The sequence below is a fragment of the Takifugu rubripes genome, chromosome 7, assembly GCF_901000725.2.
Source record: "Takifugu rubripes chromosome 7, fTakRub1.2, whole genome shotgun sequence".
Taxonomy (NCBI): domain Eukaryota; kingdom Metazoa; phylum Chordata; class Actinopteri; order Tetraodontiformes; family Tetraodontidae; genus Takifugu; species Takifugu rubripes.
The window spans coordinates 8,716,354-8,787,447 of NC_042291.1; the positions used below are offsets into that span (position 1 = coordinate 8,716,354).

The 71,094-nt window shown below is 50.6% G+C and overlaps 2 protein-coding genes across 4 annotated transcripts; one reads left to right on the forward strand and one right to left on the reverse strand.

Moving 5' to 3' along the window:
* Window positions 1-21,502: 21,502 nt before the first annotated feature.
* LOC101080193 (teashirt homolog 1) lies at window positions 21,503-52,738 on the reverse strand. Of its 3 annotated transcripts, none has more exons than XM_011605375.2 (3): window positions 52,553-52,738; window positions 50,180-50,724; window positions 21,503-26,438 (listed from the first exon to the last, which is right to left on the reverse strand). In XM_011605375.2, the coding sequence occupies exons 2-3, from the start codon at window positions 50,217-50,219 to the stop codon at window positions 22,924-22,926; spliced, it is 3,555 nt and encodes a 1,184-aa protein (XP_011603677.2). In that variant the 5' UTR covers window positions 50,220-50,724; window positions 52,553-52,738; the 3' UTR covers window positions 21,503-22,923. The 3 variants fall into 3 exon arrangements, with proteins under 3 accessions (XP_011603677.2, XP_029694172.1, XP_003965990.3); XM_029838312.1 differs by lacking the exon at window positions 52,553-52,738 and adding an exon at window positions 51,808-51,919; XM_003965941.3 differs by lacking the exon at window positions 52,553-52,738 and adding an exon at window positions 50,945-51,307.
* LOC101061182 (prostaglandin reductase 3) lies at window positions 51,805-54,812 on the forward strand. The gene is made up of 2 exons (XM_003965942.3): window positions 51,805-52,421; window positions 53,780-54,812. The coding sequence occupies exons 1-2, from the start codon at window positions 52,138-52,140 to the stop codon at window positions 54,708-54,710; spliced, it is 1,215 nt and encodes a 404-aa protein (XP_003965991.2). The 5' UTR covers window positions 51,805-52,137; the 3' UTR covers window positions 54,711-54,812.
* Window positions 54,813-71,094: the final 16,282 nt, after the last annotated feature.

Below are 71,094 nucleotides of genomic sequence, written 5' to 3' on the forward strand. Positions count from 1 at the left end.
ACATGTGGGGAGCACATTTCTTTACACTTCCTGGTTCCCCTGAGATTTGATTGTTGCTGCGAAGGAGAGCCCAGCGCTGTATTAAGATTATAATAATTTAATCTCCCAGTTGGTGCTAACGCGCTACACCCCGGCGTAAGGTAGCATTTTGTGCACCATATTCAACAGCTCCATCATATTTGAAATGCAAACTGGCTCCTTTGGTGGGAGACTAGTGGGAGTTGGAGGTGCACTGCAATGGCTTCTGGGAGTAGAAAACAAACAGCGCTGTCAAAACAAATGCTTTAATGCCTGCGGAGGCTGTCCTGCACGCCGCAGTTAGCAAGGCTGGCCCATACCAGCCGGCTTAATGGGCTAATATGGATGAGAGAATTTCTTTTTTCCCCGACGCTTTTGTAAGCTGAACTTTACATCAAAGACCCGTGATTAATTACTGATAAGGGGTTAATAAAACATTAATGCTTTTTGTAATTAACTACGACGCTGAACTACGCCCCCCCCCCCCTTCTCCACCAGCGTGCACTTCTCCCCTCACTCACCCCCAGCTATGTCTTGTCTTCATCTTTTTATGTCACATTCTGCCGCTGCATCGCGCCATCTTACACTTTTTCTCTTTTTTTTTTTCTTCAACCGGGGTTGAAGTCAAATCATTAAAACAGTGTAAGGGATGGGCCAGAAGGGAACAAACACAGGCCCGGATTTGTTTATCCCGCTCCGGAGGAGGACGGGGTGTCGGGTTTTTAATTAAGTGCTTTTGAATATTAATTTGAAAGGGTGATGGAGGCGGCAACAAGGTCAAGAATGAGGAAAAAAGAGAAACAAAGAGCTTGAGCGGGATGACTTTTACAAGAACGGAGCCTCCAGAAAACAAAAAACTCATTAATTGACTCAAAGAGACACAAAGTTAATGTTGCATCATGGAAACGGAGTCAGGAGCAGCAGCAGAGCCTGAAGTCTGAGCACCGCGTGCGCCTTTGGACCCAGAACACAAACACACATCGAATATTCTTTTTTATATTGGCGACACGAACGTCAGATGCTCTGAAGGAAAACGTCTCTCTCCAAGATGAAAGGTGCGTTTTTTAGAAGAAAAGGAGGACGTTCCTGCGTAAAGTCTCTCATTTACCATCAAAACAATCATCATCTAAATCTAAAGGACGATTGTGAGGCTGCAGGTGAGAATCAGCCAGTTCAAACGTCTGGTGACCAGATGAACTACAGCTGTGTCTACAGTTGTGGGGGGACAGGAGGTGAAGAACATCACAAATCTGCAGAGTTGTCATTAGAAATACACACTTTTCCACCAACATTTTCAAGATGCTTCCTTGTTTCCACTGAAACTTGCTACATAAGCTTGGGTTTTTTCGAGTCGCCGACTTCAAGAGCAGGAAAATTTGGTCAAAATATCAAGAGAATTAAATGGAAAAACTTTTTTAAAAAAAACACTGGAAGACCAATAAATGTCCAAGTCTCAAGGTGTGTTTAGCTTTAGTTGTTCCGCTAATCAGCATTTAGCTTGTTTGGTTTGGGCTGGAGGGGAGGGTTCTTGTCCCAGCGGAAACACTGATATGAGTGATGAAAAGCCTTTGAACCTTTATTTTGTACAGTGTGTTTTGTTGTGCCGCCGTGATGATTATTTTATTAGAAATACTACGAGGACGACGACTCTGGTCCCTGCTAACGTTCTCCAGACAAAACATCATGATGGTGTTAGTCCTGAATCCCTAATTGGTCCGCTTAAAGATGCACTCAACACCTGGGACACACACACACACACACACACACACACACACACACACACACACGCACACACACACACACACACACACACACACACACACACACTATAGGCTGTGGATGAGACAGCAGGAATGTGTGGTTAATATTTAACAAACAGGAACAGAAATAGACGCACGTGTGTTTCCAGAGCCGAGTAGGTTTCAGCCTCTGTGGAGCGTGAAAGATTCAGCAGATCAGAACCGTAAATCAGAGAAACAGGACAAACCTGTAAAACTGGTTTCAGCAGGCCGCTCCGACATGGATGTGACCCTCAAACCTCCCAGCAAACACTCGCCCATAACTACATTAGCTGTTAGCATGTTTATGCTACACATGCGACGCAGACAGCGAAGTTTAGAGTCTTTCCAAACTTGGAGCACGTGTGTTCCGAGCTGTTTTTTGGAACCACCACATGCGCTACCTGTGCGTGCGTGTGATAAATTTGTTCCCTTTCATAATCTATGTGATCGAAAATGTGATATATGTGAGCATGAACTTTAAATTACGACCCACACGGCGGATCGTAAATCTCTCCCCCCAAACCTGCTCTCAGTATACATTCTTACACTCTTTGGTTTGGTGCGCTCGTAAATCTCCCCAAACTGAAAGCAGAGGTGCACGGGTGCTTTCCTCGCTACATTCTCTCAAAAAAAAAGTTGGAAGCCTCCGATTGGACAGGACATGACGGGGCAGGAAGAGGCGGCTACGGCGGCTGCGCGTCTGAAAGCAACAAAAGGGCTGAAGTTCTGCATCCTGCAGGTTGAACTTGCTTGTGGTGTCGACTCAAAACCCTCCTGCAGCTCCCAGTTTGACCACTGCTTCCCAGACCGGAGCGTTTCTCCCTCTCCTGGCCTCACTTGTGCTGAGGCCACAGTCAGATTCCGAAGGGTGGCATCGGCACGGACAGCCAGAGCGGTGAGAGGCCAGACGGGCCGGCTAGCATTGCGCTAGCTCGCTCGCTACAATTTGCAAGTTAGCGTGAGGTGCCAGGTTGCTAATAAACACCCACAAACAGAGAAAGAAACCAGCGTCCTCTCCACATCCTTCGGTCTGTGGCGCTCACTAATGGTGGTCCTGTCAAAGGGTCAACGGCGTCCACGTTGACGTTTCAGTTTTGGTGAATCCTTGAGCAATCGTACAGCAAATGTAGCTCCCGTTAGCTGGATTGATGCACCTGATATGGTTCATTATGGTTGTCATTTCCACTCCTGCTCCTACCGGCGCCGCCGCGGCTGGTAACGACGCTACGTGGGGTAATTAGCGCGGGATCGTCGCGGCGGGTTTACGGGGGACGCGTCGCCGTCGCCTCCATTACGGCCGACATTCATCGCTCATCGGTCCACTCGCAGATGATGATGATCAACATACGGCGCATCATCGCCGCTAATGAGACGCGCTTTGCTGATGAAAGCCATTCGTTGAAATCCAAGCGTGGAGAAGCAGAGAGGAAGAAGAAAGGGAGGTGGTGGGGTGGGGGGGGGGCATGCACAGGAAGGAGCGCAGGGACAACAGTCATCATTCAATCTAATGGCGTTAACTAAGATTCATTAGGCAGCAGCCATCTTTGTCCTGCAGGAGAGGCTGGAAATGTGCGTCTGTGTTGATCTGCTCCGGCTCTCCTCCATCTTGTGTGACATGTGGGTCCAACGCTAGGTTTACCTCGCGCAAACGTGCGAGGTAAACCTAGCTAAATTTTCCAAAGAGAGAGAAGGAAAAAAAAAAAAGGTTCCCCGAAATATGCGGCCATGTGTCCGCGTGTGGGGGTGTTGTCTGTGCAGACGGGGCGCTCATCATCTCCTGGAAGGATTGATATGAACATTCTGTCACTCACGGGCAGCACAGATGGCTAATTTCCGGAAAAGAGCAGATTTGAGCCAGGTTTTAAAAGGGAAAAAAATAGAAATGGCGCTTTTTCAAAGTGTGTGTGCGAGTCTGTGTGTGTGCATGTGTGTGTGTGAGTGCCTCTAATGTAGCGGGGGCTCAGTCAGGCTTGACCACTGACAGATAAAAGCTTTGTGTTGTTGAGCTGCCAGCCCAACATGGCTGCCTGTCAGAGTGTGAGTGAGCAGTGTGTGTGTGTGTGTGTGTGTGTGTTGAGTTATACCTCCAGTGTGATGGAGGTGCCCACAGCTGTGGAGCTCTTCCAAAGCACCAACATTTAGACAAACAAACCGTGCAAGAAGGGGGGGGGGGGGGGGGGGGGGGGGGGGGATGCTAAAAAGAAGTCCAGCTATCGTCACTTTGATATCCATTTAAAGCTGGACCGTCTTGCCACACCATCGGCCCGGGCTCGGCCAAAGGACGGCGGAGAGGTTGTGACGGGATTATGGCGGTGTTTACTGTAAATAAGCAGTTTAATGACGGCTGGCAGGCTGCAGGCTGGGGGGGGCAGAAATACAAATGGGAGTCATCTGCTCCAGCCCCCATTAGGTGGATTTAGAGGAGCTTCTCTAGAGCACTGCTGGCGTCAGAACACTCAAACAGAAGCAGCACGTTTAGCTCTTCCTCCGTTCCTGGGGAGGATCTGCTGCTTCCATCTAAGCGTGAGGACATGGGACAACATGCTGGAGTGGGGGGGGGGGGACGACACACGGTCCCTTCCCAGTATTTGTCAGTGCATTTGGAATGTAGGGGTCCATTCTTAAAACACTGCTGTTCCTGTCTCAGGGCTTGAGTGTTTGTGAGTGTCTGTGTGTGTGTGTGTGTGCTCCACAGATGAAGGCCCCCGCCAGCAGCTCTCAAGCACCCAGTGTCTCGTCCTTGCCCTTGTCAACATGGCGCCGTCCGTTATCCCTCACCTAGCAGACAAAGACACCTCTTAGAGGAGGCATCATCAGTCGCCTTTGCAACGCTGCAGATTCACTCCATAAATCCTAATTATACCCCCCGCCCCAACCCCCCCACCACCACCACCCTTCCCCACCCTTCCCCTCTGCACAAATAAATGGTCAGAAAGTGTAAAACATCTGCTGCGCTCATCATCTCAGCGGCCACGGGCGTAAATCATCCTGGTCCCGGCGTTTCAATGCCGGCCGGCCGCGTCCGTGTTTCCAAGTCTACGGAAACTTTCAGAGCCGACTCACGCGCGGAACCGGAAACCGGCGCCGTTTCCCGCCTGCGCCGCGACTCGCTGATGACGCCAGATGGTGGAGGAAGTGGAGGCTGATGGGAAAATATTTCCACAACAGCGTCCCCGGCTAACGCGAAACAGGATGTCGTTAGTGGATAAAATGGATGGAATGTAGCTCCACCGGCGTTAGCATTAGCGCTAGCCCACCACTCAGTGGCACATCACAAACACGAGTCCTCTTGCTGCCGTCGCCACGGCGACTTATCGGTATTAGATATTAAATGCTCACTCGGTGCCGCTGACGGCTCGTTGTTGTTTACTTGTGCAAAAAAAGCAGATGGCCTGGACATATTTGATGATGGGGGATGGGAGGGCGGCAGCAGGTTCGTGCCAGTGTGTTCCCGTGCACGCGTGTGGTGTTCTCGCTCGCCCTCGTCCTTCGCTGCCCGTCTCCCCTCCCCTCCTCAGCCTGCAGCCAGCCTCGCCGCAGACAGGAGGTCAGGCCACGCCACTCCGCCCCGCCTGCTGCGAGCGCCGGGTCACCGAGCCAGATAACACCACCAACTGTTCGATACTTGAGGAAATCAAAAAAAAAAAACAAAAGCAGAAAATGTTTGTTTTGTTTGAAATCGTGTTGCTTTCACCTCCCCTGACAAACGCTGCTCTTATGCTGAACAGCGGAGCAGTTGGAGGCTAACGAACTAAAGCTGCGCTTCCACTTGAAACCAGCCGATTGTCTCGACCCGTCTGCTGTGGGATGCACAAGCTCAGGCTGCTCATAGCTGGGATGGATCCCAGGAAGTCCCTCATCCTGGTCTTTACCTCCTTTCATTCATGGAAAACTCCGGTTTTCAGAAACAACTCGTCCCCCGTTTGTCACTGGGAGAGAGGAAGGAACAGCCCACAAACAGGAAACCAGGAGCCGTAAACTCCACATTGAAAGTTGACCTCAACCTTTGACCCCCCTGATGTTCACCGTGATCATCAAAACATCCAATGACTTATTCATGGATGATAACTTATTATTATTGACAAAAGCAAAACTCAAACCTCCTTTGATAGAAAACAAAGGCTGCACACTTACAAAAGTTCTGGCGAGACGTAGGAACTTTACTGGCCCGATCTGGCCCAGGCAGGAAGGCTGACTGGCTTAAATACCCCCCACCCCCCAACAACACAAATGAAAATCAGGTGTGTTGACAAAGTGGCGGGAAAACGTAGTAATGACAGGAATAGGTGGGTGGAGTTCCTGTGCATGACATAAACAAAATCAGCTGCTACTTAACACAAACTAACAAATCAAGAGCAGGTAACAGTCACACATACCAACACAGTAACGTGCAACATGTTGTGACAGCAGCGCTAAAGCTAGGCAGGTTTTTTTTATCGCTAACTTTACAATCACTCAGGATTGTTTTTTAGCCGCTACTGACCGTTAGCTGAATGAAAGACTGGGGGGCTGTAATCAACTGATACAATGAATTTTAGCCATTTTCCTTTTTCTCTGTCCAACAATAAACATGGATGGTTTAGCCGGAGTGCTAGCCCAACTATCTCAGTGATGCCACACCAGTTCTGGGTCTGGATGCTCCAGAACCCTGAAGGCTGTGGGAGAGTCTGATCCCAGATTAGGAGCCTGATGATCAGTCCCACGGAACAGAAGTTATATCCCACGCCAGCCGGGTTTAGTCCAGATGATCTTACGTCCCCTCTTGTGGCAGTTCCCCTGCAGGTTGTCTCCCCGCCCGCCTCACTGAAGCTCTTCCCCAGACATCAGCACACTTGAGGGGTTTAAGGTAATTGCACTCAGGTCTTCATCTGAGCGGCGCTCTCTCGCACGCCGAATCATTATCCCGGCCAACAATTACAGCCTGCTCTAGTAATTGATCAGAAAACTGTCTTGGAGAGGTTAAAAGGTATTAAATATCACCACTTTCTTAATTTACTGCGCCTGTCAAATAAGAAAAGGAGGCGAAAGAGGAGTGAAAATGAGAGTCTTCAGCCTTTTCCCTCTCTCAGCTTAAATAATGACCCCCAATTAGAGGTCTTCTCTGTTACTATGCGCTGCTCTAATGCAGATCCGTTGGCCCTGTGGCTAATTTTGTGTACACAGGGTCACGGAGATTTTAATTCATCGCCTGGGCTTCGTTGTGCATGCGTGCTAGCTTCAGTGTGTGTGTGTGTGTGTGCGTGTGTGTGTGTGCGCATCACCCGTGCAGTTATTTGTTTTTTTCTCTGCACATTTCCACTTTACTTTCACCAAATCACCAATTCTAATGAGTCGCCACTGGCAATTATTGCCCACTTTAGCACTGACCCTACAAGATGGGGGGGTCAGAGTGTGCTACTTTGTGCCTTTGTATGCATCAAAATGGGAAGGGTAGAATATCAAAATGTGCAAACTCAAACACAAGATGTTCATTGTGGCCTAAGTGGTCCATTATGTGCACAAAATATCCCTTTGTATGCTATTAGAGCGATCCTTCATTTTCATTACGGAAATATTTGTTGAATATTAAAGCAAATGATATTCAGAATTAGTTATTTATGCATTTTTTTTAGCCTGTTTTCTACTTGGTAATTGCTACATATTCTAAACAGCATCCCTGTGTTGCACTCGTGCGGCTAAAAAGGCCGAAAGGCTTCAAGATGTTGTCGTTTTTGTGCTCTTAGCACCTTCCGTGGCCATTTCTCGGCGCCTGTAAACCTCAGGAATGCTGACAATGACGGGCAGGTGGGGGCGGGGGGGGCGGAGGGAAAGAGTGTAACAGCAGGGGACAGAGGGGCTCGCGGGGTGAGCGACGCGCCGCGCCTCTCAAATCAGGTCCATTTTTTCATTAGCTCATATCCTTGCCCGGCTTTACAGCTGGCTGATCAGCAATCAGCGGCCGTTTGTTTCAATCAGGCAGCACCTCCACTGTTACAGACAGGGCCAGATTACCGGGAGGTGGGGGGAAGGGGGGGGGTGTCTTCGCCTCGCCATTGTGGAGATGGAAGGGGTGAAGCAGGGGACATGCTCATCCAAAACATGGAAAACGGCGTGGAAGAGGAGATAGGTGAGACAGAAACCATTGTGAAAGGACCGGAGAGCCGTCCACCAATGAGGTGGAGCCTGGTCGGACCTGCGAGCGCCGCGTTTGGGAACAAACCCGAGTGTTTAAGGCTTTAATCAACGAGGGGAAGGTGAAAGGGAAGGTTGTGAGCAGTAAAGGCTTTGTTAGAGGATGGACAGAATCTGTCAACGGCCTTGATGGAGCTCACTTTTTAGATGGAGTGGGGGAAAAAAATCTATATTCTGCCCTCGCGCCGTCAAAAAAAAAAAAAAAATAAATCCCCTGACGGGAAATCCAAGAGAAACTTTCGTGGAGAAATAAGACACACGAGGATCAAATGTGGCTTGTTGACTGGATGGAGGTGTTTTTTTTCCCTCTGGAAGTGAAGGGAGGGGTGAGGAAATTAAGAGAAATGGGAACGATATCCCTCCCATCGCTCTTGCAGTCAGCCAGCCAGCCTTCCCTGTTGAAAGAGCGAAAAAACAGATGAGAGTGAGCGATGATGTAAGGGGGGGGTGGGGGGGGGGGGCTCCGTGCCCAGGGAGGCCTTGTGCCTACTGAGCGTGCCCGATGAGTGGCGGAGACCGAGGCGTGTTGGATCTATAAGCAAAGTATTTATCCTGCCAGAGACCCTGAGAGATTAGCCTCCGCAACGGTGATTTATACCGATGCGGGGCCATCTTTTACCTCGCATCCTCCCCCCCCCCCTCCGTTCCCCGTGGATTGTGTCTGTCAGTGGGCCCTGAAGCCCAGTTAGCCTCCAGCTATGATATTTGATCATAGTAACTACTGACTCTGTCACCTCCATTTCTTTTTCTGCTCAGATACATTATATATACGTCTGCTGAGACATGACTGTGTGATGGGGGGGGGGGGGGGGGGGGTGGTATGGAGATGGATTAAAACAAGACTGATGAATGGTGGTGTTAGCGAGCGACACGGTGCATGCGAGCTGGTGGTCTCATTCGGAACAGAGGAATCCCAGCCTTGCAATAACAATGGCGCTATTTAAAACAGCAGGGACGCGACCTGACGAGTTTAAGAGACGAGAAGCGACAATTATCTTCATCAAGAATCGTTTTGGATCATTTTTAATCTTTATTGGACCGCTGCTTCCTGTCCCTTCCATTCGTTGTTGTGGTGATGAGCTTTCAGGTGTTTTACAAGATTAGTGAGATTAAAACTTGCGATATTTTCTGGATGTTGTTCAGTTCCCCCACAGAAAAAAGCCTGTGCTGGCTCACAGCGCCACCTACAGTGCTGGAGTGGTAAGACATACCTCACATCTCTAAAATCTGGTGAAGAATGTTCCGATAAAGGTGCAAGTTCCAGGTGAATTGGAAACTTCTGTGAATGAAGGTTCAATACTATGTATGTTAGTACGTAGCTTTGAAGATTTCATTAAGCTCAAAGAAGCCCCAAAACACATTCTACTACATTTTACCAGCACTTTTCTGGAAATCACAGGTAAAGAGAATATGACGACCAATCATTTGGGCTTTTATTTGGTCCTATTGTTACACTGCCCCCCACCCCCCCCTCAGGCCCGCTATAATTGGCTGGACTCTGACAAATGCAGTGTGACAACTGAAAGCAGCTGACAAGTTGGCGCATTATGCTAATTATGAGATGTCATTACATCTTTAAGGGACTAGCTGGTGGTTTCAGAGAGGAGACGTATCAACGTACCCTCCATCCACCCCACATCGCACACTCACACATGCACACTCACACATGCACACACTCACACAGAGTGACTCCCCTTCCCTGTTTAACACCTAACCTTTTACATCAGCCTGGTGATTGTCCCGTCCGTCCCAGTTACTCCTGCCACACCTGTAAGTGACAGCTGTCTGGCTCAGTCTCGCCTCATTGTGCACATTTAGCCGTAATTGCTCTGACTGGACCTGAGGTTTTGTTTTTATCGCTGACATTTTACTTCAGTGGTGTAAAAATAAAGGCTGTGGCTGCGCGTTGGCCATTTCAGACGCAGGAAAAAGCTTCATCCTTCACTAACAACCACAGGGATCCCTCACAGTGATAGCATGAGCTGTCAATACGGAGGAGGTTTGTGATCTCAGGACCGTGTCGGGATGCCATCCTGCAAATGCATGCGGGGAAAACCGAGCGCACGGGAAACAAGAGCCTGCTACCAGCACGGAGGATCCGCCAGGCCTTCATCCGTGTGGGGATAAGATCACCGATCGGTGTACCTCGCCGCACATAATTGAGATTAAAACAGAATAAAATAAGTCAAAAAGAAGGCGAATCATCAAGCCGATAATAGGATTATTGTTTGTTGTTTGTTTGTTTGTTATGGATGGCGGATTAAAAAGAAAACCAGGGTTAAACGTGGGGAAGATTAGCACGGGCTGTGTAGTTATCGCCCCGCCGTTTCATAAAATTAGCAAACGCAACAGACTGAGAGCTCATTTGCATGAGGAGATAACGTTGGCATTGTTGTATGAGTGTTGCAGCTAATTAGAGGTTGTGCGAATGCTGTTATGATGAATTAAACCCTTCATCATTAACACTGAGAAAAACTCACAGATGACGGGACGGACGCGGGGGGGGGGGGGGAGCTGGGGGCTGGAACGGGGAGCCTTGGAGTGTATTTACAGCATGTCATGATGACTGACGCCCCCCCCCCTTCCGTCCCACCCCTCCGAGAAAACGCCATCGCAGGAGAGGTGGCTTTGCTTTTCGAGCACAGTCTAAGGTGGTGAAGTCCAGGATTGAAATATTATGAGGTTTAACAGGACTTTGGGGACGTGACCTGCAACTGGGTGATGGTGTGTGTGTGTGTGTGCGTGTGTGTGTGTGTGTGTGTGTGAAAGAGAGAGAGAGAGAGTTTCTTTATCTGAAGTGGTTAATTAAATAGAAGAGTGGAATTGTCATTTAGTTTTAATTATGTGCCATAAATGAGGAGAGCAGCCGGCTTGCTCGTCCTCTCCCTGTGAACTGCTCCTTCAAATATGTCAACCAAAAAAACTCCTAATATACAGTTCAGTACCGAGTTATGCAATTTGACGAGGGAGTGTGTGTGTGTGTGTGTGTGTGTGTGGTGGGGAGCGGAGGGGGCGGGGTGAGGGGTAAAAAGGGAGAGAGTGCTAATTAAAGTCAGCTCTCTGTCAGTTCTGGTGGATAAACACTTCAAGAAGCTTTGCAGATAGACGAGAGATGCCTTTGTGTCAGGGAAATCTCTTACGTGGAAACGTACTCCGCGCCGGGTGACAATCCCAGGGGAGAAAACGTCTGATAAGGACATCGTCTCAGTGTTTTTTTATTTAAAAAAAAAAAACAGAACAGGCCTCATTAAGGACCAAAGTCACTCAGAAATGCCCTTTTGTCTGCTTTCTACAGCCGGCGACGAGAAAACAATCGGAACAGTCGGACTGGGAACGATTCAGCCGGCAGATGGAGGATTTGTAAGGGCAAAATATTCTTAGAAAGCTATTTTTGTGAGCAGAAAATGTTGATCGCTAGCTGTTTTTGACTAATTATCAATGCCATATGTTGTATGTAAAAATATTTGCCTGCTAAAAATCATTCCATACAACATCTTTGCGTCCGACCCTATTTGCCAGGCCTTCAGCACTCTGTGAAGAGCCCTGATTCAAACCCTTCACCAACATTCCCAGGAGCCAGGGCTTTATCTTCGTGGGTAAAGGGAAAAACCTCTCAATAATCGATATATTTTCCGGTGGAAAAGCATCTTATAATCTCAGAATTGTTGTTCCTTTAAGAATGAACTTGTTTCTAATAGCATGTGTCCCAGGTTTAGCTGGGCTAGCTCATTGGCTATGCTTCCATAGACTCATTGAGAGTCACCAACCAACAGTTTAGCTGAATTCCTTCCTCATGTAAGACGCTAACCTCGTTATCCAGTGGGCAGTGCTGTTGCTTTCAAGTGAATTTTTACATTTGGGTGCCACATTTGAGGGTTTTTTCTAACAGAAGGGTTTATAGGACAATGGATAGCAGGCGGTGTGATCTCAGATGAGGGTAAAACAGCCGCCGACGGGGGTCGTTGGTCCCTCTGGTTTGATGTTACTGCTACTTCCTGGTCAGCAGATAACAGCCAGGGATGCTGGTTAATGGTTGAGGTGAACGGCTGAGCCCCCCCCCCCCCCCCCCCATGTGCTTGGAGGCAGAGCTGACCCTGCCGTCATCCCCTGACTATCAGCAGCAATCCTCGCTACAGGCAACAGCCACAGCAGGCAGGGGTGGGAGAGGCAGCGGGAGGGGCAAAGTCTTAATTTGGTTGTTTTGTTGTTAAATGCAGGAAGGAAAGTGCTACAAAGAGCAAGTAATCCCACTCTGTCACGGCAAACGAGGGGGCTAATAGGGAAAAATGGTTCAGGAGAGTCAGGGGGTGGCACCTGAAGTGTGCGGGGGGGCATTTAAGTGGTGGTATTAATGGTTATTTACATTCTCTGGAGATCTGCACCCATTTGTGACACATTTCTCAAACAAGACAAGCAAACGCCGGCCCGCGGGACACTGCAAGGAAATAACGAGCAAAAACAAATAATAAAGAGAGTGTGGGAACTGTTCTCTCCTGCAAGCCCCCAAAAAGTCGATCACAGAGGACAGAACCGAGTTTTGGAGTATGAGAAATATTCCCTAAATGCAAAAACGGAGAAATATCGGAAGATTCTGAGGGAAGCGTCCAGCCTCAGTTGACTTCCCCCAGGTGTGGGAGAGCGTCATGAAGATGAGCCGCGAACACATAACACGGCTCAGAATAACTCAGACCTCAGATCCTGAGGCTGGACCTCAAGACAATGTATAGATTTAATGATGTATGGATGTCACCACCTAATGATAGACTTTAGTTTGTGCACATTGTACCCAAACTTGAATTTGATTCCCATAGCCATTAATTATAAGGTTAAATAAAGGAAAAGGAGGGAAGGGATATTTATCAGCCACCCAGGATCAGCACTGAATGACTTTTAGCTAACAGTGTAGCTGTCTGTGGCGTACATTAAATGGCCTCCCTCACCTATAGCTGGAGCGGTGCGGCTGGAGGCTGTGAGGAGAAGAGACACAACAAAAAAGCTTTTTGTTGAAGGGCTTTTGTTGGAACTGCACCACATTTCTCTCTGAGTGACAGCCAGCAGTATTTTCAAGGCTTCCCTTCCTAGTGAGGCCTGGGCGACAAACTGCACATCAGAAGCCGGCCAAGATGGCATCCATCGCACAGCCCCGCCACTGATCTCGCCGCCATCGGCCGCCAATCAGGCTCATCACGTAGCTGCCGTCTGTTTGCTGACAACGCTGAGGGCCAAGAAAGTTAACTCCTGCTCCGCCGGAGTGGATGGAAATATACCGGCCTGTTAGTGTGGATCGTTCTTGTTTCTGGACTTTCCCTCAGCGAGCGATCACTCTCTCCAGGAAGCCACCTCAGCCTCCCTGTCACGGGGACGGCGAGGCAGCTGCGTTTCCTCCGTCTCCCACCGCAGAAGGGCCAGCTTCATCATCTCCGGCTGCACGCGCGACGCTGCTAAATTACCGCGTGAATGTGCGAAGTGGATGTCTCCAACTTAATTGGGAATATTGAACAGCAGATAATTAGATATTTGATGTGACACGTGGCGTCTAATGGGCTTGATGCGGTGGTCTCATGTTGTTCCCATAGCGAGAAGGATTTTTGATGTGTTGTCAGGTCCCAGTGTAAAAATAACTGAAGTGACAGCAGTGACTTGGTTGTCAGTGTTGTCGAGGCTGGTGCGGATTTTCACAGCCGTGGGTCCTGCATGTGTGTGTGTGTGTGTGTGTGTGTGTGTGTTGTGGGTGACAGTGCTGATCGCTGTGTGATGACAGCCTATCATTGTCGCGGTGCTGGAGCGAGAGTGGCAGGGTTGGTTTTTTTTGGCGTGTGTTTTCTCCACGCCTTCGTCTGCGGCGCTCTGAGCCCGGTTTAACAAAGGAGAAGCGGGGACGGGAGGTGGGAGGAGCTGGTCTGGGTGTTGGCGCTGGGAGGGCGGGGCTAAAAACAGAACAGGAAGAGGAAGCAGAACCAGAGGCCGTCCAGGCCGACCTCAATTCATCTTCGTCACTGTTTACCTGAGGCTAAAATAATTGTTTGTTCAGCTATTCGTTTGATCTGTGGCAGGTTTGTCTGGTTAATTTGGCACTTTCAAGAATCCGGAAACTGGATCACTTCCATCCCGGGAACAAGGCTGCCTTCAGTCAGTGGTTTTAAAGACATACCGAGCAAATTTAAAGCCGTGTGTGAGAAGGGCGTCATTGTCTGGTGCTGCAGAAACTGTGCCGACGACTCACAAGATCCTTAATAAAAGTTTTTTCTCCAAAACGAGGAAACAGGGTGGAATTTGCTGGTAGCGGTGAGTTCTGACAATCGCAGCAGCTCAAGGTAAGCTTTCCCGAAGCTGCAACGAGGAAGTGACACTGGAGACGTTCCGCTTTCCTCCGTCCTAACGAGAGACGGCCATCAGCTGGACTCTCCACCCACGGCCTTCTGCTCATGTTCACCTCGGGAGTTTTACTGTTGCTGCTGTCACAACGTCCAGGTCCTCACCACGTCAAACACACCGAGCACTTATTCTATGGCTGGATTCGACTTAATGGAATATACCAATGCGCAGGACCTGTAAATGGTGTCCAAGCCAACACTGTTCATTTGGGAGATTCAAACAACTGTAAACTAAATTTTATGGTGAAGTAAAACATTGTTAATGACTCGCAAACCTCGCGTGTGCTGAGCATTTATATATCTTGGCAACAGAAAGTCCTCCCTGGAGAGTCTGCAGCCTGAGAAACCCTACCAGCACCCTCTGATGACCAAAAACCAATAATGTTAATTGGGGGGGGGCACCGGGGAGCGGCGATTGAGCCGGCTGGAACATGGAAAACGCTTCCAAACAAAAACATCTGAGGCCTTCAGAGAATAAGGGCACAATACAGGCCCCTGTGGTCCCGATCCTGCGGGACAGAATCATTTCAGACACGCCAGCAGCAGCTAGCAGCAGCTAGCAGCAGCAGCGTTTAGAGCTTTACGGGCCACTAAAACTCGCCATTAAAATTCAAACAAGCTGCCGCTTCTCCAGACTCTTCAAAAAGTCGCTCAGGACACCCCCCCCCACCCCCCGCGGGTCCAGCGTGATCCTGCAGGAGCATTAACGGGGGTGTATTGACTGGTTGTGGTCAGGGAGAAACCACCATCAGGCCCCCGGAGGTCAGACCACACGCTGCAGAGCCAGATCAGGTCTCGTCCGTTGCAAAACTCATCTGGCAGGGAACAGACAGCGCACTGCCACTTCTTATTTTAATCTCCGCTGTGAGCAGACCGGCCTTCTGCTGGGCCGGCTCTCAAACACAAGTGCATCTTTGTGAACAGGAGCTCATTTTTAGCTGGGAAGCCTACAGCTAATTTTTGAAATTTCAAACAGTCTGACGGAACAATACGCTGATTGATGCCATAAATGTCACCGCCTCTAATTCCTCATCAGCCATTTATTTTTGAAACTTTAGCAGGATAATAAAATCAAGGCTTTCAAAAGCTGAAGATTTATACTGGGAGCGGACAGTTATTCCCATGGGATTAATGACTGAAACAATTCCTCCTCAGTTCTTGGTTCATCGCCCTGCCAACTGTTGAGTTCACCGCAGGGCAGCGAGAAAAAACGCCAGTGCGCCCTTTTAAATGGTTTACAGACCTGCAGGGTGGTCAGACCGAATGCTTCCTGCTCCGTGCACTTCAGCAGCCCGACGCAAACTTCTCAGTGTTGTGAATCCAGGAAAAACTCCAGGGAGATGACACATCTGTTTTTCAAGGATGTCCTGGAACTCTAAAGTCCCACCTGCAGGCACTTTACAGTAACCAATTAACCTGACCTGGAGTGTGGGTGGAAACCTGAGGAAGACCCGAACAGATGAACCACGCACGCTGACAACAAGCTTTAGGAATAATTACGCCTCCAGCATTTCTTACCCGGGTCGATCGCGTGCAAGCGAAACTGAACCCACGCCGATCTGATCGGAACTCAAGCTGCGGATCATCTCGGAGCGAGACGCTGAGCGACAAGCCATCAGCTCAGATAACTACAGAGCCTCCGTGGCATTAAAACCAGCGCGGAGAGAAACACGCTCCGACATCAGCACAGTCTCAGTAATACCAACGGACAACTGACCTACGGGCCCACTGGATCTCCAGCTCTGCCCGCGTTGAAGGAGGCCCGTCCGGAAAAAGGCCCCGAGGGTCCGTTCTGTCCGTTCTCCCAGTCACGTCTGAGTCTGGTTACTGCGCGAGGGTAGAGATGATGGAGGATCCCCTCTAACAGGACTGGTCATGTGCATAATTCATGTAAACGAGCCAGACAGAGATCAGGCCGGTCGATGCTTGATTAGCACTGTCTGTCAGCGAGCGAATTCCAACCATTCCGTTTATCTTTATTATTTGTCGCATTTGTCCGGTTTGATTTCGTTTTCCGGTGGAGGCGGGACGAAGTGGAGCCGATGAAAGGTGGTGTCAGCTGCGTGGCGGCGCAGCAATGGCATCCAGCAGGAGCAGAGGGTCATTTCAGCGCGAGCAGATGTCTGAGGACTCCTCCGTGACTCCGCGCTCGTCTCTGCAAACCGCACACGTGCACGGAAGCGCGCCAGAGCCTGCTTGTTTCTGCATTATCGGACCCAAATGCACCTTATGCACGTTCACGGGTGGACGTGACGAACGCCCCTCATTGTGTCTGCTGCAGCGAGGATGCTGGAACACACACCCTGCTCCCCATTCACCCCTACCCACCCAGAAACCCCGCCCCCTCCCCACCACCACCACCACCACCACCACCACCACCCACCTCGCCTGCCAGGGCGCCCGTGTCCAAACCAAACACAACAGATCAACAACCCAGCATGCAGATTGTGTCAGGAGATAAATTATGCGCGGCGTGTCAGCTTCATACGTGGGGCCTCGGCTGGCTGTCCGTGACATGTGTCAGGGTGCCCCCGCGTCTCCGCCGTACAACGATAATGACGTGACGCCGGGTTAGCCTCCCCTGCACCCCACCCCCACCCCCGCCACCAACACCTCCCCTGTCTGCCCTCAGCCACCCTCTTACCCCTTCACCCGCTGATGCTGCGGTGATGAGACAGTGTGTCACTTCCAGAAGGGCGGAAGCAAATAAAAAGGCAGCTTTTTTTTGGGGGGGCGGATGGGGGGGTAAAGATGGACAACAGAGGAACCTGCTGCATTATTAATCCACAGAACATTTCAATAACAACGGTAATCACCATAAAACGTCGCCGGCACCGACCGCCACAGCGGAGCAAATGTCAGCGGTCAGTGGGCGGAGCCTCCGCACCCGTCCCAGCCCCTTACGTGACATGCAAGACCTTTTTAAAATAATTTACCACTCTCTCCCTGCTCGCCCTCCACCTTCCTTTCCTGCGCAAGATGGCCCATTTTTTATTTATGCCTTCTTTTTTTTCTCTTTTGCTGTCTTTGTATGCAAATCCTGTCTGACTTGTCTGAATTATGTGTGTCTGTCCGGGAGCCTCAGTGATTCGGAGTGACTGAGGATTGCACACACGGTGATTGCATCCACTGGGCCTACTCTGAGCCTTGCATAAGTAATTGAGATGTCAGTATGTGTTCTCATATTCCCACAACAAAACTGTAGGAAAACATGCACTGTTGAAGGTCATTTGAATAATTCCTTAATGGAAGGGAGGCCTTGTTTTTCAGGATGCATGAAAAAGCAAATGTCAATGATCAAAATCAGGCCGCATCATATCTCAGGGAGACAGCAGCGATTCCTGGAGCACTTCACCCTCTATCTTGCTCTGTGAAATGATAGATAAGGGATAAGTGTCTTTGTGCATATCAAACACAAAAAGCAGGCGCTATTTCTCAAGGGTCTGTTTGAAACACAAATTGGTTTTGAGACATTCTCTGTATTGACCTCTTTGATACCAAATAGGAAATGACAGCAACATGGTTGTTCTGAGATTTAAAACAAACACACAAACAAACACACCAGAGGTCAGCGACTCAAACATACGTAGACTGAGGGGTTCAACGCTAATCTTTAAGGTGCAACCACAGCAAACCAAAAAAAAAAAAGAAAGAAAACAAATACTATTTAATTCCCAGATTAACAATGTGAAGTAAAGGAGAAGCGAACAAACCCACAGATCAAACCAACACGTTCCCCCAGTGGGGGGACAGAAGAGTTGGGCCATGCATCTTGTTGTGCTCCAACACATCCCTCATCCGCCAAGATGGAGGAAACATTTCATCCCGTGTGTGCTTTGTGCTTCGTCCGGGTACGTGATGGATGAAGGGGCCCGCTGACACACACCTGCAGTTTCCTCCCACCTCATCATAACTAAAGGCTCGGCGGGCTGAGATGATCTCCGGGATCCTGCCGGCCCGCCACTGTCAGACCCCATCAGTCTCTCTGCGACGGCTCGGGCACATCAACCCGCCCGCTGCAGAACGAACTCACCCCACTGGAAACGGGCCGCGTGTCCATCACAGGGGGGGAAACAAACACGCGCATGTGGACCCCGGTGGGGAACCCTCAATGTAGCATCTGAGATGATAGAAGGTGATGAGCAAAAGCAAAGATTTATTTTGTTTGGAGTTGCTACTAACACATTTCTGTAAGTAGAAGTTGCCATTTTTGCCCTCAAATAAGCAATAAATGACATATTTGATCTGATAGTTGCGAATTAAAAGTTCCCGTACCTTGGTAAATAATTAATTTTACGTTTAGCTCAACTAGCCTTGCCTAATGGCCATCAGCAGGAGGGTCCCCCTACATGAGCCTGGTCCTGCTCAAGGTTTCTTCCTGTTAAAGGGGAGTTTTTCCTTGCCACTGTTGCTTGTCTGGGGTTAGGCCCTGGGTTTCTGGAAAGCGCCTTGGAACAATTCTGATTGTAAAAGACGCTATATAAATAAAGATTGATTGATTGATAATGTGCTAGCATAAGTGTTATTTCAGGTGACTTTTTAGTCCATCTATTTGTCTGTTAGAAGAACAGGTCTTGGATTATATACTTTTCTTGGGTGGCAAAAACAACCCAAACCAGAAACCAGAGGTTTGGTTAAAGGTCACGTCCCTGTAGCAGAACCTTTCGAATCAATGGAACACAGGTATTAAGGTTCCAGGATTTTCAAGGACCTCAATATTACTGTTCCCATGAGCCGTGGTCTTGGATTCAACACTTGCCTAGCCTGAGACTAAGCTACGTGACTCGATCAAGTCCACAAACTCAAAAGCAGAGCGACGTAGGTGTCTTGCAACAAAACCCTGAATACTGATCACTCCTTCAACAAAAAGGCCTTTTATCAGGATCCAAGCAGATTGCTTCACTCTGTGATCCCGTGCGAAGACTCGACGCCACCGCCGCTTTGTTTGCCGACTCTCTGTCAAGACATTATTTGTTTAGTTTGAAGCACTTCGGAAGGGTATTAAAGCACACATTGGAGTTGCGTGCGGAGTTGCGGGGCTTATGGGAGGCAGACACGCGCCTCAGCGGGAGCGTTGTCTTTGTTTCACGGCTGACGACAGTCTCCGTCCCACTATCTTCCAGCAGCCACGAAGGCAGGGTGACTAACAAAAGACGTAGGATGTGTGAATTAATAAAACACCTCAAAGTTCGCATCTCTCCTCCAAAGAGAGGAGAGATTCCTTGATTGCCTCGAACAGATGGCATTAATATTTAGCACGTGATGTAATGCACGGATCCAGTTCTCCCCGTGCAAACACGGGCAGACGTGAGTTATTCAGGTAAACACTCTCTCTTGTTCGCGCCGACCCAGGTAATTTTGTTATTCCATTTGTGCCCTCTGTTTACACCCACCTCTGTCTGCTGTACATAATGGCCCCAGCCCTGAGAGGAAGCAGGCATTTACTTACACAAAACCTTGAGGAAATCCCCAGCAATCCTCAGGGCTCACGTTCAGCGGCGCCCAAAACACAAAGGCTATGCAAATCTGCCCAGCCTGCATTTATCTACCCTCGGTTTCCGTTTGCACCGCGGGAACCAGCATTGTGCCGCGCGTGGCGATTATCGCATGTAATTTACATAGAATCCGCGCAGGAAACAGTGCGGTGATCTCTAACAAAGCGGGGAAGAGTCTCTATCGGCTCAGCAGCTATCTGACGGCGCAGCAAAAATTACAGGTTTAGCTGTGGGGTATTAAACCTACAAGGTGCTTTTTTTATTTCTGGTGTGCGGGGAACACTATCTCCTCCAAATGTAGCTTGTTTATCTGTCTTGTTTGTTTTACAGCCCAACTCCTGCAGTCCCCCCCCCCCCTCTTTTTTCTGTGGAAGCTGCACCTTCAGCTGAGCTAATCTGCACCTCCGCATGTGTTTCCTTTGTCAGGGAGCGCGTGTATCAATGCAGCGAGGAGCAGTCAGATCGAGGAGGTGTGTAATTGCACAAAGAGGAGGAAGGGAAGGCAAAAACCCAGCAGAGAGTTGGTGTTTGTGCGGCTGACTCGGGCGACGCGGAGCACGCTGCGGGCGCGGGCTGCGGAATCCACAACGCCCGAGCGTGGCGTCAGCCGCACAAAGGCTGCTACTGTAAGGACTCCATCAGAAACTTGAAACATTGGGGCGAGATGGGATCAAATTCCTGATGCACGCACTTTACCTGAAGGGCTGCCCGAGGAGGAGCGCCTGCTGCTGGCGCCATACTGTCGAGCAAGGGTGACGCGGAGGTCGTGGCATAGAATGAATAGAAAATACCACTAAAAAAAAACAGAGGGTGGGGATATTATGAAAGAGAAATGCACGAGAAGTGGCCAATTTGCCAAGAAACATTGAACACTTTAACTTGTTGGTGTTGCATTGACCAGTAATTGCAAACAAGCGATAGCATAGCGGGCCTACCTCTCCAGTCCTGCCCAGCTGTTGCGTCACAGATAAAGGATCCATCCCATAATCAAGGTGCATTTGTGCACAGGCCGTACACGCGCTGGCTGACGTCTCTCTCCAGGTAAACCTGCTCAGTATTGATTTGCTGCATGTCGGGGTTCAATCTGTGCAGCGACTTAGCAGCACCAGCTAATTAGCGGCGGCTAAGCGTACTGACATGTGGCTTCGGATAAGAGATATTTTATGTTCATGAGATTCAAGCATGACATGTCTGACATTTCCTCGTTAGCGGAATCATAAGTGACGGACCAGAAAAGGACAGATTGTTACTGGCGCGCCATCTGAATGGTTATTATTATTGGTTCGCTCGTTGCGGCCAGTCAGGAGTCTAGAACAGACACCCATCTGATTTAGTTCTAGGAAGACAGACAAAAGTACACCGCTGTCATAAATATAACACTGATTCTTTCAGAGCGGGCCCTCCAAAGGCCAGTCACAAGCCTAGCATGGGTTCCTCGCAGCACAATAGGCACCCTCACAGGCTTATCGTTCCCGTCATCTTCATCATTAGAAATCTTCGACAGTGTGATTCGGCTTAGTCATCAGTTATGAGTATGACACAAGTAACTCTTCTTTCAAACGTCGTCAGCATAAAAATAGACCTGTTGCCAAGATGTTTTTTTGTTTTTAAAAAAAGCAGATTTCTTAAAGCATAAGCAAACAAATGACTCCTCTTACACCGGTTTAGGATTTGTTATGTGTGTGACCGCTTTAATTTTCGCAATGCAAATGCTACAGAATTAAGTTTTATACACATCAAGTCTGGTGCACCACCATGAAGGAACACACAACTACAAATATCAGACTGTTAACAACTGCGCCGAGGTTTATTTTACAATTGATAAAGTAACCGAACAAACTAATCGCAGCTAAAAAAAACAACAAAAAAACCAAAACAAAACAAAGTTTCTTTTTTTTTTTACAATATCATCGATAAAACATTGAAATGTATAGTCATTGTGCATCGCTTATTTATTTTCCACACCATTTCATGCATCAAATCGGATGCAAGTATAATTAAAATCATTTCTGTAAACCGAGCCAAAGAAGCTAAATTTGTATTTTCTTTAAAAAATGACATTTCGTAGCTCTACAGCATATATCTATGTACACCATCTGTTGGGGTTTTTTTCTTCCATTTTTGACACTTTTTGTATATAAAATGACAATATAAAAGTTAGAGAATGCACACACCTTAAGATACAAAGAATGTGGAGGCGTTGGTGGGATATGTCTCATGGAGTGCTCACTGCTCGTTATTTTACAGGTAAGGGATCTCTTTACAGTCCAATAAAGCCACATATTTAGAAAGAGGAGGTTGTAACAAACCAAACGGCTGGAAAACTGCTATGAGGTGGAACTTCACAACGAAGAACAGCTTCTTATTTTTTGAGCAAACTTGCATACGGACAGCCGTTCACTGACTCGTCACCAGAAGCAGCATTTCTTTTTTTTTTTCTACCCCCCAAAAAAGTTCTCTTTTTCGAAGACACCGACAGTACGAACGAGCCATACATCATCACGAAACGCTGTCGCCAGAGCAACCCGAAAAAGGGGGGAGGGGCTTTTATTATCAATCTCGAGATACTCCAAAACATCTCTTTACAATTAGAAACAAAACTGTCTAAGGTGCTACTTCAGTCTCTCTGAAAGTTCTTCCATTCTTTTGGTGTATACATTTAATTTCCACCTTCTTCATGTCAAGTATTGTACAGTTTCATCTTCCATCACTTCCCACCCGCCGGCCTTCCACACCGTTGAAGCAGTAGTTGTATTTTCGCCATGAAAAGGTTAAAATGTCACGTTTCAACCTTGATTCACTAAAATACATGCACAGGTCGGACAAATAGAATATAAATATATTACAAAATAAGTGTAAAAAAGCTTGGCCAAGGGGGGGAAAAAAAAGAAACCAACATGAAAAGACATGGTCCAGTCAGGCAGTTATCACAACAAAACAAATTAAGAAGACCTCTTGTTTTTTTCTCTCCTCCTGACGGCTCAGTTCGGCCCAGTGCAGTAACTGAACAATGTCATTTTAGTGCAATGAGATTCTACTGGGTTCCACAGCTGTCAGTCTCGACCCTCCACTCGAGACCCCCGCTTAAACCTTCTCCATCTTGTCAAGCTTCTCCAGCTTCTCCAGAGCAGTCACAAACACCAGATGGTCCTCCGGTGACTTGCCGTGGGTCTTGCTGAGGTGCAGTTTGATTGCGTGCTTGCTGACGAATGTCCGATTGCAGAGTCTGCACTGGTACACCGAGCCCGTGTCGTCCTCCGGCGTGGCGAGGGCCGACAGCGGGCTGCCGAATGTCATTTTGTCTGTGATCACCTTTGAGGCAGCCTGCTGCTCCCGTAGGTGTTCGGCTGACAGCTTGGACAGGTCCTTCAAGCTGAAGCCCAGGTGAGACTCCAGGTGGCTGATGTAGGAGGAGGGAGTCCTGAACTGGGAGGCACAGTCGCTACAGAGGAACACGGGCTGGCACGAGTCCATGTTCTTGAGAAACTTGGTGCCTCCAGTTCTCCTCAGCTGATACTTGACGTTAGCCAGCCAGTGGGAAATGGTGGTCATGGAAAGGCCGGTGAACTTACAGATGTGGACCCTTTCCTGGGGTCCCAGATCAGTCATGGCATAGCGGCCCTCCGAGGTTTCCCGCAGGCTGGAGGCAAACTGCGCCTGGAGGATGAGGAGGTGCTGGGGGTTCCAGTTGGACTGCCTCCCCTTCCTCTTCTGCACGGGGGAGAGGTCCTCGAGGGCGTCCTCGAACGTGCTGCCATCGGCGTCCGACTTCTCGGAGATGGAGGAGGGGGTAGAAGATTTAGGCGTCAGCCGCCCAGTGAGGTTTTTCACCATATCGGAAATGTCCATCAGCGCGTTCTCTCGCAGAGGGGAAGAGACCGGGTCAGGGAGGGAGACCAGGGGCTTATTCCCATTCAGACTACTGTTGGTGAGCAGCGAGCGACCGCCGCTGCTGCTGTTGCTCTTATTTTTACTCAGGTCTATAGGTTGGTCATTATTTTCATATAACTGATAGTGGTTGATGGGCTCAGCGGGTTTGCCCTGAGGAGTTGGGGTGAACGACGGCTTCTCCATCATGCTGTTGCTGATTTTATAAAGCATAGATAGCGGGTCTGCGGCCGGGCTTACGGGTTTGGAAGCCTTACCGAGGTGAGTGTTCATGATTGACTGGAGTGCACTGAGGGGGCTGATGAAAGGACTTTCCGGCGAGTGATCGGTGATGATGCCTAGACTGTTGCCGTTCATTACCGGGGACTGACAAGGCTCAGAGCTGTTCTTTGAATTGTTACTGTGGCCGTCGACGAGGCTCTCTTTGGGCTCTTTCTTGCAGATGACCTCTGAATCAACACTTCCAGGGCTGCTACTTCTCAGGCCAGATTTGTGTTTACCTACAGAAAGGTCATTCGGGGACGCTAAGAGTTCCCGTTGCTCTCTCAGTGCAGGAGAGGGGGACTTCACTAAAGAAGGAAGCCGACATCGTTCCGCCGTTACCATCTTTTCCTCCTTCTCTTTCTTTACAGCGCTAGCTTTCCCCGTCACTTTCTCCACCAGCTCTTCCATGGCACTGACGTTGCTCCTGAGCGGAGTAGGGGAGGAGGGGCTCTGAGGCGACTGTATGACGGAGTTTGGGTCGTTTACCAGGCCTCGCAGCCCACTGTTAAAGACCGGCTGCATCTGGACACTCTGGACCATCGGGGGCAGAGCAGTAGCAGAATTCTTAATGGAACCCTGCAGCTGATACGCCGCGTGGATGCTGGAGTATCCACCCCACGTGGGTGTACCCGTCTGAGCCTTGCTGATGGCACTGGATACAGTGTTCTCAAGGGACTTAAGAATATCTAAACCCTCCTTTGGTGTCTCCTCCAGATCCTCCTCTCTAAGATATTTATATGATGTAGCATCTGTCTCAGATTTCTCACCTGGCTCCTCTTTCTCTTCCTTGATTTTTTTCTCCAGGGGCTCACCACTTTCTGACTTTTCCTCCTCACCCGCTTCCCTCCTGTCCTCCGAGCCAGAGGACAAGGCAGGGGACACCGGCTGGGACTTCACGCTAGCGGGAACAGGTAGTCTAGTGGTGGTCGGCGGCAGTGGAATAGACTGAATTTTCTCTTCCAGCACCGGATCGAAAACCAGCTGCTTGCCCTTTTTGGAAGCAGAATTTGTGACCTTCAGAAAATGCCCCGTCACCATCATATGGGCGGTCAGCTGCTGGAGCGTGTCGTGGGAACTGCCGCACTCCATGCACTTGAGGATCTGCGCTTTACGGGCTTCAAACTGCCAGGTGTAGCTGGCTCCGTTTTGGTAACCATAGCGATTGTTGGGAGTCACGTACGGATTAGCCGCAGATTTAGCATCTTTGCCGATGTCGCCGAGCGACACGCTGCCGCCAACGCCGCCGGTGTGAACAGAGTCTGGGGAGCACGGGGAGACTACGGCATCCTGAAGAGCTCGCTTTTTAGCTGAACTGGGCACCAGTTTAGTGGCCAAGGCCGGCACTGGTTCTTTAAGAGGCACTTTCTGGTAATGCTTGGTCTTTATCATATGAACACTGAGATCTTGCAAAGACTCGAAGGAGTGGCCACAGTACATGCACTTCAACACCTTCTGGGCATCTTCCTTCCCCTCCATCTCCATCAGCGAGCGCTTTCGGGGTTTGGACCAGCGCTTCCCCTGCTCCTCCTCTTTTTCCTTGTTGTCGTCTCGATAGTGGCCCGTTTCGTTCATGTGGACCGTCAGGCCCACCAGCGTGTCATAGGCGGCGCTGCAATCTTTGCAGCGAAACTTGCTGGCGCCGGTGAAAACGGAGCCGTAGAGCTTGTTGTTCTGGCGATACAGCTGCACGGTGCTGAAAAGGCTAGGCTCTGGTAAAAGGTGGTAAGGGGTCTGTTGAAGAGTTTTGGCAAGTGCGGCCTGGTGCCAGTCATAGGCCACGCCCCCACCATTGCTCGCTCCGACGCTGCTGCTCCCACTGTTTGTACTTTGGCTGCTAACAGAGGAGGCCGCTGTGCCGTTAATGTTCCCACTTGCACTGCTCGTGTGGTTGACGGCGTTGCTGGAGCTCCGGCCGTTATGGTGACTGGTAGCTATGCTGGCCCCGCTGTTCCTGCTCGGGGTGGCTGTTGTGGAGGCAGCAGCAGTAGAGGCAGACTGTGGAGGGGTAAGGGCACTGTTGACACTGCTAGCTGGATCGGACTTCGACTTCATTATGTCCATTGTAATACTGGACCAAGAGGCATCAGACAGGAGGTTTGCATAGACGGCTTTCATCTGTGCCAGACTGTCCTGGAACGAGAGGCCGTTATTGGGGCGGAAAGGCAAAGCGGCGCCTTCCCTATCCTGACCCTCTCTCGAAGAGTTGCTCTTGAAGTCTGGCAGCCGGTCGCTGGCGTCGCTGAGCGGGGACCCGTACCCAGCGTCGTGGTTCGTGCCATTGCTGAGTGGGGAGTCTCTGTAACTGGTCGGCTGGCCTCCGTCCGCGTCTTCCTCCTCCTCGTTGCACAGGAACTCGTTGTCCTGGCCGTCTAGTGACAGGCCGTCGTCCTGCAGGTGCTCCTCTTCATCTTGAGTGGCTGCCTTGAGCTCATCCTCGGGCATGTAAGCTGGAGAGAAGGAGAGCAGGAGAGGGAAACAAAAAAAGAGGACAAAGGAGAAAAAAGAGGTCAGCTCGCTGAAATTAAACATTTACAGCGCGCCAACAGAAACCACTATCAAAATAACAGGGAGGGAATATTCAGTGATGGGAAATGTGGGCTTTTATGCTGTGTCTGTGTGCATGCGTGAGTGAACACATTTCTGTGTATTTTACACACATGTGGCTCTGAAAGCCAGTCGAGAAAAAAAGCCTCCGAGGGAAAAATAAGTCAGTGAGTTTCTGACAGTTGTCCTTTCCCTTCCCAGCTCCCTATTCCGCCACACACGCCTCATATTCCCAAAGAAATGACTGGCTGCTCGGCCTTGTTAGCCAGCTGCATGTTTGCATGTTCCATTTGCCCTTTCTCTGCCTTTCCGTCTTCCCCGAGCTTTGTTGCTTCTCAGTCATCCAGTGTGTCAAGTCCGGCTCCTCACATGTTCAGTTATGCAACTGATCAGAGAGGGACAGAAACAAAACAATCACTTGGAGACGCAGCAGCTGTTCCCAACTCGTTTCGACGGGCTGAAGGTCACTTTCATTCCGGCTAATGAGTGGGAACTAGCAAAGCAGCGGTCGCTGGATTGAACGCGCCACAGCGAATGATGAAAGTGTGGGCCAGGCGGTTTATGCATTTAAAGTAATACACGACGCCTGGGTGACTCAAAATGGCACAAGCAGTTCTTGGTGGCGAGCATTACAAGAAGAAAGCAAAATAAAACAAACAGGAAAGACAGATGCTGCGGGTCTGGCCCTTAAACGCAGGAAGGCTGGACCATTATTATGTATGCCTGCGTGCACGTGCCCGTTGGTAAGTGGGAGCGATGAAGAGGAGAACGAGTGAGTGAAGAGACGACATGGAGGGAAAGCAAAGAAAATGAAATGAACAGGAGGTGGTGGGGATGCCGGGTGGGGAGGGGCGGGTGCACGGGAGAGAGGGCGAGGGAGACAGGAAAGACGGCCCCCTAGCTTCTTCCTTTATCTCCTTCCTGCATGGTGAGATGTGTGTCCTAGATGCCAGTATCAGTCTCTCCTGATGAAACAGATGTGCTGTCAGCTTCGAGCGGCACGCTAACCTGTCATATCATAATCTAAGTGGACATAATACCTGATATATATACACTGGCACCATTTACTGCTGCCTGAGCGGAGCTGGGTTGGGGGTGGGGGGAGCGGCGAGCAGCTGCACCGTCGGCTGCGACTGTGCGATGATGTGCATGCGTGTGCGTGTGAGCGGCGCCTCGCTAAGTGCCTGCTCACGGATGCACGCCGGCCCGCGTGCTCACCTTCCCGTGCAGGGAGGCGCGCGTGCTTCACGTGCTCTGCGGCTCGCGCGTTTAGCTCCTCTGGCGCAGACCTGAAGCCGCAGACCGTGATACTGCCTGTTCCGAGTTTTCGCGCACCACCGATGCACCCTTCTCCAAATGAGCAACCCCCCCCCCAATCTCCCTGGCGCCTGACAGGATTTCAGGGAAATGAGAGCACTACAGGAGAACCTGGCTGCGCTTCAATCCCACTGACAGTCTGAGACCGAGACAGTTTCTAAAACTCCTGAAAATCCCTAACACAGCAGATTAGCATTATGCGCCATACTCTCTACAACACGTCTGCAGTGTCTCGTGTTGCCGCTCCTTCCCCCATGCTAACCTGTCTCCAAGAGCGGAGGCTATCAACTACATATCAGCCATTTAGTGTACGCAGCATCGGGAGGAGGGATATTTATTCTCCACGAGCCCACGGAAACAAGTGCAAACCGAGCAGAAATTACCCACGTGAGTCAGCGAGAGGAGGGAAAAAAGCTAAAGCTCAATAATTGTCAGAGCTTAATGCGTCCTCAGTGACAGACAGACAGCAGGAATGAGAAGCAGCACATCAGAAATATCCTTGGGTGAGTGACAAAACACAGGCTGTGGCAGGGAGGGGCTGGGAACAATGAGCGGGTCGCCAGGGAACCCTTTGACGATCCCTGTCAATCAATGCCTGTCCTGCAACGTTGTCATGGAAACAACAAAGAGGGAGATATCAAACGCAGTCAGACAAAAGACTGGCAGGGACAGGCATCTGTAAAAATCACAGGCAGGAAGTGGACAGTTTCGCAGACCATAAACGCGCCGTTGGGGTGATTAAACGCGAGTGTGAATTAATAAACGATCTTTTCTCCTCGGCCGTTCTGACAGGATGCAAAAAACAAAATGTTAGCATCTTCTGGAGATCGACTCCCTGTCCTGGATACACATATGCTACACGGCACCAGCAGCAGAGGGCGGGTCTGGCGGGGGGGCTGAGCCGTCCCCGACGGTTTGGTTCGCCGATTGGGTGATCGCTGTGAGCAGGGCCATCTGCACAGGCGCCAAAGCGCCTGTCACTTTTGCTCGGGGACGTGCCGCCATCAAGAAGACAGGCGGCAGGATAGCGCGGCAGACTCGCTGTCAGGAGCGGCAGCGATCAAGCCCGCCACCAGCCAGACCAGATCACCGACAAGACGCGGCGAGGAGGGAGGGATCATCGGCGGCGGAGCTCACCGCTCCCAGTACCTACACACACGCTCAAAACCCGTAAATACAAAGGAAGTGTTCTTTTTAGATGGTGAAGTGGGCGTTTAAAAATGGACTCAAACACACACACACACACACACACACACACACACACAGTAACAGCACAGTTTAGCTTCTTATCAGGACCTAATGTGTAGAAACTCTGAGCTAATCTTAATGTTTGCTATGTTTTCCTGATGACAGCGCCGTGAGGAACGCCCTTGGATCCCGCCTAAACCCACCGTCGGGCCCCACGTTGGGACCCTGATCACTATGAGTCAAGACCATTTCCAAAACAAACCCCCTGACCGCGTCTATGACTTTTGTAAAACGATCCCGAATTAACGACGGGCGGCCGTGTCGGCGGTTCAGTCTGGAGTGGAGCAGGAACACATCACGCCTCTACAAAACTTTACCATCTTCCTCCTCCTCTGTTTTTTGTCTCCTCTTTTCCCCCCTCAGAGTCGGCTGGTTGTTAAATCAATAAAACTCTCTGTCAGCCTCACAGAGCTTCACCATTTGGCCGCTGTCAAAGCCAAACAAACCAGATAAGAAGGGCAGAAAGGCAATGAAGAAGGAGAGAGAGCGAGGAAGAGGGGAAAAAGAAGGGGATGAAACCAGTCAGCCTCCCTTTGCCGCCGCCGCCGGCTCCATTTCTCCGACACCCCTCTTTCTCTTTATTTACACGCATTTCTTTATTTATTTGATGCGGGTTTGGGACGAGGGGGCAATCACAGCAGTCGTTTGCAGCACTAATGTCCAATCACAGGCCCCTTCACTCATGTGATTTAGGCAGTGCGGGGGAGAGAGCCGGGGAGGGTGGAGGCGGCGGGCGGCGGGGGCAGAGGCCGTTTAGGCGCAGCCCCTAATAGGAAACTGGCAGTCTTATTCCTTCCCCAGATTCTGTTTGTCACCCTGTTCTCCATTACGTGCCTCTCAGCCCTGATGGCTTCAGACAGGAGCTGATCAAAAAGCCATCGCTTGACCCACACGCTGTGGCAGAACCAGACTCGCACCCTGGACGGGGGGGTGGGGGGGTAGCAGAGGAGATGGGAGGAGGGGTGTGTGTGTGCTGAGAGGAGGTGCATGTGTGTGTGTGTGTGGGGGGGGGGGTGATAGCTCTTGGACCAGGACGAGAGGGCTGTAAATAAAATGACATTATTATTTCCTCTGTCCCGTCATGTAGAAAAGCCAATTATGGTAATGCTGCTGCCGGCGTGTCGGAGGGAATGCTGGGATGTGCTTCCCGTGAAGCGGCTAACATGAGAGCAATGCCCTGATCAGGAACACGGGCCTGGCTTTGACAGGAGACAGCACGGAGAGGGAGGAGAGACGGAGGGAGAGGCGAGAGACGCCGCCGCAGATAAATATTGAGCTATCTGCAGGAGAAAAGGCTGAAAAAAACAAAAAAAAGCAGGAAAACTCGGCTTATTACAGCTGACAAAATGCAGTCAGGGGATCCGAAGTGGGAGATTTATTCCTGCAGTTTCACTCTCGTCCAAATCTTTATTTATTTATTTTTTTACAATGGCTAAAATCAAGGAGCGACAACGCTAGCCCCCAGGAGGCGGCGCGTTAACGAGATCAGCTGAGCGAGACGCTAACGACGGAGAGGCCATCACCAGGAGAGACCTTATTGACCCAGGAAGTTCAGGAGTTGGTGAATTATGACTCAAAATTTGGCGAGATGAATTATGCAAAGATGGCAGCCAAAGAGCCGGATATTGAGGGCGAAGGTGATCATTTACTCCGGAGCTCATTCCTTCTGGTCCCGTCTCAGGCTCCTCCTGGTATCCCGTTCTTTCAAATCCTATATTTCATACGGGGTCTCTTCAAAAATACTTCCGCATTTACCTTTCCTCCATCAACCCCCCCCTTTCTTTCCCAGCCTCCTCCATGTCCTCCCCCTCCTCTTCCCACCACATGGGCCCCTCCCAAGTGGAATAATGGGAACATATGGCCCAGCCAGCACCTACAGGGCCTTAAATGACTGCTGCAGCGTTCCAGCTCGCTGTACCAATTAACCCCCCCCCCCCCCGTTCTAAACACCCCTGGCCGGAGTTGGAGCCCGCAGACGGGACGCCGTGTACCTCACCGATGGGGGGAGGGGTCGCGATGTGAATAAGTGCTGCGTAAACAGCATTAGTGGGGAAATTTTGCGTTATTGGCGGGTGTTCAGCGAGCGCCGGCGCCGGAGGGTCCAAACGTTTCACGTCATGTTGATTTACAGGCGGCCGGTAATCTGGTGTGGAGTCGATGCGCTGATCTCTGAGGAGGCAGCTTCAGATGGTGCGTTTCTGCCTCAGCAGCAGCCCGACGTCTGCTGCCCCCCCCCCTCTGAACGGGCCTCACGTCCTCCATGAGGAAACAGTGGTGTCTGATCCCAAACTCCACAAACGTCTCCATAAAGGCGGACGAGTCCACGTTAATCGGGTGATCATTTTTGGTATTCGCTGATTCTGATCGGATTTACTTTTCAGTGTGAATAATTCGTGGCTTCGGTGGATGTTAGCTGTCGTTCGCGGTGTCTTTTGGGGCCCTGATGAACACTTTTCACCGTTTTCTACAACAAACATCCAACTTATTAATCGGGAAAATGAGAGAAATGAAGATAGTGACATAATCGTGACGTGGAAAAATAGTTCCAAAGGAGAGGAGCAGGTGGGCATGCAAGAACTAATCAATTAAGATGAAAAAAAAAAAGAACGGAACGAGGCTAAAAATTAGCATACAACCCAGGTGTCCGGTGTTGACATTGATTGATATATTGATCTAGTCAGAGCTACAGAAGGTGGTTCGGGATTGGCGTCCTTATCAGCATTTTAGGGAAGACGTTATCTGCCCTCTCAAGCTTTGATGAGCGGCACACAGCTGGCTAGGTTATTGTTCCGCAGGTCAGCGCGGGCCGACGTGGCTAAGCCGGCGCCGGGTCACGCTCCCGTGTAAATATGCCAATATGTCCCAAAGGTATCCTTCCAGCTCACCTCCAGAGCACGAGGTATGGATTGATATGTGGCCTGCTCGGGGATAATGCGTACATAAGCAGAGATACGTGGGCTGGTCCCAGCGTGCGTGTGTGTGTGTGTGTGTGTGTGTGTGTGTGTGTGTGTGTGATAGGGAGAGTGAGTGTGAAAGGTGCTGCTGTTTTATATATAGAGCAAGTGCTATTTATACCCAACTCAAAGATCAGTTCAGAGAAGCAGCTTGTGGGCCAAAGCCAAGATCGCACTCCATTTACAGAAGTAGCACACACACACACACACACACACACACACACACACACACACTCTCATCCTGTATCTGAACCATCCTTCCCACTCTCTGTTTTTCCTCTAAATGCATGCATGCAACGCAGCGAGAACACTGGGAAATGTTCAGAGTGCGTCCAGCTGCGTGTTAGCTGGCGAGGGCATGGAAGAATGACTGAATGTTCTTGGTGGAGAACAACGGGCCTGAACATGCTGGGGGATCAATACGGTGAACCAGCACCAATCGATTGCAATTCATCTCGCTTTTTTTTTGAAGGGGGGGGGGGGTTGTTTTTCAATTTCATTCGCACCCACTCGCACTCCACATTGAGCTGCTGCGGCTGACTTGTGAGGCGCTACATAAATAAACACAAACATGCACATGTATATGTATGCATGCGAGTACACACACAAACACACACTCACACACACACCTGAGTGGCTGGAACGATTACACCGTGGGTTCAATAAACCCGCGTGGAATTTATTTTTATTGAGCATATCAAGCTATCCTGGTCTTCTCTGCATAACAAGGGCTGTATAATTAAACCATAAATTTCAGCGCGCTCCTTTAATTACCACAGACAATGTCAGGAGTCGGCAGAGTAAACAAATGGCTTTGAAGTGAGCAAGAGGGAAAAAATGCTGCGGCGCGGCGACGGAGGGGCTGCTCATTTTGGCGGTGATGTTGTTGCACTTGAAAAGGATGAAGTGTTCAAAAGGGAGCGTGTGCACGGGGAGTACAGTACACGTTCTCTCCCCTCCCGACTTTTCCCCGAGAACGCTTTTGAGGGATGCACGTCGGGAGCGGGCGGGAACAATCTGCAAGCATGACAATGTGCAAATTATTCCTGTATTTTCAGGCCTATATATACATAATTAGCGATGGCTAACTGTGACACACATGCAACAGCTAACAAAGTGCATGAGGAAGTGTGCGTACGAGCGCTTGTTTTTCCTGAACAAACAGGCGGCACAGGAGGCGCCTTTGCTTTTATACGCAAATTACCCTGAATCAGAGGTTCTTGTCCCTCTTGACCATGACTCAAGACATTTGCTGAGTTGTATGTCTCACACACTACAGTGTACCATATGTGTGTGTGCGTGTGCGTGCTTTAGGTCAATGTCAACACACAGACCTGTTTCCCGGCAGCTTAGCTAATTACACAAGAGCCCCGAAGGCCACTTAGAACAGGTTAGCTAATTAACAAACAGGCTGATTGCAGATTAATTGAGAGGTGTTCCTAATCTTCACCCCTAAATGCAATGACAAATGCTAACTGGCGCTAATTAGGCTGGTATGGAGAGCTGTAGTTGTATTTACAGTTAGCACCGGCTCGTACGGACGTGACTAACATCAGCTGCCTTTTGCAGACGTGCAAGGAAAATAAAAATCCAAACATCTTATCGGTGGTATTTTAAAGCCTCAACACGCCATTAACAACCAGACGAGGGATGTCGGAACCCCGGCCTCGAGGATGGATTGCGGCCTTCGAAGCTTGGGTTCTGACACCAGCGATCTAGAGTAGAGTTTTCATGTATTCTAGTCTTAATTAGCTTTACTCGCTGTCATTTGTGTTTACCTTCACCTCTGCGTTCACTTCTTCTATAATAATCAGTAATTATGCTTCCCTTCAGGCTGGGCTCTGACATCGCTGGTGAACAGCAGCCCTCACGTCTGAGCTCCAGGTTAGCCCTGTTAGCAGCGCCACGCGCTTCTGCTCAGAACATTCAAGTGTTTGCAGACGACCGTTTACTGTTTCTGAGAGACAGGAACGGACCATGAGAACAGAAACAGTACAAAAGGCTGATTACAAAACAAAGAAATGCAGACCCTCTTTGCTGGGCCCTGAACTACACACACACACACACACACAATTTTCACAGCCACTCAAATGACACCCCAAGGCCCAACTTCTTCCAATTTCCATCTGCCCAGATGAATTTATCATTCCATTCTTCCATCACAAACACACACACCTGTGCCTCCTTAAGCTGCCCGACACTCCAAACCACACCCACGAGCTCCGGTTTCACCTGGCCTCCTTCAACATCTGACCCCACCCTCACCCAAGCGTCCCTCCTCTAATCCATCCATCCGTCCGTCTGTCCACCCATCCATCCCTCATTTGCGTCCCTCTTTCTTCTGCACCACCTGCGCTTTTAATCCCCACATCAGGATGGACCACTTCTCTCTCTCTCTCTCTCTCTCTCTCACACACACACACACACACACACACAAGCCCACACACACACACACACAATCTCGCTGCCCCCAACAAGACAACAGCAAGCAGCAGCTGCTTTCATCTCCTAGCAACGGCGGGGCTGATAGATGACCCAACGATGGATAATTACCGTAAATCACCACAGCTCACACACTAAAGCAGAGAGCGGGGCGAGAGAGCTCGGGGAAGACTGAGGAAAGAGGCAGAGAGGGAGCCGGCAGAGACTGAAAGGCTCCAGAAGACGAGCGCCTGGACAGGTCGCTTGCGCTCTAATGCACCTGGAAGAGCTGAAAATCATCCGCCTTTCATAAAACACGTGTGCATCAACACACACTTCATATTAGAATTCACAGGCTTTCACACGTGTTTGCATGAATGGATCCCAACACACACACACACACACACACACACACAAACACACCGTTAGACTACACGCTAGCCGCAGCTTTGTCACTGAAACCTGAAGCTGCAGGCTCCGCCTCCCCGCAGAGCCGCTTATCTGTCCCAGATTCACCTCTTTTACACCGAACACCTGGGAACAGAGAGGCTAATGGCTGCTGAAGGCAGGTTCAGGCTGTCTTTATGCCGTCCATTAACGACGCTGGAGACACAACTGACGGAATGTTACGAGGTTTTCGGTCGCGTCCTCGACTCCGGAGGTGTCAAAGCGGCCACGCCTGAGAATTTCCCCCCCGCGCTCTCAACTTTTACGACGGCGTGCAACCCTTTTCCAAGTCGTTTCTGAATTTAAGGCGCTCTGAAATTAGCTGGAGGACACAGTCGCCGAAGAAGCCTTCAATAATTACACTCTGGGCAGTTTGCTCCAAATTATCAGCACATCTTTGATATGCACATGCAGCTGCTCGGTTGACTTCCCCTTCATTCTCTGCCTTCCCAGACATGCAATCTGTCCCCTTCCTTCCCTGCCCCCCCCTCCTCTCCGTTTCCATGCGAGGCCTGGCTGCCGCAGACATTTGATCTGGCTGCCTTCTGATAGATTGACAGGTAATGAGGAGGTTGAAGGGGCGTTGGAGACAGGAGCAGGTGTTCGGCACAGTCTTTTTGGCCGGTACTAAGCTGCCATGTCCTTCACTGCTGCAGCGCACCACTCTACTTCCTCCCTCCCTCCCTCCCTCGCTCACTCATTCCCTCCCTCTTCCTTCCCTTCCTCCCCCCTCTCCTCCCTTCCTGAGAGGACTGTGCAATCCATCACGCGGTGACACAGTCGGACATAGACTGTCTTTATATGGGGAAAAACGCATGAGCCATGGAAATAAATAGAGAAACGAACATCCAGTCCCTCGCTGGCAGCAGCCAAGGAGGCCTCGGTCGAGGAGATCCATCTGGAGCATCCCGCCAGGAAGGGGTTTCTTTAGGTGCTGATTTTGGGATCTTTACCGTCTGACGTCATATGTTTTCTGCCCTGTTGGCTCAGTTACTCATTGCTTCCAAATCTGGGACACGACTCCATGGGAACGGAGAGAAGCTCCTTGAGCTCCTCGCTGCACTATCAACAATTCCGCCCTAACCTTTGCAGCATGTTCCCAAGCTATTTTTTTTTCGACATCAGCGTCGGGGCTCCACATCTGTTTATACGGGAACGTGAATCCTCCCACACCGAGAGGTTTTTCCCGGGCATCCACCTGGAACAAAAGCGTTATTATGGCGTCCGCACTGACCCGCTTCGCTGGGCCAGGGATCCGCACACCAGAGGTCATCTGGCAGAATTCCAACGAGAGGCCGATATCAGCGAGCGTAACCCGCCGCACGGCGGGTGTCGATCCCGTCTGAGCGGCGCTACACTTTGACCAGCCTCAACCCTGCTGATGTAGCAACGCGGCGCTGTGCAGGAGGAGGAAACGAGGAGAGAGATAGGGGAGAAATCTGGGGACTATTTTGTGTTTAAGACTTTATGACTTCAGTGAGGGTGATTCCACCCCTCTGAGTCTGGTCTAAACTAGAGGGACTCTGGGTTTTGTGAGGCTAGCAAGCTAATATTGTAGCTTGAGGAGAAAAACACCTAAAGAGCAGCAGGGGAGGGGCTTGTGCTGTCGTCATAGGGACCGGCGGACAGAAACAGCAGGGGGAAAACAAGGCCTGTGCCGATAAATCCAGCCCTTCAGTTTATTACCCAACATTAAGGGACATGTCACCCTCTTAAATCAGCAGGCCGGGGGGAGACAGTGGGGCTAAAACAGGGAGCATTTGCATGTTCTCAGCATTCCTGAGAGGTGAACAAACTACTCGACAGCGTTCCTCCAGCTGTATCAACCTCAGTCAGGAGATTACGCACCGCCATCAGCCCGCTGTCATGGACCACCTATCTGACGTGCCGAGAGGTGGATTTTAACACTAAACTCCAGCATCTGTCCGTCTTTTCTCCCTCCTCAAACCAGCTTCACCTGGACACCCTCCCAGATGGCATAATTATTTAAAATAACACCAGATAAGAAGGTGTAGAATTAAAGAGGGAGCTTAAAATTAGCCTTTCCCAATTGTCAGCCGGCTCAAAGAGAACCTGTTTCCCCCCCCAAAAAAGGAAGTCATTGACGTGCAATCACATTCAAACACACCCGCCTGTCAGTTTATAACTCTCCCGCTCACACACACCGACCACACGTCGGTCCGACACACAAATAGACGCCCGCACACACTTTTTAAGCCCTCGCCTGGCATCAGCTGTCACACAACCTGTCTCCAAGAACTAAGCGCAGACAGACGCTGTCAACTTAGAGTGCTTCAAATGCCCACATCCAGCCAGGCAGAGGAGAAATCAAGCCTGTCTCCCAGTATAATTTGCACTAATCCTTCATGGGAGATAGTAAAGTCTACGCCATATCTGACTAATAGCATCAGTCACCGGCAGGTTCTAATCTCATATTTAGACCCATTTCCATCACCGGCTGACGACAAAAGCGCCAGCACAAAGTGTGATTACCTTCTTATTTTTTCTACATTTCTGCATGACTTGACTCTTGATAATGGCGCTGCTGCTGCTGGTGGGTGGTGGTGGTGGCTGAGGGGGGGGATGGGGGGGTTTAAAAGCACCACCAGCCCAAACTTTAAGGTTCTTTCCTCAGCTGAGCCACAGCAGAGTCGGGATGCAGAGGACAACTGGATGTGGGAGTAATGGAGTTACAACGTGATGGTGGAAGCAAGGAGTGAAAAACCTTTCACACACACACCGACACACACACCGACACACACACCGACACACACACACTCTCCGTCCCTTTCAAAGCGTTTACAACCTGTGGTGTTTGTCCTGCTCTGCTGGCTGCCTCACCACGTGCATTTGAATGCCGACTGGAGTGCATCCCTCTCTCTTTCAGGCAGCGCCATAAAAGACGACGTGCACAATGAGGCCTCTTTTCAAGCAAGCGGGGCTGCCCGGGGGGTGGAGGAGCACCTCCAAAACCGCCACAGCACTCCAGCCCTCGGGGGCACAATGACGGTGCTGAGCCTCGGCGAATAATAAAAGATTACTCATGAAGATGGCAAACAGAACAGAAACAAACTATACAAAGTGTTGGGCCCAGAAGTCCTTCAGTGCACGCCTGTGTGTGAGGGTGTGTGTGCATGTGATCCAGAAACAGAGACAAAAGAAAAAGAAGAGGAGATAGAGCAAGGATCCTAATGAAGCCGTAAATCAGAGTCCGATGAGAACGAACGCTCAAGGAGGATCACATCACTGGAGATCAATGAAGCCGGACACACACACACACACGCACACACACACAAAGAATAAAGGGGAGAAACACTCAACACATGCCAGAATTCCCAAGTGAGAGGGACTTATGAAAGTACAGGAGAATGAACGACTGTTTGCACACACCAAGTGTGACACGCCTTCATCTTTAAAATATTAAATTTCCCCCCAACACATGACCCCACCGGGGGGTTCAAGAGTCCCTCCTCCCTGTTCAATCTAGTCTGCCTGATTAATGTCAGACATGAAGAATGCCACTGTTATTCTGATGTATACAGTAAAACCCCGGTTTGGAAGCCCGCTCATGCAACAGTGACCAGTCTGTGTGTGTGTGTGTGTGTGTGTGTGTGTGTGTGTGTGTGTGTGTGTGTGTGTGTGTGTGTGTGTGTGTGTGTGTTTGGGGGGGCTTTGAGTGATGGCTGTCAGCTCACATCTGGTTGCAAAAGTAAATGAGGCTTATGAAGACAGATGAAAAGAGGCAGGACACACACACACACACACACACGCACACAGACACAGACACAGACACAGACACAGACACATACACACAGACACAGACAGGGAAGTGAGGAGCGAAAGAGGAGGTTGTCTTATTTAACACTTATTAAAAGGATGGAAAAAACTCCCAACTTTGTACCTGTTTCTGAGTTTAAAAGGCAATGGTGGGGGCTGGGAAGTATTTATGAGGTTGGGGGTGGGGTGGGGGTGGTGGGGGGGCAGAATGAACTGTCCACGACCTGTTGGAAGGGTCACCATTGAATATTCCCCTCAGTGACAGGCTGCGTCTTTTAACCCCCTCAGACAAAGCAGGGAAACATAACACTTTCAGTAGCCCCCCCTCGACACCCCCCCCCCCACACACACACACACCACTCCCCCCCACCCCCCCCACAGTCACAGACGCGCGCTCCCTTGCCGCGTCTGCACGCTACCTTATGCTGCCCCGAGTCTCACTTTAAATAATTAATCAGGCAATTTCCCCCAAAGTTGCTGGGCTGTTCGGCAGCTCTCTGATCTGCCAGGACCCGGCTGCTCGGTGCCGCGGCGCGGCGGCGCGGAAGCGTAATCCGTTTAGTCTGCTACGAGAGCGGAAAAGGTGAGCAAAAAGAACCAGTTTTCTCAGGGCGACACATGCTTGCAAGATGTATCCCGGAGCGCACGCGTTTCCAATCTTTGGTGGGCTCCAAGGGAAAAAAAATGACCCGCGTCCATAACTTTCAAAATGGGCCCCTAATCTATGGAAACGTCCTTGCATGTGTTCCTTTCAGAAGACATAAAAGTTTTATTCAATTCGCTGCGATAAAATATGGCGGCTAAATGGTAATATATTGGTCCGGACTACATGAAATGAATTATACGGACGCGCTTTTTCAGTGGGAAAGTCATAAAAAAAGAATTTGCAGAGGAACAAGGCAATGAGACGTGTGGCGGCGGCGGCGGTGAGAAAACACGATGCTCGAGCTTCTCTTAAAGGAGATGTCACCCTGCGGCGGCGCCCAGGTGAGAGAGTTTATTGATTCTGGAAGTAGCTGGGATGGAGTCGAAGGGCTGATGATGGGGGTGGGGAAGAAAGGTGATCCGATGATGGATGAGAGGAGGCTGCAGACGTCAGGAAAGTCGCGGAAGTGGGCGCGCCTCTACGGCGGGCGTGCACAGGCTGCGCGCTCCCCGTCCTGACCCCCAACAAGCCGGGAAGGCTGCAATCTCTCCATCAACCAGGTCCTTCTCACACGCAGAGGCGGCGGATTTTCTTAACGACAGCGAAAACAAGCCGAGGAGCTCAGACCCGGAAATGAGAAAATAACTATGGCAGCGGCGCGGCGCTCCACAAATCCCACTAATGGAGGCTGGAATTGGGCTGTTCCCGATAAGGCGAGCGTCGCTTCCAGTGTGCCGGAGCAATGAAGTGGGATTAGAATATTCCAGCTTGTTGCAACACAAGTTATGCACAGCAACAAGTGTGGCCGAAAGACTGGAGCTCCTGCGCTCTGTGGGGTAACACACACACACACACACACACACACGCACGCACACACACACACACACACACACACACACGGATACACGCAGGCTGTGTGTGAGCACGCCGAAGACAGAAAACATTACAGGGCCCTTTTTTGGCACCAGGCACAGCGAGCAGGGAGGGTGGCGGTGGCTGGGTGGGGGGTGGGGGGGGGTGCAGAGAGGAGAGAGAACGAGGAGCAGAGTGAACAGCGGGGGCGGGCTGAGTGAGAGTGAGAGATGAGGGAGGGAGGGAGGGAGGAAGGGAAGGAGTGAGGGTTGAGTGTTGGAATGAACTCTCTCAGGCTTTGTGGTGCACGTTTCCCAAGGCCCCCGCCTGGCCCCTTTGATAAATGACACATGTCATTCTGTCAGCTTGTGACACTGCAGCTGGGAGGCCCTGTGATGTATGGCTGTGCTGGAAAAGGAAATCAACTTTTTTCCCCTCTCTCTTCCCGTCTTTCTCCCTCCCTCCCTCCCTCCCTCCCTCTCCCCGGCCCAGGCCCGGTGCACAGCCTCTTTTTTTTTTGTATGTGAGGATTTAGGTTTCTTCTGGCCCAGCGAGTCACCCCCCCCCCCCCCAACGATAGACGTGCAGCCAGGTTGCGGCTGGTTTGTTCGGCCACACACACTCACACAGACACACACTCACGGTGACGCAGCTATTATGATCGTGCACAAACCCGTAACCCGAGGAAAAGGGGGCAGCGCCGCGTCGGAGGTGGGTCCAGGATTTGTGGCAAAATGCCGAGGAAGTAAACAAAGTATGCACTTTTTCGCAGCAGGGTGGGGGGTGGGGCGGCGGGGGGGTGGGGTGGGGGGGCAGGATGGCTGGTGTCTCCCACTGGGTCATCTGTCATCCATGTGTCTGAGTGGAGGACGAGCGCACACGGGTCTGGACACAGCGGGCATTACATTCACACACACACACACACACACACACACAGGAACTGGGATGAACGAGGAAAAGAATGCAACACACACGTGCGCAGACGCTGGCACGTCCAGCACAGATGCGGGCGTCTCACTTTAGGTTTCAGGACACTCTAAATCTTCACATGCCGGACAAAAAGAATGAAGTTTCATTTCTCGGGGAGAGGGAGTCTAGCCAATGAGCTGCTCCCAACAGGCCTGCCCTAACCCCCCCTCCACGCAGATTAGCCTATCACAGCATCCCATTGACCTCTCCACTCCAGGCGCCACCCACGCAATGGTTGAGCCAGCATAAAGAACACCTTTTTTTTCCCTCTTCTGCATACAGTACACACTCTAATTCTCTCTAATCATGTTCTGGTTCTTTCACTTCCTCCCCCCCCCCCCCCCCCACCCCCCAACACACACACACACGTACCTTTTTATATTCCTGAATGGCTGACCTGTTATCAGAACTCTGGAGATTTAACAGCGCAGGGGAGGAAAAACAAGAGTCAGGCGTGACTGAGGGACATTTCCCAGCGTGGCCTCTCAATCTTCATGTGATTTCACATAAAACACACACACACACACACACACACACACCGACACAAGCACCCCCTCCCCGGAGAAGGAAACGCTGACCAGGAAACCGCACAGACGTCCAAACATCATCACTGACAGTTACTCAGCCCGGTCCGGGAAACCCATGATGAGGTGGTGGATGCGTGGGGATGAAATCCCAGGAATGAGGAACAGGATCGGAGCCGATCGCTCGGGCCACATACACACTAACGAGCATGAGCTCACTGTGTGTTGCTATGGGGACGAGGCCTGGTTTGACTAAAGGCGAGCAAAAAGAAAAGAGCATCTAGGAGAGGCTCAAGCTGATGCTGGTATCATTACTGGGCTGATAGTGGGATGTTAATCTGGAGATATTTCCTATACTTACAACTATAATGTACTTTTTTTCCAAGTTTACCAAGTTAGAAAAGAGCCGTGACTGTATCGCTGCCTCCCATTCTAGGAAAAGATCTTAACAGCAGCCATTAACTGGGAACGCAGCATCTTAATGGGATTAAACAAGCAAACAATATTTTTAGTGGCGCATTAATATTATCGCTGCTATTATTATCACTGGCTGGAAACACTTCACGGATGGTGTAATTCTGACTCGTAGCGAAATATCCGGAATATCTGCCGCCATGAAAATTATTCAAATTCATTCCGTGCGGAATTATAAATACCAGCTACGTGCACCTTCCAGCGGCGACACGCTGGTGTCTGCTGCTGCCGCTTTCATCTGCGCTGGAGTCAACGCGCAAAAACACACGCCAAAACGGAGCGGTGCGGCGATAATTGTCCAGGGAGTGCCCACCGGGGGGGTCATGACCTGCTCGTGACCCCCTACAGATGGCAGATGTACACTCCGGTGAGGGGGGGGGTGGGTTGGGCTGACTGACGAGGGCAGATCTCCACGCTTTAAATGCCAGAAGGGCTTCACAATGCTATCAGCAGCAGCAGCCACTGTTTATGTGTGTGTGTGTGTGTGTGTGTGTGTGTGTGTGTGTGTGTGTGTGTGTGTGTGTGTGTGTGTGTGTGTGTGTGTGTGTGTGTGTGTGTGTGTGGTTACAGGGAGCGGGGGGGTTAAACACCACTGGTATGAGCCCCCCTACCTGTTAACAAGCTGCCTCCCTGACCCACAGGATATAGCTATACACAGGCAGACAGCCAGCTCGCCGCGCCTTCCAGCCCTCCGCGCTAGCGCTGCTTTCATGTAGCCAGGTTTCGGCTTTCATTCGTGCCCCGAAATTTGCTTTGATGTTCATCAGATTCAAATGGGAGGAAGAGACAGAGCGACGCGACGCGCCGGCTTCAAGGTCACCTGACGAGCGCCATATCCGCGAGTCGAGAGCGGACGGAGGGGAACCCGCAACCTCCCGTTTCCGCCCGTCCAATCCCAGCTGGGCGACCTGCCGCAATTAATCACAGCGATTGTAACATCGCTGTGTGGCTGGAAAACAATCTCCATGATCACACGCACAAACAAAATTTCAAATTGCTATCATCCATCTCACCTGCCCCCCCGTTCTAAGTGCGAGGGGGCGGGGCAGGGGGGCGGGGGGTAACCGCGGTCTCCCTCCGCGTTTCAAAGGCAAAGTCGTCGGGATGATGGTGAAAAATTAGCGGCAGGCAGCCAAACAAGCGGAGGCGCCGGGGCGAGGGGATCAATGCACGGCAACCGTGGCGGGAGCAGCTATGTGAAACACTTGCCTTAAGTCAGCCGCATCCAGTTAATATTTAATCCCGCCATCCATCTCCACCAGCGCTCGCCTTTTAGCCCGAGCTGCCGCTTACTTTGATTACACGCAGCGGTTCGGGGTGGAAGGGGGCAAAGCAGGCGCGATAAGAGAGCGCGGTGGGCCATTTGCATGAGGATGGAAAACAGTCACAGGGACGATAATCGGCGGCGGCCGGCGTGAGCGGAGGCAGGCCGGAAGAGAGGAGCGAATAAGGAGAGGGAGAAGAGGGAAAAGAGGCTGAATAGGAAAGAGAAGAGGTGACGCCGAACGAAGCTCCGGGAGAAGCTGGATTTGGCTCCGAGGGGGTTTCCGTATTTAAAACAAGAGATATGCAAATACTGTCAGAGCAGCAAATAAGGCTGATATCACACCCCCCCCTCCCCCCTCCCCCACCGCTTATTTTCTGCAGCAAACGATTTTGAGGAAGGAAATCCAAAACTGCAACTCCCAAGTGAACAAGCGGATCCCTCTGTGGGTTCCTGGGGAGACTCCTGCGCTCGCTCTCATGTTGCTTTTTTCCCAGTTGCTGTTTTTCGCTTCCGCTCGCCGACGATTGAAGCCGCTCGTGTTTATCCCGCGTCGAGCGCGGCGGAGTGCAAACGGGTGGTTTAAAAAGTCGTACGCCGCCTGTTTGGGGGGGGGGGGGGGCTTGACTTTTTGCTACGCAAAAATACACATTTGGGTCATTAAGCTGCAAATTTAAACCCCAGAAAAATATGGGAAATTCGGAACATGCTGAATTTCCCAGAAACCCACTCAGCCCAGAGCGCGGGAGTCAGCCAGCGGGTTTACGGGAAGAGAGCGCTGGAGATGGGCGATGGCAGCTATTCATTTCCTCACTCGTTGACCTCAGCGTGCCGCTAAACACTGGAGAACAAGAGCGACCGAGGGGGCGATCAAAGGAGCCGGGATCCGTGTGTGTCTGCACCTGCTGCTTTGTGCGAAGGCGATCGCGCCGCAGACCGTCTACAAACGCAGACGTACACAAACACAGAGCGGGCGTGTAATGAGACGGCTGCAGGACCCGCTTAAACACCAGGCCGCGACCTGGGCTGAAGCTAACTCCCGCTAACAATCGGGTGGAAGGGGCTCATTCTGGAGGTAAATCGACGCCTGTGTCACTGCTTCTAATGCTTATTTACACGTCTGACCAAACCGGATCCACGCGGACGCGCCGCTGACATCACGGCATCTGCGGCGGCTACGCTAACGCCGGCATTTCGCTTGCGCGGGGACAGCTGGAGGGCTGGAGGAGCTCATCTGCACGTTTGGACAGACCGGGCCGTAATTCTTAATTGACACCTGTCAGGATAATCACGCCAGTCGCAGCTGTTGAGGGAGCGCTCGCCCGCCGCTGCGTTCATCTGTCAGCATTAATACCTGTCCTCGAAGCTCCCCCACCTGCCAGCTACTAAACCCAGGCCCGGCCCACTCGGGTGCTCTTCTGCAGCATTTGGCAACCTCCACGCAGGTCACGGGCGAGCCTCTGTTAGCTGGCAACTTTGTTCTGACTTCTCCCACCAACACGTCGCTCGTTTTCCTGCTTTAAGTTAGCAAATAAGTGAGCGTTTACCCAGCACAGCGATGTGAGGGGGGGGGTCCGAAAATTAAAGGGAACCGGGGCGAAATGAGAGGGGAGATGAGAGGAGCGTGAAGAGAAGAGACGGAGCGTGCAGGGGTTGGGTGTCCCTGGATAGGGCTTCTGTAGCGGGCCCATCTCGTTGTCTTGTTTGTTTGTTAGCATCAAAGCGCTGCCTCCCCCCCCACCCCCTCGCTAACTGATGTAACGAGTGGGTAAGCTGCGTGTTTCCCCCCCCCCCACCCGCAACCCCCGACTTCGCGCTGAGGAATTCAAATACTTATTAGACAAAATATTCTGTAATTGCTCATTTTTTATTGATGGAAGTAACATGTTGAATTTGTCTCCAGCAGCCGCCGCCTCTCGAGGAGGCGCCGCGCGGATCAAGAGCGCAAATTTACCCCCAGCAAATGTAACGCTTTACTTAAGAAAATTTCACATGTCAATTTTGGCGCCTGGAATGTTGCACGACGACTCCTCTGGAACACTTCCCCTCCTATCGTTCTCACATCTCAGATTAGGTGCAGGAGAAGAAGAGGAGAAAAGTGTGTGTGTGTGTGGGGGTGTTTCTGCACAGGCCTCACACCCCCACCGTTGAGCCTTAGCTAAATTAATTACTCAGCACAACACAAATATTACATAGTAATTAAACACACTTAACACGAGCTGATAACGGCGGCGGCGTGCCATTCATCAAAGCAGCGAGTCCAATCTGGAGCCCGAGTTAAAACAGCTGGTTCTGCCGCTGCAGCACTGGAGTGAGGACAAATATCCTTTATTTGGGGGGGGTTCTATGGCAGTCAGGAGTCAGGCCTGTCAGCCCCGTCCCACCGGGCTGCTTTCTATCTGTTTTAGACTCAGACTGGATTCTTTTTTCCTCCCCTTTTTCTTTCTTCCTTTCTTTCTTTTTTGGATCCCATGACTGGCTGCTGTTTTTATGTGCTGCAGGGCAGGCAACAAAGCACATCTGGCTGCTTTAATGATATGATTTCCCATCATGCTAAGCCACCTCCATTATGACCTCCCACAGAGACATGCTGGCTGCACTTAAGCATTAGGTGTACTGTAGGTGTGTGTGTGTGTGTGTGTGTGTGTGTGTGTGTGTGTGTGTGTGTGTGTGTGCGCGCGCGCATGTATGTAAGCCTGTGTTTATGTTTGATGGTGTGTGTCTAAAGTGCAGCGAGGGCAACACACTGCGAGCGGAGGTAACAGCGGGCCCCAGGGGCAGAATGTTTGCCCCAGAAAGACTCCGACAGGAAGGAAAAACAGATGAAAAGAAAAAGAAATCCTGGGATTTTATCAATTCCATTGCCAATAATCAGCATGGCTCAGGAGTGTAAAGATCAACTCCCCGCGCGTAACTCGATACCACGCTCACTAGCGCGGTGGCGCTCGGTGATCTTAGGCATTAGGGGAGCGAACAGAGCACGTTTGACCTTTGACTGCCTCAAATCCCAGATGTAAATTTAACTAATGGTTCGGGAGGGCGACGCGGGAGCAAAAGTAGCTATCGACGAGGTCGATCGATGCCACCTGCTAACGACACCAGCGCTCCAATTAGCGTAACCTCTACCCGAGCTCGACCGGGAATAACACACACACACACACACACACGCACACGCACACACACCGGAGGTAAATCCCGGAAAGCAACGACGACAGAACGCAGTTGCAGAAGGAGGACGCCACGGATCGATTCGCTCTCCCCTTCCCTGTGATACCGCCTGGTTTTGTTGGAAAAGGGCGAGCGAGATGACAGTCGGAGGTGGGAAAAAGGTTTAACTGCTGCTAGAGGGGGGGTGTTGGCGGGGGCTGAAGGCAGGATCTGCTAAGGAGGATGACTAACATGGCGTGGTGACTGCTATACCGGTTATTCATTCCAGGGAAACTAACACCGGTCCGTGCTAAGCTACAAACACACACTCCGACCCTCCCTCTCTCTGTCACACACACGCACAAACACACTTTCTCCCCTTAATTCCAACATAAACTTCGAGCCTTTGAGGCAGCTGAAGTTCCAACCGGCTCCAAACTTTAAATTGTGCTTTTCAGCAAACAAAATCATGGCTTTCCATCGGAGGGGGGGGGGGCTTGGGGGGGGCTCCTCGGGACGCCAGCAAAGACAGAAGGTTAGGGGGCACATAAATCTCAGCATGCCGATTATTTCAAGGGGAGCCTATCGTGTAACGGCGGCGTGGCGTTAAGGTCGCGGTAATGGTAGCCTCCGTAGGCCCGCGCCCTCATTAATCTGGACCGCTGTGATTCTCCCGCTTGGAATAAACTACAGGCCTTCAGCAGAACGGAAAAGGACACGGAGAAGGTGTTATGATGTGCTGCTGATTTACTGGCGTGGCTGCAACACATGCGGAGGTATTCCGCCGCCGTCCGCGCTCGTTTCCTTTATTTTTCGAGTGTCCAGAACCGGCACGAGCCGGGTCATTAATATAAAGACTCCTAAAGAATTTCCAGCCCCGCATTCCAGGAAACTCCATTTTAATAAAAGCGAAAAGGGTTTGAAATAAAAACAAAGCAAAACCAAAAAAAAAAAAAAAGGAGGGGGGGGGGGGAAGGTGCAGAAGTGAATTTAAAAAGAAGCAGAGATGGAAGGAGGGAAATTTCCTGTCAAGGTTAAAAGAGCAGCGGTGCTGATGTGGGGGGAGGGGCAGAGGTCATTAACTGGCATTGTCTCCCGATGCGATTAGTCAGGTAGCAAAGTCCATTTGTCACCTGCGCGGGCAAATTGAGTTGGTGCTGCACTGGGGGCTGCAGGGACTGTATAATATCAACTTGATTACATCAAGGCAGCTGCGGACTTGACACCTTACTGAATTTGTCAGCATTAATCGTTAGGGCCTGTCACAAATCCATCAGCTCCGCGGATAATTAGGCCCCCTCTCTAATGAAGCCAACGAGAAGCAACCTCACTCCCGCCAACGCTCTCACACACTCACACACACACACACTCACACACACACACACACACACGCGCGCGCGCACTCACGTCCTTATAATTAGCCACCAGGCTGTACAGAAGCAGGAGCCACTATCTTATCTGCTCTCCCTCTTCATCTTCCTCCTCTAAGGCCGCCCGGGATGAAAGACGCCGTCAGTCCGGCCCGACTTTTCTCCCCTCACCTTCAGAGGGAGGATGACGAGGGGCTACGGGTTCACAGGCACACGTGTAATAACAGCGGCGGCGACGCTCAGCTGTGTGTAATAAAATAAATACGGCGGAGGGAAACTTCTTCTGACGCCTCTGTTTGCTTCTGGGAAATTTTAACGCCAATCACGTGGCGAGGGAATTAAAAGAAAAGATTCAAATGTGTTTTGTGCTCGGGAGCAGGTTTTTTTTTTTTTTTTTAATTTAGCAAATTTTACCAAGTGCGTCGCCGGAGCCGCAAAAGTGAGGAGAATAATTACAGCCGTCCAAAATTCCCAAAACCTAAAATCTCACATGGGTTCTGCTGTTGTGGAACATCTTAGACCTGGAAAACACAGAAGGATAAAAACAATGTCGCTGGTTTTATTGCCCGAGTTTTGATTTCCCCGAGCAGAAGTCAAAGGTCAGGACCAGCGGAGCAGCAGAGCAGCACGCTAACTCCAAGTGTGTGTGTGTGTGTGTGTGTGTGTGTGTGCGTGTGGGGGGGGGGGATCTACTATCAACGGGAGATCAGAGAAGAGCGCCATCCCCGACTGTCACATACGTGAACGCACCGCGCCCCTTTGCCAAGTTCCGATTGACCGTCACAAACCGTGGCGCCTGTGGCGCTGGGTGGACGGCGCTTTAGATCAATGTGTGGGGGAGGGGGGGGTCACGGCCGTGTCATGTTCTCGTGCTCGACAGCGAGCGGGAGTCGTTCTGCTCCCGCCACGGTGGCCATTTCCACCACGACACCCCTATTGTGATGCCGTGGCCCCGCGAACGGCGTCAACGTCGCTCTGACGGACGGGAAAAAGGTGGAGACGCGCGGCGGCTGGAGGGCCTCCGTCCTCCTCCGCCTCTCCGCCAGCAGCAGCTCGCTGCTCTAAACCATCAAGCCTGCTGAGTTCAAAGCCCCCGTCGGCCGGCCCTGGTGTTCGACCCGCTTTGCACCTCATATTTCAGGATCTCTTTAAAATTCTGTAACTGTCTTTTGTTCGCTGCAGTTGTTAATGCCTAACTTCAAAGGCCCGGCCTCATTAGCACAGAGGTAGAAACCCCTGTCACTCATTTACATTTGTTTAAAGGCTGCAGAGAGACGAGAGGAGGGGGAACGAGGGGGCGGAGGGGGTCCCGATCCAAACCACTAGAAGTCAACCTCGCCGGTCCTCCACCAAATCCCGGTTTTATCAGCCGGTCACACTGCAAATAATAAAAAAAGAAATACTCCCCTCCAGCAGTGGATATTGATTTAATTACTGGCCGATTCTCGCAGCGGATGTGGGCTGAATTTTCGATGGAACACGTGTGGAAATATCCACATTTCTGTCCAGAACCAAGGAATCAAACACCTGATTTCTGAGGGGCCGATTCAACGCCGCTATATTAAAGACAGACGCCACCCTTTCATCTGCTTTTAAGGCATTCCTTTAAGAGACAAAGAGGCGTTTTTTTAACGATAATTCCAACTTTTTTTAGGCTATTCCTTCCGTGTGTGCGTGCGTGCGTGTGTGTGAGAGAGAGCTAAACCTACCAGAGGCAGGACTGGCTCCATGGGAGGATTTATTGATGTTTATCAGGGATGAATAGATCAAAGGGTGCCACATGACAGGCGATCAATCACACATCAAATCAAGGATGGCAATCCTCTAATAAAACGGAAAGAAAAAGGAGAAGAACGCCTCTGCCACTCCTCTCCCCCTTCTTTCTCCAGTCAATTATTCATCATTGCTCACTCTTGAACCTCAAAAGCTCCCTTTTATCCCCAATAAGATGCCGTTTAGTTTATCTCGTCATTCTTTGGAGAACTTTCCCGGGAAACGAGGGAGAAATTTCAACCCCAGAGAGGCGTTCAGGGGCGAGGTGTGCGCTCGTTTTTGTTGTTTTCATTTGATTTGATTTTAACAATCTTGCGGGTGTGCGTGTAAAATCGCCAACGTGTGTGAAACACACAGTCGTGCCGTTGATGTGGGCATGCAACACGAACGCGTGGAATGGAGAGGTGTGTTTTCCTGTGCTGTTGTGTGCAGACTGGCGGCTGTGGAGGCTCGGGCTGTACCTGCTGAACGCCGCGGCTCTTGCTGCTTTCTCCTCGGCATAGTGAGCGTCACTTTCCTCGGTGCTTCTCATGCAGGAATTACAGGCGTCTGGAGTCTCTCAGTTGTGAAAATGCATCCCGCTCGACGCTGCGATGGCGTTCTCTCTTCTCTATCTGGGACCCGGAGACGTCTTGTCTTCAGACCTCCTGCTCTTCTTCGGTCTTGACCCGATCGGCTTCGACAGCAGGGACGAAATTTAGGAAGAGACTCGGCCGGTTCCCGACACCTCCGTGCCCATCAAAGATCATCTTCCTTCATTTTCCCCCCTCAATGGCAGGGTGAAAAAAAGAAGCACCAAGTTTGCAGTTGACTCCCCCCAGGAAGAGAAAAATGCCCCTGGTCTCCTGCCCTCTTTGGAGGGAGACTTTGCTGCGTCTTTTACGCACACAAAAGCTACAAAAATGAATAAACTCTGGCGGTGACCAAACAAATAAGTCCAATGTGAGCTCTGCGCACCGCTCTGGTTAAATATCCTTGGGTTTGCTTCTCTTCTCTTGCCGGAGACCTAAAACAGACACAGGGGAGAGGAAAAGAACAGACAGGCAGGCATTAGATGGGTTAATGTCAGTCCCGTCACCACCGCGCCACCTCAGCCCGGATCCAGCCTCGCCAGTCCGGCGGGGACTTCTTCTTCTTCCTTCCTCCCTCCCCTCCTCTCCTCTCCTCTCCTCTCTCTCCCGCACAAGAAAATCAGCCCGAAAGCTCAGCTCGGCTCTGTTACTCACGTTTAAAGTGGGAATAATTCACGCCGTCGGTCTCATCGCATCGCGGGCAGCGGCGGCTGATGCGGCGGAGAGGAGCGAGCTCACCGGAGAGAAACAAACAAAACAGGCGCATCCGACAGAAAAAGAAAAGAAAACCCAGCTCGTCTCGGAGTGGAGTCTGATATTTGTCGCTCTAAACGGGAGAAAAGAGGGAGGAAAACTCCTGGGACTGATCCGAGGTCTCTCAAAAGGGGGAAAAAAATGGAAACGCGGTGGATCCAGAAGCTGTTTCAGACAGTCTCAACTGATAGACAGACGCATCGAGTGGCTTTTCCTGCTACATTTTACTCCTCCCCTCTCCGCAAGCGTCACCCCTGACAGAGGAGCCTACCTGTCAATCTTTTTAATTGTCTTGTTTTCCCCGCTCTCTCCCTCCCTCCCTCCCTCTCTCCCTCTGTCCCTCCCGTCTCTCCAAAATCTCGGACAAATGCGCGAAATCTTTTTTTAACTTAAGAGGAGACATAAAACCTCGCAGTAACAGGAACGAGATTCCCCAACAAGTTTAACTTGGACACCTTCGGCTGGATCCGCGAGTCTTTGCGCGCCGGGAGTCGGAGGTTCGACTCCCGCGGGGGTGGGACAAGTTCAACGGCGCCTCGGTGAATGATTCTCGCTGCGAAACTTCCAGTAAACGACAGGTGAAGAGCCCAGAAACCTTCCCGAGGTGTCACACGTGACCACAAATTCCTCTGAAATAAACGCGCAGTTTCAAAGACGGACAGATTTACGGGGCGCGCATGAACAGTCCCGGTCCGTGTCATTCTCCCGGGGATAAAACAAGGCAGCATAGAGCAGATTATGATAGCAGGATTGATTTGTTTCACCTTACTAGGAAGTGAGCGCTGCGTCCGGGAAGGGGAGGGACTCCGACGACACCACTGGGGCGCTGCTGTGCCGCTGACGAGCCTGCGCCAGTGCGACGTTCGAATCCCAAATCCTCGCCTCACACCTCGGCGTTTTATTTACATTCACGTCCGACGGGCGCGCTAAAAGCGACGCGGCTTCGCGTTTATCTGCGGTCGTGCGCGTTTATGTTCGGTTCCGGCTCGGCCCGGCCTGCAGCGGCGAGGGGGGAGCTTAGCGCGCAGGCTAATATCAGGTCCGGCTACAAGCGCACGCTGAGTTGCCCGTGAACTTTGTCACATTTCGGATCGATGGCCAGCCTCCTGCTGAAGAGGAGCGGCGGCAGATTGCTGTCGGTGATCGGCGGGGGTCGCAGAGGCACCGACGCGCTCCCAGGAGTTGACTCGCCCGCGCGGCGCTCCATCATAGACATGTCCTACTCTGCGCACTTCATGGATTTCAAAGGCTCCTCCATACCGAGCACCATGAAGAAGCTGGTGGTGAACAAGCTCAGCTCGGATTTCAGGGAGGCCGTGTCCCTGCGCAGCGCGCCGGTTCCGACGCCGGGAGACGCGGAGCTGCTGGTCAGGAATCGGTAAGTTGTCTCTGGAAAGCTTTTGTGTTCTGCGCGTTCGCGATAGCGGCAGGTTGAGTCAAAGTCTATTTGCGGATCGACGTCGATCGAACAGGAAATGTTGAGGAGTTGAATAAAAGGGCTTCTCTTACCTCGGATCACTCATGTCCCGCACCTGCGACCACCGTCATCATCACGAGATGGCAAAATAGGCGAGGGAAAAAAACGCTGGACCGTAATTCCAAGTTCCGCCCTCTTCTGCATTTGTCTATCAATCCATCTCAGCATCTCCCTCTCTCTCCCTCCCTCATCCCCCTCTCTCGCGCTCTCTCTTTCTCTATGTCCTCCTGTCTTTACGTCACCAAACTGCAAACAGAAAGTCATGAAGGGGGGGCTGTGACAGACATCCAGAGATGATGGAGAAGGAGATGCGGAGCAGAGATTGTGGGATCGTTTGAGTCATTCACGGTGCAGGGAGAGATTAAAGTACCTGAAGTCAGCAGGAAAAATGTGTGTGGGGGGGGGGGGGGGTCCTTTTGACTGGTTTAAATAAGAATTCCCACCACAATGTGGAGTTTTCATCTGACAGGAATGAACATGTAAACATCTGCGCCTTATTATCGCTTAGAAACCAGATTGAGCAAAAGCACCAGTTGCTTGAGACCTTTGACCGCGGAGGCGCTGGTGTTATTCCGGTGTCGGCACAGCAGGATCACGGAGGGTAAATGTTTTGGTCTGTGTGGGACTCTGGCGTAACTGGAGAAGCACTTTTGCTTTTTCAGCATCGGCGTTTAATCCTAATCCGGCGTGAACGTGCGAGACGAGGAACCTCAGGGCATTAAACACTCAACCTAGAAATAAAAGAGTCAATTCTTGTTCATGAGGAGTAAATGTTACACCTGAAGAGGCGTCTTTTGAAGGGGAACTTTGAGGTTTTAGTTACTTTAGATTTAAAAACACAAACCAGGTAAATGGAGGGATTTGTAACGCGTCACAGCGACCGTCTGTAATCCTCAGAAACGTCGTGTGCGGGCTCAAAGTGCACATGCGACGCCCTCTGTAACGAGGGGCAGCCCTCTGAACGACGGTAAATGATTTATTTATGCGTTCTCTTCTCGCACGTTTGTTTCTAAAACGCTACCGGAGCGAGACGAAATGTCCACGCTGGCGTCGAGGCGGCCCGCAGCTCTCTGGGAGTTTCAGGCTGGTGGTGGGCGTCTCGGAAGACGTTACATCATGCCGCCCTGTCGGTGCTGAGGAACGAGAGTCGTGGTGCAAAGTTTTAAGAGGGAGGCGTTGCCTTCAGAGGGTCACATGCTCCGGTTGTTGACCAATCACAGCTCCAGAGTCATATTGTTCCGCCTTCTTCTGTGTTTCAGGTTTGTGGGAATCAACGCCTCTGATGTCAATTACTCCGCCGGCCGCTACGACCCCACGGTGAAGCCCCCCTTTGACGCCGGTTTTGAGGGGATCGGCGAGGTCGTCGGCCTGGGCCTCAGCGCCAGCTCCACGTATACCGTCGGGGACACCGTGGCCTACTTCGGCAGCGGAGCGTTTGCAGAGTACACGCTGGTGCCGGCCAAAGAGTGCGTGCCCGTCCCCGCCGTGAGGCCAGAGTTCCTCACCCTGCTGGTCAGCGGCGCCACGGCCTTCATCGCCTTGAAACGACTGGGCGACCTGGCCAAAGGTGAGACGGTGCTGGTGACGGCGGCGGCAGGAGGAACGGGACAGTTTGCTGTGCAGCTTGCCAAGCGGGCTGGGTGTCACGTGATAGGGACCTGTTCGTCCAATGAGAAGGCGGGATTCCTCAAGTCCATCGGCTGTGACAGGGCGATCAACTACACCACAGAAGACTTGGCCAAGACTCTGCGCACGGAGTACCCGCGAGGGCTCGACGTGGTGTACGAGTCGGTGGGGGGCAGCGTCTTAGAAGTAGCCGTCAACAGTCTGGCCAATAAGGGCCGACTGATCGTGATCGGTTTCATCTCGGGTTACCGGTCTGCCTCGGGGATCCCGCGCTTCCGAGGGGAAACGCTGCCAGTCAAGCTGCTCCAGAAGTCGGCCAGCGTTCGCGGCTTCTTCCTGCCGCACTTCCTGGGCGACTACCGGGACGCCCTGAGCAGCATGATGCACATGTTCTCCAAGGGGCAGCTGGTGTGTGAGGTAGACGGCGGAGATTTGGCCCCCGAGGGCAGGTTCACGGGTCTGGAGTCAGTCTTCAGGGCCGTGGACTACATGTACGCCGGGAAAAACCTGGGCAAGGTGGTGGTGGACGTGGCTCCGCCCCCTATTAGCACCAGTAAACTCTGAAAGCTGTGAAACCCTTAACCCCAATCAGTGATTGTAGAACTAAAAATGTTCATTTTTGAAGGTTTAATCAACACATGATGAATAAATGCTATATTTCGTGAATGTGGATGTGATGACTCAGTATTTTCACTCAGTCTTTTTTTTATTCTTTTTTTTTTTTTCCAATTCCGCCTTCTGGTTCCGGCCTGAAACGACTTCAGATCCGTAACCATAACGCTGCCCGCTCACAGCTCTCGCACGCACTTTATCTCCCATAAATGTTTTATGATAGACTTCATTGTTTTTCTAATGGCGGCTTACGTGGTCGTCGGCAGCGGGTGCTGCTCCAGGTGCGCTCGCTGCTTTACCGCCTGTTTGTATCTGACAGAAAGGCAGTTCGCGCAATCAATCATTCCATTCACATGCCCACGAGCTGCAAGCAATAAAAAAAATAAATAAATAAATTAGTCCGGCGAAACAGGAGCTGGTCTTGCTGCAAGGGAGAATAAATCACCGCTGGTAAATGCGTGGAGGAATATCGTTTGACTTTTTTTTTTTTTTCATTTCCGCCTCTTTTTCCCCGTGTTTGGGGGAGAAACAAGAAACATCTGCCCTGCACGTCTGGAAGCTTATTGACAGGGATAACGGGTTTTTAAAGATGTTGGAAGCAGAATTCGGATGATTCCCAACAGGTTGGAGTTTGAAATGCTCCCGGCCAATCAGCAGAGAGCAACCGTCTGTTGCCCAGTAACAGTAAACAATGCATCCCAGTGACGATGGCTGACCTGACAACAAAGCTGGGAGTTAAAAGCTCCCTTTAACAAAGGGAAACTGGCAGCGTTCCACCAGTTCCTCGTCCACATCTGTTCACCTGTTTTGCTGCTGATATTAAAAAAACCCTCCTCCAGCGTGTGTCACACCTGTTTACGTCCGTGGCGTGTTTGAGATTAGCAGAGAGCACATCTGCGGACTCTGCTGAGATTTAATACCTTCGGAAAAACACATATGCTGAACGGTGTCATGGAGATGATTCCCGGGCTTAGAACCAACACCTGTGCCTACCGGGAAGGATGGGGTGGGAATGCCGCTGGCCTGAGAGCATGAGAACATGTTCTGGGTGTGGCCCCCACCTGCAGGGCTGCAACAGGAAACAAATGTAGTCAAATTGATCTTGTAACGGACGGTTGCCTCTTGATCAATGACTGTTTTCCTTGTGTTTCTTGGGACGGGGCCTCTGACCAGGTCATGACTGGAAATTAGAAGCTGCTCTAAACTGACTTTATCTGGGGAAAAAAGTCCTCTAAAGGTTAAAAATGAGACAAAATCTAGATTATCTAGATGTTTATTATCACTGAATGTAGTTATTAATAAATATTTCATCAGTTTGGCCATAAGTAACGGTGGCAGAAGTGAACCTGTAATTTTTAAAAATTACTTAAAACCCAGTACGTTTTCTTTATTTATGCTTTCCTTCTTAATTAGAAAATTTGCTTGGTAAAATCATTGTTTTATATTCACTTTCCTGAGTCAATTTATTGCATTTTCTCTTTTTTATTTCTACTTAAAAAGTTCGGATTTATTAGATTCTATTTTGATTAACTTTATTTATTGTTACAGCAGCTCAACAGTTACAAACTTTTTTTTTTTTTTTTAAACCAAAAATTCACGTGTAAAATCAGAAGTAAAGTGCAGTTAGCTCTGCGGCTAGCATACAGATCCAGATGTGATGAGCGCGGATGAATTTAGTGCAGCGAAGTAGCGCGTGCATCCTCGGCGAGGAGGAGGAGGATGGTTCAGCATCTCTTCAATTAGCGGGAGAGGCCTCGTCTGTGCGTCCTCCGGGGCCTACCTGTGCCTCCACTGATTAGTGAGCAGTCACAGCCCCAATTAGAGAACACAGGAACCTGGAGAGACAACACTCTTTATTTAATTGGATTGTGTCAGTCGGAGGCTGCTAACTGGCAACGCATTGAAACAATCCAGAACTACAGAGAGTAAACAAGACATTAAAGATGGAGAAGGACTCGAGGAGTAGCGGCAGACCCCCGTTTGAACCCCTGCCACGTTTCTTCTTCTGCGGAATCATGTTATCTGGATTATGTTTGTCAAAGTTAGCATATTTTACACTCGCGCCGTGGCTGTGTGCTGTATATAAGGGAGCTACGGCAACTTTAACCTTTTTACCGACAGCAGAGTGTTGTGATGGAGTTTCTAATTACAGCCGATGCCTCAGTGGAAGTGAAGGCAACACGATGTGATTGTGGAAGCGCTGCTCATCAGAGGAGACCTGAGGTGAGTTTCACCAGCGCAGCACCAGCCGCTGCAGTGCTGGCACTAGTTTCTGTTGGATAATGTGAGAGGATGGAGTGTCTGATGTGGCTGCTCGTCTCTGTTTCAGCAGGATTCTGTGGAAGTGACTTTAAAGGCCTTAAGATTCCAAAACAGGCAGGCATTTTCATCTACGTTTTCATCTTGTTTTTGCAGGAATTGGAAATGCTGATGCTGCCAATAAAAGATTTTTTATTTTTTTGCAGGCCTTCCAAACACTGGTGTTTCCCGTTTTGCAGGATGGCCAGGTAAATCCTAAAAGTTCCAGCTTCTCCACAGTTCTGTCAGCGCTCGGACGAAGATGTCGTGTTCTTACCCGCTGCCGCCCTCCTTTCCCGCCGTTCCCCTCGCCCAGACATGTGGCTCCTAACAAAGACATCACCCTGAGATGGTAGCCTACCTCCAGGTGCCTGAGGGACACTGGCTGGCTGCTTGGTGCTGCCAGCATGCAGACAGTCCAGTTCCTCTTTCTGCGAGTCAGTCAGACCCCCTCAACTCCCCAACTCCCCGAGCCCCCGTCACTCCTACCTCCGCCTAATTACCAAACCTAAAACCCCACTCGACTAATTAGCCACCGCAGACCCGGGAACTGTGAGTAAAGGTAAAGAGATGGCTTTATTGAAGTGTGTGTGTGTGTGTGTGTGTGTGTGTTAAAGAGGTGAGAAGAAAGAGAGACGAGATATTCCAGCCTGCGTTAGCCAGCACATCTCTGCAGCCAATTAAAGTCATTTACCAAACTCTTGGTGAAACCTGAGTTGTGTGCGACAGGACGATGAGGATGGTGTGTGTGTGGGGGTGGGGGGGGGGGCGTTTGTTTGTGGCCGTGCATGTGTTTAATCACACACACACACACACAGGCGTGTCACAGCGTGGACGCCAACCTGTCCGTCAGCGGCGCGGGGGCTCAGTGGGACACAAAGCTGCAGATACGCTACTGAGCCACTTGTGCGAGTCTCAATAAAGAGGCAGAAATAACTTTCTTAATCAAGTTCCCCTGATTAATTGTAATAAAGGTGTCATCTGCAAACGGGTCCTCCTGATTGAGTAATTCAGGCCAGAGACAGTAAGCACATCTCTGGTGATTGGGGGGGGGGGGGGGGGGACACACGCTGACACACGAATAGCTTCTGGGCACACTGGCAGCCTTCGCCCAACTGACAGTTATGAAATACAATTATCAGTGTGATCTGCTTAAGAATTCATCTGCGGCCTGGCCAGAGAGGGAGGGGGGGTGGGGGTGGGGGTGGGGGGGTCGTTGATTAAATGAGATTTGTATTTTGTCCAGCAGATTGTCCACATTACGCTGCTGTGGGAGGAGGATCCTGACGCTTGTTTCGCTCTCTTACAATCAGCAGCATAATAAGTGATTTCTGATTGTTGAAACCGAGGCGTCACCAAGTCGGTCGTCGTCACGGTTACCTGGGTTTGGCTGCATAGCTGGACCTTTTGCCCCGTCGAATAAAGTCTTCACAATCTTTCGGAATCCTGCGCCAAAGAGTCATGAAAGGGCTCGCAGCTCGTCGGCACGACGCCGGGCTTTATTTGGAGCGGAAGATGCTGACGTCACACTGGAGCAAAGGCTCCCCGGGGACTCCGGAGGAAGAGCTCAAGTTTTCGGGGCTCCGCAACAGTTTTAAAAATGTGATGAAACGGCGAGTGTGTGAGGGGCAGCTCAGCGCAAACATATTGAATAAAACATCAAAACAAGCGCCGACATTTCTATTTGACAGATAAAATCACAAATTGCAACATTCATCATCCCTCCATGAACCCCTCGGGGCACCTCCTGTGGCCCCTGGGGGGGGCTTTTGCTGTGTCTGCTAAGATGTGGATATATATTCAGGTGAAAGGCAAGGGCGCCTTCGCCACCTCAGGATTAATGACGACGTCATCGCCGCTGCCAGCTGACCGCGCCCGCATCTCCACTGGCCGGATAAAGAGGAGACAGGGGGGGGGGGGCTGCGAGCGTCCTGCCGCGGGATGACGGACAGGTCTTCAGCTGGGCTCCCCCCAGGTCCACGGTCTCATTCTTTATCGGCCCGAGCTGGCTGGCGCGGCAGCGTCTCTGCGGCCAAGGACACGGGGGTGTCAGCGACGCGTCCAGGCAGCATCGTTCATCAGGCCGCATCGGTAATGGTGAGCTCCTCGTGACAGTGGTCATCAGGACACAAAAGCAAAAGGGCCCATAAACATCACATGACAGATGGTTGGGAGGACAGCTTCGGACAAGGTTGGGGGGGGTGGAGGGGCAGAGATGGAGTGAGATAGAGAGAGACGGAGAAGGACGGAGGTGAGAGAGAGATCTCAGGCAGATGAAAAAGTCCTGGATGGTTTATGAACGTTCAAGTTCAATGTCAGCGCTGGAGGAAAGAGCTGGAAATCTCAGGGAAAACAGCTTAAAATGGGACAAAACACAGCAGGAATGTCAGAAAACGTGCAGTAGTAGGAGACGTTGCAGAGATTGCAGAGACTAATTAGCTCATTATAAAGTTCCCAGGAAAAATAGGTGAAAAGATTAGCCTAGCATAACTGGACACAGAGAATAGAATTTGGACAAATAAGTAGCGTTGGTTTAGAAAAAAGGCTGAGAGGAGACATCCTTGGAGATCTGATCACATCGGAGGATTTAATCAAAAACACGTCTGGCACGGCGACTGTGACGGATCAGTCGGCCATGTTGGATCAGCCGGCCTGAGCTGGCTGATGTTTTCCCCAGCTTCGGCTACAAGGAGTCAAAGTTGAGGAATAATTAAGCAGGCGAACCTGAGACCCGGGCAGGGTGAAAATGAAGCGAGGCGCGAGTGTGGAGGGCTGAACCTGTGTGTGGACCTGTTGTCGGTCCCCGCGGAGACAAAGCAATTGTTATGTTAGCGACACCTTTTGTCACCTCAGGATGTTCGTGTTCTCCTCCGCGTGTTTACAGGAAAATCGGGTCCCAAATGCGAGGCATCATCTTGGAAACGCGCCCCCGCCCTCCGAAGCGCCGCCGCGGGTCGCGCCGCGTCTGTCTTTGTTTTCCAGGGACCGCCTCGCCCGTCCATTAATCGTCACCCATCCATCCTCTGCACCTGTATATAAAAGGGAAATTAGAATATCCATCACTCGGGCGCAACGTCGGCGTGATTGATGGGTTAGTCACAGGATCCCCTCCGTTTCCTGCCCAAGTCTGCGTTCCAGGAGTGCGAAGCGAACATTATCTGGCCCCCGTGATCAGATTTAGCCCGCACATTTCCATCTAGGACGGCGTTCCGAGCGGCTGATGCACCGCCCCTGCGAGCAGGCGGCCGGCGGAAGCCTCATGGAAATCTAATATCCCGGCCTTTTTGGTTTGTTGGACTTGTTATTCATGGAGTGGGCTGGTGACACTTTTGATGTAACAGTACGAGACAATGTAACGAGGCAGAATCTCATTTTGTTGAAGTGTTTCTGTCAAACGGCGTTCTGAAGGATGATCGGGAAAATCTGTGCAAACAGGTTTTGAGTGGGGTGTGCTAAGACTAAAATACCAACTGTTCTCGGAGAGATGCCTTTGGTAAATAACAGGAAGCAGCCTCCGTGGAGGTGACGCCAGCGCCGGGGAGTGGATGAGAAGACAATATTGAAAGAAAACGGTATAAAAAGATGGGAATTAAACTTTTGAACGCCAGCGATGGAACCACATCAAGCGCCGGCCTGAACTCTTCTCAGCTTCCTATGACGATGGAGGCTTCTGATGACATTTAGCCGTGCTGTTGCTTCACAAACCCGTCATTTGAAGCTCTTAATAAAGTTTCCCTGCTCTCACAGTTGTTGCAAATGGAAAAGAGACGTGGTGGGATTTAGTTTCGTGGCCTATGCTCAAGTTTTTGAGAGCGGAGAACCACCTTAATGCGGTGAGCAGATCAGCGCATCCGCCGAATACGTTCGGTGGAGGCAGAGGCTGAACTCTCGTGGCAGCGATCTCCGCCAATGGCGCCTTTCCAGTTTTCTGTAACTAGCAAACGTCTCCAGATAGCCGCGCGCGTGGTGAGATGACAGGCGCTCGCTGTCCTGTTGTATGTGTTCAACCTTTTTTTCCGACTTGATTTCAGATTTCTGCTTCCTCTGCTGCGTTTCAGGTCCGCGGCCTCGACTTTTTCCGTGTTTTTATCGCCTGCTGGTAGAAGATGCTGTCCTCTGATGATGCTAATGCAGCTTCTCCAAAACAACCTGGACGTGTTCCAGATGTCCTTTGTATTTTGATTAAAGCCATATTGTGTTTTCTGTGGTGGGAATGTTTGCTGACAATTTGGGATCTAAAATAAAAAAAACCTAAAAGCAAGTCTCTCTCTCTTTCCCTCTCTCTCTCTCCCTCTTTGTGTGTGTGTGTTTGTGTGTGTTTGTGTTTTTGATGAGGTGGAGACAGGAGCCCTAAACGCTGCAGGATGGAGAAAGGTGAACAGGAAACAGAAGGTGCCCATGGAGGAGGTATGTGACATCTGTCAGGATCCGGGGTGGGCGGCAGATTCAACGCCCCCCCTCCACTCCCCCTCCGCAGGCTGAGGGTCACCCATCGCGCCGCAGTCGCTAAAGTTGTCACAACATGGTGACACTTCCTTGGCAGCGGCGGCCGCGAGCTCGGACAGTCTGGGACGTTGAAGACACACACATATTTTTGAGTAAATTTGTGTGAGAGGTGTGTGCGTGCGTGCATGTGTGTGTGTGATGGGGGGTTGTTCTCCCTCTGTGCAGAAATGTCAGCATCCTAAGTTAATGTGTGTGTGTGTGTTTCTCCTTTCTTCAGGGTCCTGGACGGAGGAAGGTCAGCTGACACGGGAAGGTCGACAAACAAACAAACAGAAGAAATTAAAACAGAGAAAAACATCGCGGCTGAAACGCCGTTGTGTGTTTTTTTTCTTCCCCCGTCTGAGTGTGACGGGGCGTCGCGGCCGCTCCTCTCTGCCTTGTCCTCTGCCCCCCATCGGCTGCAACAACACCGCCTGGCAGGTCTGCCAGTGTCACGTCACCTCATGCCTCGGCTGGACGACGGGCGCTCCGGCCGGTCCTGGAGGTGACGAAGGTCGTTGCTATTGAGGTGATTTAGAACAGGACCACAATCGTTGCGTTTAGGCGTGGGGCAAATCCAGTTTGAGCCCCGCGGGGACGGTCTTGCCAGGCTTTTTGTATGTCTGGTATCGCTAAGATGCCAGCAGAGCCCCATTTGTTGGTGCGCTGCAGAGTTTCGGCTCAGGCGGCTGCAGGTGAAGCCCAGGCCTCACCCCCGCAGATCTGTATGCAGAGCGCGCTTCTAAGAGAGGGAAAAAAGCATGTTTCTTTTGTTTATTCTTTGCGTTGCTTTTTTCCTTTCTGTGAGTTTTGACATTGGAGATGACAGGTGTCTGTGGAGGAGGAGGAGGAGGAGCAGGAGGAGGAGGAGATGAGACCGGTAAGAAAACAATCTCTGACTGCCTGTGGGTGAAGGCAGACTCCTCCAGGCGAGGCGGCCTTCAGCGTTTAGCTGGGGGCGCAGAATCCAAATCACAGCCATCGCTGTACCCCTAAGGCGCTAATCTCAACCAGTTACCGTCAAGTGCTGCTTCTTCTTTATATATTCCTTCATTTCCCCCCTCTTCCTGTCCCTCCATCTCCACCATCCCTCCACCGATCCAGGCCCAATCCACAGAGGTGAGAGGATAAATGACAGCCGCAGAAGGTGGCGGCGAAACCAGACATCTTGGATTCGGCGTTGCTCCGCAAAACGGATGAAAAATGCAGCAGGGTTTCCCAGATCTGTGAAAATGGTAATTAGCATGGCCGCGGCACCCATCTGCACCAAGCTAGGCGTCGCAGCAGATGCCGAGGAGACCTCTGCCGTCTTTCAGGAGGCTCGACGGAAAAGAGTTGTTGTTTGATCACGAAGATGACTGCTAATTTAATAAGTGCTAACTACGGAGCAGCCAAGCGAGGGAGAGAGGGAAGAAAGGAGGGGAAAACGTAGGAGTAAAAAGCTTTAAGATTAACTGATGACATGTTCAACTGTGCGCATAATACATGGCTTAGTAAAGTACGCGCATGCTGTTTGTCAATTATTCAAAACCCCAGGAAATTAAGTCCAGGTAATCTCACACAGAGTAAATAACATTCTTTCTCATGGCAGCTTAATTGAATTCACTTGGAGCTGTTTAGAAAGCAGACTGGGAGGGTCCGAATATCTGCGCCGCTGTTGTGACTGAAAGTCAGAAATGTAGCCACAACATGGAGTGGAGCTATTGTATGTAAAAATACACATATAAGGTCCACAAAGATTAAAATAATTATTATAACACTCTGATCAATTATTAATTTGTATTAGTTTATGATCACAATATTTATTCATTTGTTTATTCAGCCTTATTCCATCCTTGATTTCGCACCAAAGAGACCAGAAGAGGGGAAAAAATGGTCCAGGAGATGTTTTCCTTCCTCCTTCCTGCTAGAGCACTACATATCCCACAATCCCCTCTGTTTGACTTCACTCATTACAAATGACAGTTTCTACAGTGAGGCACAGATGTCAGCTTGGCTCACTGTTGGAGCCTTTCTATGACTGTCTTTGTGTTTATTAAAGGAAAATTATGTTTATTAAAGGAAAAACCACAGTTTTGACTGTAAAACTTGGGGGGTTAAATCTTCAAAGTTTAAAATAAAAACCTGGACACAAACAAACCTTAACCAGCTTTGCTAAACAGCGTGTCACATTCCGCTGTGCACACTGTTTAATACTTAGTCTACATTTTTACAACACGCCCAAACAGAGCAGAACGGCTCATATTTGTACTTAAATATAATATCTGAGTTGTTGGGGTTTGTTCAGCTAATGGTTCCAGTCACTGGAGGTCCCACTACATCAAATCAGACAAGAACCAGTAAATGTGCAGCCAGCGGACGATGAAGCAAAGATGTTTGACAGCAGGTTGCAAAGACCAGACCAAGCACCCAGACACACACACACACACACACACACACACACACACACACACACACATTCACACACATATACACATGCGGGCCTCAGGCATTTCTGAACTGGCCTCAGTAGTGGGCTGGCATGGCTTGACAGTGTTTACACACACACACACACACACACACCGGGCCGACACACCCACACGGACCCTTGACGCAGACTTTAGGTGAAGGCTGGTATATGTCTGTCCTGTCTGGGGAGTGAGCGGGCTGGAGACGGAGGCGGGGGAGACAGATGGGAGGGACGGAGGGGCAGGAAGAGAAATGGAGGGATTAGATGAAACCTTTCAGTGCGTGTCATCATCCCTGACATTCTGTAGGGCTTGACCTTAACAGAGCAGCATCGTGTCAGCGGCAGGGTCTCATCACACACACACACACACACACACACACACAGAAACAGAGAGATCTCTAACATCAAAACTTGACACGCACAGAAACACACATATATGAAAATGTACCAGGCAGCGGCTAAAATGTTAACTCTGCCAGAGCCTGCCCGTCTGCCTGCCTGCCCGTCTGCCTGCCTGCCCGTCTGCCTGCCTGCCCGTCTGCCTGCCTGCCTGCCCGTCTGCCTGCCTGCCCGTCTGCCTGCCTGCCCGTCTGCCTGCCTGCCCGTCTGCCTGCCTGCCTGCCCGTCTGTCTGACTGCCTGCCCGTCTGTCTGACTGCCTGCCCGTCTGCCTGCCTGCCCGTCTGCCTGCCTGCCCGTCTGTCTGCCTGCCTGCCCGTCTGTCTGACTGCCTGCCCGTCTGACTGCCTGCCCGTCTGCCTGCCTGCCCGTCTGCCTGCCTGCCCGTCTGTCTGACTGCCTGCCCGTCTGCCTGCCTGCCCGTCTGCCTGCCTGCCCGTCTGCCTGCCTGCCCGTCTGTCTGCCTGCCTGCCCGTCTGTCTGACTGCCTGCCCGTCTGCCTGCCTGCCCGTCTGCCTGCCTGCCCGTCTGCCTGCCTGCCCGTCTGTCTGACTGCCTGCCCGTCTGCCTGCCTGCCCGTCTGTCTGCCTGCCTGCCCGTCTGTCTGACTGCCTGCCCGTCTGTCTGCCTGCCTGCCCGTCTGCCTGCCTGCCCGTCTGCCTGCCTGCCTGCCCGTCTGCCTGCCTGCCCGTCTGTCTGCCTGCCTGCCCGTCTGTCTGACTGCCTGCCCGTCTGCCTGCCCGTCTGTCTGACTGCCTGCCCGTCTGCCTGCCTGCCCGTCTGTCTGCCTGCTCACATATTAGCCTGTGATTAGAAGAATAAGGGAATATTATACGTATTAACTAAACATCCACACTAAAAAAAATAAGCATTAAAGCACCCCAGGAACCATTCCAGTCAGGAACCATTCCGGTGAGGAACCGTTCCAGTGAGGAACTGTTCCATTCCCTCTGTTGCCGTGCACGCCTGACCCTTCGGGACGCTTCTGAGACCGACTCCAGCTTCACACTTCACTGAAATTTACTTTCCGCCATATAAAACAGGTCCCATCGCTCCCCCGTAAAGAGATCGTCGTAACATCTGGTGGCAGAATCAGGTTTTATCTGCCGCTGCTTCGCGCCGGACAGATTTAGGTCCGGCTGCAGGGTCTTTATTACAAAAATACGGTTGACCTTTGGGGCCCGGAGCGGGTTTGTTCCTGGACAGCGGCGTGGAGACGGCCCGTTCCTCTCACTTCCATTAACATCCGCCGCTCCGGCTAAACGTTCTCACTCACTTTATTAAAAAGAAATTAAGCACAACAGTATAATTTTTTACGACGCTCATAAAGGAGGCGCTCGTGCACGTTGGCTTCTCCACGGCGAGCGAACCTTCGGAGATAAAGAGACGAGGGTTAATCTCTGCCGTCTGTTAACCCACTGTCGTAAATCTGAAATCCATCCATCAGCCGTCGCCCGCTCCGTCTTCCAGCTCTTTGATAAACAGCTGAATGGCCGAGCAGCGTCTTCAGAAGCAGCGACCGGTCCCACGCCGGGGCTGCTGGGAGTTTAGCAGACGCGCTGCAGTCGTGCGCAGCGTGTTTCTGACCCCATCCTGCTATCTGCTCTAATGATGCTCAGGCCTCCATCAAAGTGGGGACTCCCCACGGCTCCTGGGGGACCCTGGGCTCAGGCACAGTTGCTCTGGTTCATGTACCCCCCCCCCGCCCCCCCCACACACACACACACACACACACACGCACACACACACACTGCTTGAGGCTCTGCAGCAGTAATGAGAAGCAGAATTTAAAGAAAATCAAAACAGAACAACAAACCCTCTCCGCCTCAGACTGACGCGCCGTCTGCCTTCAGCTCGCTCTTTCGCTCTTTCCCCTCCCCGCTATCAAAAACAAAGATTGTTTTAATGGAGCAGTTCAAACACACAAGCCGGCTTTTGTTCCAGGGCATCAGCCCACCCCCCCCCTCACATGCGCGGGCGTGCACGTGTGGATTGATATGTTGCAGCTTGCTGGACCGCTGCGAGGCTGAGGGAAAACCTATTGATTTTTTGCCAATATGGCTGCGCGCTGATCCAGAGGCCGCGTCCGTTTTCATCCCTCCGAAGGCAAAAAAAAAAAAAAAAATGGGAGCAAGGGGCGGAAAAGCGTCACACTTGTTTTTGCCAGTCTCCATGACAACAGGGATCATGGCAGGTCAGTGCTGATGAGCGGCGAGTGTGCGCCCGGCGAACTCGTCGTCACCTTTGCTGGGATCAGCTACGCCTCAGCAGCGATCGCCAGTAAAACCAGTTGGAGCCGTCACTCTGTCCGTCCCTCCGTCCGTCCCTCCGTCCGTCCTCTTGTCCCCGTCCTCCTACAGTCGTGCTGGAGGCAGATGTTTGACAGCTGCTTCAGGAGGAGGTGTGAGGAGGAACAGTTGCTGTCAGGTGATAATTGGCTGCTGATTCCACGTTAACCCCGTGGAATTAATCACGTCTTGATGTTGCAGATAACACCTTTGGATTTTAGCGGAATCGTCAGGGATTTTGTTGCAATCTGGAGATCAAAGAACAATGGAAATTTTCTGGATTTCTTGTTTTTGTTTTAATCTCCTTTAATGGAATGGTTAAAGAACATAAAGAGCTTTTCTGTCTCATAAATGTAGATTCACCTGTTGGTTGTTATGCAGTTAAAATGAGTGTAGCTTTATTAACATAGTCTCACAATATCTGGAATGCAAATAAGATGAAAGAGCACTGAAGAGGGCTTTTTTGGGGGGTATTAAAAACAAATTCTCCCCCTCAGCTTCTGTTTTTAGAATATTAGCATGTTTAAATTATTTTTTAGCATAATGCTAATTTGTGATGGTTAGCATTTCATTTCAAAGCATAAAAGCCTCCACGCATATCATCAAACTCATGTTGAGGATTAAAAATAAGGGTCGAATTGGGGTCGTGGACAAACGGTGTGGAGAAAAATGGAAAACGAAAACAATTTATTGTCAAATCACTGCAAAGGAAAGTCGGCAGACTTAATTAGAATTTATTTTTGGAAAAGAAAAAGCCGCAATCTTCACCTAACACAAATCAGGTTTTCCGTGTTTTTATAGTAGAGTCGGCGATAAGTCGTGAGAATAACCTGACAGCGATAAGAGGCAGATAAGATGAACATCTATCTTACTGCATTAATTAAAGATAACGAGTCCTTAAAGACACTCAGCTCTTTAAATTAAGAGCTGAGTTCTACACCTCAGAGGGGAAAAAAGACAAACAAGAGAGGCGTAAACACTGTTTCAGACAGAAGCTGCTTCCATCCCAGCGTCACCAACGGCCTCACAAACTTTCTGAGATGTCACCGAAACTGAAATGTTAATTACGTGAGGCTGAAGCAGCCGCGGAGACGATGAGTGTCAGCGAGGTTTTGTCTCAGAACATCGTGTTCTTAATTCTTCAAACGTTATCGCTTTTCCACGAAGCACAAAGAGTCCATCCGCTGCTCCACCTGTCAGTTTCTCAGGTGTGTGACTGTCTCCTAACCTTTCAAGAACGTTCCTCTTTCTTTTTTAAATTGGAGATCTTCCTTAAGTTGCTTTACTATCAAAACATCGTCACTTTTCTGGGCCAGAGATAAAAGATATGCTATTTCCTGGATTCGAAGATAAAACAAAGTGTCGTCGGCAAACAAGCTAAAGGTCCAGATTTGAAACAACGAGCTGTGCAGGTGCTGAGGCACCTTTGAACACGTAAATATCGATTCTCATCATTAAAGTGACAATGTCCCCACATGTTGGCTACATCTAGGCTCAGGCTAACTGCCTGACACGTCACTGTGCACGTACTCAATCCCTGCTAGCTCATTAATCTGTAAAATTAAACTTCCCACCTGGCAAATAATGAAACATGACCAACAAAAACACAACATATGATGTCTAATAAATGTAGAAGTAAACATCGGTGTCTAAACCTCAACAGTTAGCTAAACTCTCTTTTGGGCAGCTTTGCTTTTCTTTCCCAGTGATTCCGGTCGCGGGCTTCGTCGCCACTCTTTGTTCTCTGCAACTTCCCTACGGTAGCTTTCATTTGACTCGCAGTGTGAGTTCTGTGTTAATTGGGTAAATGAATATGTGTGTACAGACGGGGCCACCCCGCACTAATAACAACACCCGTGCCATCGCTACCAAAGGGCCCCACCAGCTCGGGCTACGTTTGTGATTAAAGGAAAGGCCTCTATGGCGAGGTGTAACAAAATGGCATACAGCGGGCTTTGAAGCTTATTTACGGCGCTTTATTTAATCCCTACCACCCGTGGCTATGGATGAGATATGGATGTATTATTCATGATAATGTATGGTGTGACTCTTATGCAGATTCAGAACAAAGGCAAACTTTCTTTTTGTGCCTTTAAACGGCCAATTATTTTTTTTTCTCCCTCTAAGACTGATGCAGAACAGATCAAATGATGCAAAAAAGGAGGGAAAAAAACCGGTGTTTCTGACGTTCGGCGGACCCGTTTACTCTGTTCTTCTCTGTCTTCGTCTCCGAGCCCTCCAGCTCCGGGCTTCCTTGGCAGAACTTCTGACTAGAAATCACAGTTTTATTCTCTCACCTAGGGGAAGCCAGGAATCCTTCATGGCCCTACGAGTAAAAGTTGAACCGGGTCCAAATCCACATCATCAATGCAAGATACAAAGAAACAAATCCAGCCAATAACATCTGAAAATAATTGGCATAAGTTTGGTGTCTTTGTTTTCTTTGGTGGTGTTTGCTTTTTTGTCTTTGACCTCTTTGATCCTCTCCACTGACAGTGTGATGCTGGAAATATGATGTGGTGGCTAAATACGCGAACGGGGGCTCCGTCTTGTTTGCTAATCGCTAATATCGCCCTATTGCTCGCCATGTCCAGGTTTATTACATGTTGCTCTGCTCATTTTGCTACTACAGGAATAACAAAAACTAGACAACGTTTGGATTTTAGGATTTAAAACGTTTGAGTCTGTGAGAGCAGCTGATCAATCTTGGTGAGACTGGGATGATCCGGAGTCAGTATTGGGAATAATAAGATGAACTGGAAGGTGATGGAAGATCCGGCGATGATGGGACCTGTGGTGGTGCCGAGGGGGAGCGACTCCAAGGCCGTTCGGGGTAAAGCGATCCTTCCTGAGGCTGTTGGACATGAGTTGGAATAGAAACCAAAAATTCCGCTTTCGTGCGTGGAGTTCCGTTGTCACAGTTCCCAAAACTCTGGTTGCTCTGGGTCACAAAATACAAAAATACCATCAAATCTCAAAATCAAGATGGCCGCCAGAGCGAGAAAAGCAGTGAAGCGTGAACTCCGGAAGATGTTTGTGTTTACAAAGGCCCATTAAATTCCAACAAAAGTCATAATTGATGCATGAAAGGGTCAAAGGTCAAATGAATTCTGCCACTGTTGGCAGGATTCCGAAGGGTCTCTACATAAGAGGGTGTTAGAGAAGGTGGACCGAAGCTCCGCCTTCCCGGATGGGGACAGGAACATGCCTTCAAAACAAAAGGAAGACTTTCGGAAAACGTATCGCCTTGATCCGTTCACAGGGAATTGACTCCGGCTGTCAGATGTGGACCTTGCAGAGCGACTTCGATCTAACAAGCAGGAACTTTAAAGGCGGTCCGGTCGCTCCGGAGCTTCCAGAACATATCAGCAGGACAATGTGACATGTCACTCAGACATGACTGGAAAAGTTTTACACGCAGATGTTGGGTTCTGGCTGAGGGCCTCCACATCTGGCAGCTCGGAGCAGGAGAGATAATATCACACCCCTGACGTGCAGCCGTAAATCCTCCACCCGTTTAGCAGCTCCGTCGGTCCAAGGAAACGTCGGGAACAGAAAGTCTGGACCGGGCCTCATCTGGAACGTCAAAACCGTACGATCGGAATAAGAGAGGCATTAATTCAGAAGGTCCTGATAATGGATGAGGGGCGACGCTACCGTCCTCACGCGTGACGGCGTCCCTTCTCTCCTGGTGACGGCGGCGGGTCACTTTACAAACCGGAGATCTTCCCGCCGCAGACGGACGGAGCTGCTGTCACTCAACGCTGCGCCGTCTCCCGCAGAGGCGCCGCGCACGTGTGCGTGCATGTGACAGATCTGAATTAATAAGAGTCACAAAGGGAGAGAGAGAGACGCCGCTCAGCGAGGAGGGCGATGATGGGGTCTGAGCGCTGGCGATTACAGCGTTTGTGTGTGTATGTGTGTGTGTGTGTGTGTGTGTGTGTGTGTGTGTGTGCGTGCGCTTGTGGGTGTGTGTCTCATTTCATTGTTCCAGGTTATATTATTCACATTCGGAATCAGGACATTCCTACATCGTTGAGCTCGATAGTCTCACCTGGTTGTTCCAGGAATCCGGAGGTCATTTCCGGAACTACGTGTTTCTGACTAAACCGGAATAAGCCAGAGAGGAGCAGCGGTGCCACTCTGAACCTCCTGGAACTGGAACAACTCCCAGTGGAATTGCTGAAGTTGGATGACCCTCTGGGAAGCCTGACAATCTCTACAACTCAGGTAACCTTTTAATAACGAGCTTTTAAACGAGACACAGACGCGATTTATCAAGTTAATTTAGCCGCTATTCCGGAGCGAGATCTCGACTCTTTCTCTCCAGATGATGGAGAGAAAGTAAAAGGACATGGAATACCAAATGTTCTTTAATTGTGGCTCATTTTTGGGAGCTGTAATTTCCCTCTTTAAAA

What these genes read in the sequence shown, in the direction of transcription:
- LOC101080193 (XM_011605375.2), bottom strand. Translation starts at nt 50,219, where the DNA reads ATGCCGAGGAGAAAGCAGCAAGAGCCGCGGCGTTCAGCAG. An exon ending in AGAGCCGCGGCGTTCAGCAG is followed by an intron (nt 26,439 to 50,179) that starts GTACAGCCCGAG and finishes CCTTCTCTCCAG; the next exon opens with CTTACATGCCCGAGGATGAG.
- LOC101061182 (XM_003965942.3), top strand. Translation starts at nt 52,138, where the DNA reads ATGGCCAGCCTCCTGCTGAAGAGGAGCGGCGGCAGATTGCTGTCGGTG. An exon ending in GAGCTGCTGGTCAGGAATCG is followed by an intron (nt 52,422 to 53,779) that starts GTAAGTTGTCTC and finishes TCTGTGTTTCAG; the next exon opens with GTTTGTGGGAATCAACGCCT.